The sequence below is a fragment of the Bos javanicus genome, chromosome 23, assembly GCF_032452875.1.
Source record: "Bos javanicus breed banteng chromosome 23, ARS-OSU_banteng_1.0, whole genome shotgun sequence".
In the NCBI taxonomy this organism is placed as follows: Eukaryota; Metazoa; Chordata; class Mammalia; order Artiodactyla; family Bovidae; genus Bos; species Bos javanicus.
The window spans coordinates 29,853,136-29,910,600 of NC_083890.1; the positions used below are offsets into that span (position 1 = coordinate 29,853,136).

At 37.0% G+C, this 57,465-nt stretch overlaps 2 protein-coding genes and 2 pseudogenes across 2 annotated transcripts; 2 read left to right on the plus strand and 2 right to left on the minus strand.

Annotated features, from left to right (window-relative positions):
• Nucleotides 1-1,673: 1,673 nt before the first annotated feature.
• LOC133235994 (putative olfactory receptor 2B8) lies at nt 1,674-2,760 on the minus strand. Its single transcript, XM_061397746.1, has one exon. It carries the CDS (start codon nt 2,634-2,636, stop codon nt 1,674-1,676), a length of 963 nt encoding a protein of 320 aa, XP_061253730.1. The 5' UTR covers nt 2,637-2,760.
• Nucleotides 2,761-24,248: 21,488 nt separating this feature from the next.
• On the plus strand, nt 24,249-25,187 carry LOC133235996 (olfactory receptor 2W1-like; annotated as a pseudogene).
• A 10,660-nt stretch (nt 25,188-35,847) lies between these two features.
• LOC133235997 (olfactory receptor 2W1-like) lies at nt 35,848-36,795 on the plus strand. The gene has a single exon (XM_061397747.1). The coding sequence runs from the start codon at nt 35,848-35,850 to the stop codon at nt 36,793-36,795; it is 948 nt and encodes a 315-aa protein (XP_061253731.1).
• A 4,663-nt stretch (nt 36,796-41,458) lies between these two features.
• LOC133235998 (olfactory receptor 2H2-like) lies at nt 41,459-44,225 on the minus strand (annotated as a pseudogene).
• Between the last annotated feature and the right edge of the window lie 13,240 nt (nt 44,226-57,465).

Below are 57,465 nucleotides of genomic sequence, written 5' to 3' on the forward strand. Positions count from 1 at the left end.
TAGATTTCTCAAGAGGCAGGTCAGGTGGTCTGGTATTCCCATCTCTTGAAGAATTTTCTACAGTTTTTTTGTGATCCACACAGTCAAAGGCTTTGGCATAGTCAATAAAGCAGAAGTATATGTTTTTTTGGTACTCTCTTGCTTTTTCAATGGTCCAACAGATGTTGGCAATTTGATCTCTGGTTCCTCTGCCTTTTCTAAATCCAGCTTGAACATCTGGAAGCTCACAATTCACGTACTGTTGAAGCCTGGCTTGGAGAATTTTGAGCATTACTTTGCTAGTGTGTGAGATAAGTGCCATGATTAAAAACTTCTGTAGAATGGCATGCAGAGTTGTAAAAATATTCTGTAAGAGGTTGCTAGCAGGAAAGGATAAGTGAACAAACAGTCAGAGGCACAGAGCTTTCTACAGGTACGCCCCTTTTCTTCAGAACAGTGTAGAGAACCACAGCATGTACTTGGCTCCTGGATGAGCTTCCATTCTTGTTTGATTTAAATTATATTACATATACAACAGGTACACTGACAGCATTTTGAAGAAAGTATATGAAAAGAAGAAATGAACTGCCCTCTTGATGGTCTATAGGTGCATTCCACCAATTTTGTAGAATAATTTAGTCATTTCAAGTAGTCATCTTTCTACTTTTTAAAGAAGTCTCAAGATCACTTCCTTAATTGCCAGTTTTAGTATTCTATGTATAAGAAATCATATTTGGATATTAGTTTTTAAACTTCATTAGAAAAGACAGCGTAAAAATGAAATATTGAATTAAAACCTATAAATGCTAATTATCCACTTTTCAAGCTGCTTCATTATTTCATGAGGAGAATAATCAATATTTGACTTTCTATGAAATACTAGGGTGATAATAGTAACAATAAGCCACTGTTATTTGGGAGTGATAGGAATAATGAAACTTGGTAAAGACATTCTGGGAGTGTGGTGTTTGAATTACAAGGGGTGTTGGCTTAAAGCTCAACATTCAGAAAACTAAGGTTATGACATCCAGTCCCATCACTTCATGGGAAATAGATGGGGAAACAGTGGAAACAGTGTCAGACTTTATTTTTGGGGGCTCCAAAATCACTGCAGATGGTGACTGCAGCCATGAAATTAAAAGACGCTTACTCCTTGGAAGGAAAGTTATGACCAACCTAGATAGCATATTAAAAAGCAGAGACATTACTTTGCCAACAAAGGTCCATCTAGTCGAGGCTATGGTTTTTCCTGTGGTCATGTATGGATGTGAGAGTTGGACTGTGAAGAAGGCTGAGTGCCGAAGAATTGATGCTTTTGAACTGTGGTGTTGGAAAAGACTCTTGAGAGTCCCTTGGACTGCAAGGAGATCCAACCAGTCCATTCTGAAGGAGATCAGCCCTGGGATTTCTTTGCAGGGAATGATGCTAAAGCTGAAACTCCAGTAGTTTGGCCACCTCATGCGAAGAGTTGACTCATTGGGAAAGACTCTGATGCTGGGAGGGATTGGGAGCAGGAGGAGAAGGGGATGACAGAGGATGAGATGGCTGGATGGCATCACTGACTCGATGGACATGAGTCTGAGTGAACTCCGGGAGTTGGTGATGGACAGGGAGGCCTGGCGTGCTGCAATTCATGGGGTCGCGAAGAGTCGGACACAACTGAGCGACTGAACTGAACTGAACTGAACATTCTCCTAAGCCATGTTCCACCCTTGCTCCAGTTCTCTCCCTAGAAGCTTCTTTACTGCTTCTTTTACATCCTTATTCCTCAAGGTGTAGATGAGGGGGTTGAGCATTGGAGTTACGAGTCCATAGAAAAGTGCAAGAAGCTTGCCCTTCAACTTGGCAGAATTGTTCTTGGGTGCCATATATGCATAACCACTAATGGCTGAGCCATAGAACATAACGACCACAAGCAGATGAGACCCACATGTGTTGAAGGCCTTCTTTCGACCCTCAGAAGATTGGATTCTTACCACTGACCTAACAATGTTGATGTAAGAGAACAGGATTAATCCCACTGGGATAACTTTTATGACCACCACAGCAGCATACATCTCCACTTCATTGATCCATGTATCAACACATGATAATTGAAGCATGGCAGGTACTTCACAGAAGAAATTCTCCACCTGATATTGACCACACCGAGGTAACAGGAAAGTCAACACTGTTTGCACCAGAGAGTTGCTGAAACCTGTTACCCAAGCCACCGCTGCCAGTTGTTGGCATAGCCGAGAATGCATGATAACTGAGTAATGCAGAGGCTGGCAGATAGCTACATAACGATCAAAGGCCATTACTGAGAGAAGGACACATTCAGTGGATCCTAAGCCAAGGAAGATGAATAGTTGAGCTATGCAGCCTCCGTAGCTGATATTTCTCTGGTGGCTCTGTATGTTGACCAGCATCTGGGGGACAGTGGAGGTAGTATAGCAAAGGTCCAAAAAAGAGAGATTAGCCAGAAAGAAATACATTGGGGTGTGAAGTCTAGGATCAAGGCGCGACAAGATAATGATGGCTGAATTCCCAAGTAGAGTCATTATGTAGAAAATGGAGATGGCCACAAAAACAACCATTTCTAGTTTGGGCCATTCAGAGAAGCCCACCAGAACAAAGCCCTTAGAGTGATGAAGAGTGTTATTGAATCTTCTCATTGCTCTGACTATACTTGCTGGAAACACCACAGGCAGATTTTGGAGCTTGATTAGCCTTTGCTTAGAACTTAATGCTGGTTCATGAACCTACATGTAATAGAGGAACTGGGTAGGGGATGCTGAAACAAATAAAATCATTAATGTATTTCTTTCTATTACCTAGGCTAGAAGAATGAGAGTTAACGATAATATATCTATATTTTAACAACCATATTTTAAGCCATGACTTTTGTTTGGTAAGCACATAGCTAACTAAGTAGAGGTATTACAAAAGTAAATATTGTAAAGATGTATTACACAATATTCATTGCAAAAAGAAAGTGTTGATCCGTTAAGATGGAGAGACACTGAGACTTCATTGGCACTTCATTAAATCTCTAATTCACTAAATATATTTTTAACTCATTTTTTTTTCAATTCAGTTCACTTTCTTGCTGATCTTAATGCATTTATATTATAGCAGATGAAATTTACCATCTTTGATAGGCACTGTCAGTTAAAGAATATAAATCCTCCTTTTTAATTACTGTATGTCTCCTTTCTGCTTATTGTAATTAAGTTAACACAGATAAAATTCTAAGGACCAAAGACAATCCCTTATAGAATTAATTTATTATCACATTTAGCCAAGAAATGGTTAGTAGAAGTTAACATAAGTAGGACTAAAATTTTCACTTATTTTACTTATGTTGAACACATTTCTACCAAGTAGTATATATTTATATCAAAAAAGTTTTGATATATATATGTCTATATATATATATATTTATATTTTAAAAGTTTGTGTTTTCCGTGGATGTTTTTACTATTCCCTCCATTTAGCCACACTTCTAAGGATTAAAAATTCTCATAATGGGCTGTAGCAAAGTGGAAAAAGCTGTGAAAAATATACAAACTCCCTGGTGTGAGTCCTGGATTACATAGGTAGTAAACGGCCTATAATTACATAGGTAGTAAATGGTAGTGTAAGCATCAGACTCCTTGTCTCTGCCTCTGATAAAACCCTGTTTTTTAAATACTATTGTATGTAGCCACAGGATTCATGAATAAACCTGTAATGTGTGAATAAACATTCACTTAATAACATTTTATTTGTCACATTGGCTATTAGCTAGTAAAGATATGAAATCTGTTATCTTTAATTACCTGTATGCCTGGATTCAAGGATACTCTTGTCTGAACTTAGAGATGGTGAAGTACATTAAGCAAAGCAGGATTGTGTCCTGGAAAGAACAGTGAGCTGGTTTATCAGCTAGTGCAATGAAATAATAAAATTAAATAAGAAGTAAAAAGACTAGGAAGAATAAAATATTTTGACATAATTTATACATAATTACTATCCTGAGATCTAATTATTAAAAATCCTATTAAAACTAAGTTCATATAGCAAATATATATAATCTATTCATATAGATTATTAATACTAAATAAAGGTGCAATTTCAAAAGATTAGCATATAAATGCAAATAAAATTTCATACTGAAACATTTTAAACATCACCAATAATTTAAAAGAATAAAGGAATGTTATTGTAAATGATATTAATAATATCATTTGTCAACTTCTCCTTAAGAAAACATGACATATAAAATCAATGCACATACATATTTACATGCTAGGATAGGCATTGCTGGTATATTTACATGATTTAAATAATTAGAAAAAATAACTTTAATGTTTCAGAATAGCAAAATGTTGAATATAATTTATCTATTGATTAGATTGTTATAGTCAATAAAATTAATTACATACACACAATGCCTATTCATCATTATCATAATATCTTGGTATATTAAACATGTATAATATAAAATATGCCATATTTTTTTAATATTGCTAAAATACATGTAAATTATGCTTACAAAAGAATGAGAAACTACAAAAAATAATTGGGTTTGAGATTAGTAATGATTTTCATTATATAATTATGTTCCACTTTTCCAAATTATATTCAGTGATTAAGCATTCTTTTTCTAATATAAATTTATTTATTTTAATTGGAGGTTAATTACTTTACAATATTGTATTGGTTTTGCCATACATCAACATGAATCCGCCACAGGTGTACACGTGTTCCCCATCCTGAAACCCCCTCCCTCCTCCCTCCCCATACCATCACTCTGGGTCGTTCTTATATGTGTGTGTATGTGTGTGTGTTTTAGTTGCTCAGTTGTGTCCAACTGTTCGTGACCCCTATGGACTGTAGCCTGCCAGGCTCCTCTGTCCATGGAATTCTCCTGGAAAGAATACTTGAGTACTCATTTCATATGATTAGTCAAATCCATAATACAAATATGCAGAATTATTTGACAGGCAATAAGGAAAAAAATAAAAGCTTAAACCCTTTGGATTAGCATAGTGTCCTGATAAAATTTATACTGTTTCCATATAGACATCATTCACCATTCATATTGTGATGTTTGATATGAATATGAGAGTCATTCTTATGGAAAGAAGAGGTCCTTCTACAGCATATGGAATCTTCCATGCATGGGTGGTTATGTGGACAGTGTAGAAAACTTCCCAAATTGAGAAGGAATCATAATGGGGAGTAAGACTATGAAACAGAAATGTAGTCACCAAAGTCAGAATTCAACTAATTCAAAAATTAGTCTGTGGCCAGTTGTAATATTCACCTCTCAGAGGATATTATTGACTACTCCTTTGGATGGCAGAAAGGAAGCAAGGACAGGAAGAAGAAAGGAAGGAAGGGATTCTGATTTTAATGTTTCCTGAAAAGAACAATTGCTAAGAATAGCAACTACTATATAGGGACATTTTCTGAAGACCAAATGTCATGATAAATATAAGCTGAAGATGTATTCAGAAAATACTTTTACATCCTACTTAATCTAAACAAATACTTCACAACAGTCATTCAAAACATTTTTCCTCATGCTTTCTTAGTATATAGTACAGTTAGTATATGCTTTCTTACTGTGTGCATTCTTAGAATAAAATAGTATAAAATGGATTTTTTAATTTATCTTTGACAGAATAAGACATTGTGAACAGGAAGTGTGTAATCAAATTGGCCCTAGAAACAAGTACAGTATCTCTCTGTACATTTTATTCTACCGAACTGGCTTAATAGTAAATTCACTGAAGTTTGTGCAAGTTACACATCAGCCAACTTTCTGTACCCTGTTGTCATGTTGCTGAAATGAATTTGTACTGCCCTTAAATCCACTAGCAATTCTTTCCAGATTACAAATTACAAATATGTAGAAATACAGTTCCTTAGTAAATAGGAGCTCATCCATTTGATTATTTGGGTATTTCCCAAAACTCTAAGAAGATTTCTTACCAAATCTACACTGACTTGGGGGGAGAGATCAGTTCATGCTTTAGAAGGATTATTCAGTATAATTTTCCTCACCTGCCAGTGAGCTCTGCCCAAAATGAACAATCTTGGAAATTAAAAAAGAAAAAAAGTTACCCGATGGAAACTAAATACTCACTCTTACTATTCAAATATTTAAATATCATTATTCTTTTTTCTTTACCTCTAATTAAATTTATCTTTAATAAAATTATTTTAATTCACATGCCATAATTGTACCTCTCCCTTCTGCTGTTGTCTGTAGTCTCGGTCTGCACAAACAAACCTGTTGATTGTGGAAGTGGCAGTCTTCTAAGCAACAGTTTCTAAGACTAAGAATAGCACAAAGAGTAAAAGTAACTTCCCCTCTTTGGAACTAAGTTTCCTTTTTCTCTGAAAGAAGCCTCTCAGAGGTTCTGTGTCACTTACTTCTCAGTTTTGCTGCATTGTTCAGCTTGTAATGTATCTCACTCTCCCTAGTCCTAGCACAAATTCCTTGTGTCTAAATCTCATCACAATAGTGACTCTCCTCTTTTTTTTATGCCATATTAAAAGAATACAAGGATACCTAGGGTCTCCTTGTTTTTTACTCCTCAGGGAATGTAGCGACTTTAGGATGGGGCATGCTAGAAATTCTGACCTTGGGGAACCAATCTCCCAGTTGCAATTAAAACTCATAGAGAAAAGTGCTTGGGCCATGGGGAAAATACAAAAAATAGTATCATAAACTGCTTACAAAGCAAATGAATTATACATAATTCTGCCATAGTATATAAACTCAAGAATCTTAAAATGAATAAGTGGTATTTACTTTGTGCTTGAAAGTGAAAGAAAGTGAAGTGAATGCCACACAGCCGTGTCCAACTCTTTGCGACCAATAGTCCATGGAATTCTCCAGGCCAGAATACTGGAGTGGGTAGCCTATCCCTTCTCCAGGGGATCTTCCTGAGCCAGGAGTCAAACCGGGGTTTCCTGTATTGCAGGCAGATTCTTTACCAACTGAGCTATCAGGGCTTGGCACCTTTTTATTAAAGCTTAATATGAATTACATCATTTGGTAATCCAGAGCTTCACCAGTAGAGTATGTTGTCAAACTTTTGGATTTATTTTTTAACCTGATAGTTAAGAAATTGTATCTTTGTGTCATTGCATTTTGTATTTCTGTTATAATGAATGAGGTTGATGTTCTTTCTGTATGTTCAGATGCTGCTGCCTATTTGTGAAATAGCTGTTGGTATTTGAAGATGTTGTTGTCCATTACTATGAGTTTATAAGTTTCCTCTTGATTTGGGGAAGCTTTTTATATATTAGGAGATTGGCCCTTTAGCAACAATATGAATATAATTTTTTTGATTGTTACTTGTGGTCTAACTTCTCTTATTACATTTTTTATTGTATAATAGTAAAACATATATAGAAAAATGAAAAAGTCATAAGTATAAGCTCAATGAATTTTACAGAGTTGAAAGACTGCTGTGAAGTGGCACATAGAAGCAAAAGAGAATATATCCATCAGGTCAGAAGCTCCCCTTGTGCCTCTTTCTAGTCACTATCCCCTAAGACACTCTTTTGATTACTAAAACCATAAGTCATATTTGCTTGGTTTTGAAATTTAAATAACTAAACTCATCAAAGATGTACAGTTTTGTGTCTCAGTGTTGTGTCTGTAAGATGTTTTTACATGTACCATTAGGTCATTCATTCTCATTACCATATACTTATACATTTATGAATATAATACAATTTATTTTTGTTGCCTACATTTGGATAGTTTCATTGGAAGGCTATTACAAATAGTGTCAATATATAAATTATTGGATATGTCTTTCAGTGGACAAATTTATGCATTTCTGGGGAATTTCCTGCTGGTTCAGTGGTTAGGCCTCCCCACTTTCACAGCCAAGGGCCTGAGTTCTAACTCTGTTTGGGTAACTAAGACCCCACAGGCCACATGCATAGCCAAGGGGGAAAAATCAAATATTTCTTTGGGTCTGTACTTTGGATTGAAATTTCTGGTGTAAATGGTATTGAGTATACTCATTTTAAATTAAAAACTGCCAATGAATTTCCAAAGTTGAGCATTTCTTTCCTTTATAGCCTCTTCACTTGGAAATGTCAACTTTTGGGAAAAAGTATTCTTTCTATTTGGTACATAATGGATATCTCATTATGATTTAATTTGCATTTTCCTGAGGATTATGAGGATTTAAAAAAGCTGTAACAAATATGTTTAAATTTTTAGTGGTGAAGGCAGACAATATTTATGAACATTCAGGGAACTTCATCAAAGAGATGAGCATTATACAGAAAAGTGTAAATATTAGATATAAAAAATACAGTATCAGAAAACAAAACACAGAGCATTCATGTTCTGTAGGATAAATCAACTCCTCTAACATATGAGTAGCTGAAGTCCTATAACATGACAAGAGAAAAAAAGAATTAGAAAGATTATTTGAAAAGATAATAATGGTTTCAGTCAGTCAGTTCAGTTGCTCAATCGTGTCCGACTCTGTGACCATGGACTGCAGCACACCAGGCTTCCCTGTACATCATCAACTCCCAGAGCTTACTCAAACTCATGTCCATTGAGTCAGTGATGCCATTCAACCATCTCATCCTCTGTTGTCCCCTTCTTCCTGCCTTCAATCTTTCCCAACTGGGAAAGGGTCTTTTCCAATGAGTCAGTTCTTCCAGTCAATCCAAGAATCAAACTGTGGTCTCCTGCATTGCAGGTGGATTCTTTTCCAACTGAGCTATCAGGGAAGTAATGGCTTGGAATAATACAAAATTGGTTAATAACACACTACAAATTTTAAAAAATTCACCAAATCCAGATAAATAAAAATGAAATTAATGTAGCCAACTTACACCTAACTGAGGAAAACTAAAAACAAAGGGAAAAGCTTGAAAGAAGTCAGAGAAAAAGAAAGATTGAATACAGGGTGATAATGATAACAATGAGTGATTTATTATCAGAAACAATGAAAGCCAAAAGATGATAAAATGTCATATTTAAGGTGTGGAAAAAGTTATTAACTTAAGTATTATATTCAGTGAAAATGACCTTCAAAATTAAGGCAACATAAGACATTTTCAGATTTTTTAAATGTTTAAAATAATTCATCTGCACAAGAAAAGCTCTACAAGAAAAGTTCAAGAAGCCTTTCAGGCTGAAGGGAAGTCTGAAAATATAGAACAAACAAGATACACAAGTATTAATACATGGATAAATATATCAAAGATTTGTCTGTTTTATGTATGTATGTATAAATTGGTTTAAAAACAATTGTCTAAAAAGTAAAAATGTTTGTGGAAAATGCATATGTAGTATTTGGCATATATTGAAATAAAATCTATAGATGACATCAAGAGCAGAAGGAAGAGAGAAGGACATGGAATTATATTGTTTTAACTTTCTTTTATTGTTTCTGGATTAGAATAAAATAGCTTGATGGTGCACTCCTATCAGTTAAAAATATGTATTTTAAATGTAATACACCACATTAGCAAATTGAAAAATAAAAGCCATATGATTATCTCAATAGATGCAGAGAAAGCCTTTGACAAAATTCAACATCCATTTATGATAAAAACTCTCCAGAAAGCAGGAATAGAAGGAACATACCTCAACATAATAAAAGCTATACATGACAAACCCACAACAAACATTATCCTGAATGGTGAAAAATTGAAAGCATTTCCCCTGAAGTCAGGAACAAGACAAGGGTGCCCACTCTCACCACTACTATTCAACATAGTTTTGGAAGTTCTGGCCACAGCAATCAGAGCAGAAAAAGAAATAAAAGGAATCCAAATTGGAAAAGAAGAAGTAAAACTCTCACTGTTTGCAGATGACATGATCCTCTACATAGAAAACCCTAAACACTCCACCAGAAAATTACTACAGCTAATCAATGACTATAGTAAATTTGCAGGAAATAAAATCAACACACGGGAATCCCTTGCATTCCTATACACTAATAATGAGAAAATAGAAAGAGAAATTAAGGAAACAATTCCGTTCACCATTGCAATGAAAAGAATAAAATACTTAAGAATAAATCTACCTAAAGAAACTAAAGACCTATATATAGAAAATGATAAAACACTGATGAAAGAAATCAAAGAAGACACTAATAGATGGAGAAATATACCATGTTCATGGATTGGAAGAATCAATATAGTGAAAATGAGTATACTACCCAAAGCAATTTATAGATTCATTGCAATCCCTATCAAGCTACCAACGGTACTCTTCACAGAGCTAGAACAAATAATTTCACAATTTGTATGGAAATACAAAAAACCTCGAATAGCCAAAGCGATCTTGAGAAAGAAGAATGGAACTGGAGGAATCAACCTACCTGACTTCAGGCTCTACTACAAAGCCACAGTTATCAAGACAGTATGGTACTGGCACAAAGACAGAAATATAGATCAATGGAACAAAATAGAAAGCCCAGAGATAAATCCACACACATATGGACACCTTATCTTTGACAAAGGAGGCAAGAATATACAATGGAGAAAAGACAATCTCTTTAACAAGTGGTACTGGGAAAACTGGTCAACCACTTGTAAAAGAATGAAACTAGAACACTTTCTAACACCATCCACAAAAATAAACTCAAAATGGATTAAAGTTCTAAACATAAGACCAGAAGCTATAAAAATCTTAGAGGAGAACATAGGCAAAAAACTCTCCAACATACATCACAGCAGGATCCTCTATGACCCACCTCCCAGAATATTGGAAATAAAAGCAAAAATAAACAAATGGGACCTAATTAAAATTAAAAGCTTCTGCACAACAAAAGAAACTATAAGCAAGGTGAAAAGACAGCCTTCAGAATGGGAGAAAATAATAGCAAATGAAGCAACTGACGAACAACTAACCTCAAAAATACACAAGCAACTCCTGCAGCTCAATTCCAGAAAAATAAATGACCCAATCAAAAAATGGGCCAAAGAACTAAATAGACATTTCTCCAAAGAAGACATACAGATGGCTAACAAACACATGAAAAGATGCTCAACATCACTCATTATCAGAGAAATGCAAATCAAAACCACTATGAGGTACCATTTCACGCCAGTCAGAATGGCTGCAATCCAAAAGTCTACAAGCAATAAATGCTGGAGAGGGTGTGGAGAAAAGGGAACCCTATTACATTGTTGGTGGGAATGAAAATTAGTACAGCCACTATGGACAAAGTGTGGAGATTCCTTAAAAGAACTGGAAATAGAACTGCCATATGACCCAGCAATCCCACTGCTGGGCATACACACTGAGGAAACCAGAAGTGAAAGAGACACATGTACCCCAATGTTCATCACAGCACTGTTTATAATAGCCAGGACATGGAAGCAACCTAGATGTCCATCAGCAGATGAATGGATAAGAAAGCAGTGGTACATATACACAATGGAATATTACTCAGCCATTAAAAAGAATACATTTGAATCAGTTCTAATGAGGTGGATGAAACCGGAGCCTATTATACAGAGTGAAGTAAGCCAGAAAGAAAAACACCAATACAGTATACTAACGCATATATATGGAGTTCAGAAAGATGGCAATTACAACCCTGTATGCGAGACAGCAAAAGAGACACAAATGTATAGAACAGTCTTTTGGACTCTGTGGGAGAGAGAGGGGGGGATGATTTGGGAGAATGGCATTAAAACATGTATAATATCATATAAGAAACGAATCACCAGTCCAGGTTCGATCAGGATACAGGAAGCTTAGGACTGGTGCACTGAGATGACTCAGAGGCATGGTACGGGGAGGGAGGTGGGAGGGGGGTTCAGGATGGGGAACACGTGTATACCCGTGGTGGATGCATGTTGATGTATGGCAAAACCAATACAATATTGTAAATTAAAAAATTAATTAATTAATTAATTAATTTAAAATTCAAACAGCAAAAAAAAAAAAAAAATGTATTTTAACCACTAAAGCAACTTCAACAACAAAAAAACACAGAATCTAAGAAGTTAATAAAGGAGATAAAATGAAATAGTAAAAAAAAAAAATGAATTCATACAAAAGAAGGCAAAAAAGGAGAAATAAAACAAAAACAGAAGAGTTGAGACAAATAGAAAATAAGCAAAAAATTGTAGACTTGAACCAAACCATATTTTAATTCACTTACATTACACAAAAACAAAAAAATCATTGCAAACTAAAGGCAGAGATTGTTATGCTTAAGAAATAACAACATCCAACTATATCTTGTTTTCAAGAAATACACTTTAAAAATAAAAGATAAATTGACTTTTTTAAAACTCTTTTTACTAAAAGAGTTAGTAAAATATATCATGCAAACACAAAGCTTTAAAAGCAGATTTAACTATTTCATATCAAATAAATCAGACTCCAAGACAAGGAGCATTATAAGGAAAAAGTGGAATATTATATAAAGATTAAATTGGCAATCTATCTTGAATAGGTAACAGTCACATGTGTGTGTGCAACTAATAAAATCTCAAACTTCATGAAGCAGAAGTTGAAAACATCAAAGGACAAATAGACAACGCACAAACATCATTGGGACTATCAACACATTTCTCTTAATAATAAGTAGGACAACTAGACAAGAAAATAATAACGATACAGAATGTATTGAAAACCACTCAGCCAACTTCAACTAGTTGAAGTGAATCAAACTTTTTTTTTAACAAAACACATACAGCATTCGCTAAAATAGACTGTATAGTTAGCACAGCAGAAATAAAGAGATAGGATAGTTAGGCTGGGGTCCGAGGGTAAGACCTCCCTAAGGACATTTAGGAATCTTTGGAACTTGAACTTGGGATGACAGGTATACCAGGAGCACTGCTGTGGAGAAGAGTGAAATGGAAGACTTGAAGACTGGCAGGAAGACAATCTAAGAGGGAGCTGATGAGATCAAGCTGTAGGACTAAGTAGCCTTGGTACTATAACACATTCTTTCCAAAAACAAAAACTATTTCTTGCTGATTTAATCTCTTGGCTATAACCAAGCTTTCCTGATCCCTTCCTCTCTCCATCTCTCCTTCTCCTCCCCTTGCCCCACCTCACATGGACACACGCACATACACAGACAGACTCAAGTTGACATGAACATTTTGAAAAATAAATTTTATCATGGAAAATGTATTTTTATGCAACTGCCTTTCTTCATTTACCAGTGTGTCTGGAAATTATTCTACATCAGTACACAGAGATCTCATTATTTTAATGCAGAACAATGTCAACAATTTATACTTAAATGGATTATTTACTCTTGCAATGATGATTGACATTTTGGTTCTTTCCAGTTTTTCACTTTTACAAAATCTGCAGTAGACAGTTTGTGAACATGTATTGCTGTGTATGTAATAGTATTTCAGTTGGATGCTTAACGAGAATTTTACATCAAAGGTCATATAAATTTTGCATATTAAATAATGCCAAAAACCTGAAATATATCTATACCAATATACCTTCCATTTACAAGTGTATAAAAATGATTATCTTCTCAGAAACTCACCTTGGTGGCACAAGAGAAACTTTTTAACCATTTGGATAAAACACAAGATCGGATGTCTACCTTATACTACATACATAAATACATTATAAGTTAATAAGTACCCAGAAATGAAAGATATATTTTTTTAACTTTCAGAGTTAGGTGGAGGAGAATATATTTATTATTTGAGACTATCTTACAAACAAAAAAATACACCATAAAGAATGCTATTGATACATTCACCTATAATAAATAGAATTATATTTATTATGATAATTTATGAAAAATTACAATAATAAGACAATCCCCCCAAATGGGAGATTTCTGCGTTACAAGTCACTAATAAAAGATGAGTTCTCAGAATATATAAATAAGAACTCCAAGAGAAAAAATGATTTAAGAAAAAAGAAAATGGCCCAAACTTATACAAATGAATTTTACACTAGAGAAATATTGGCAAATTGCCCTACACAGTGGCTGCACTAGCCTTCACCAAACACATGAGTGTGGAAAATTTCCCACCTAGAGTCAAAGAATTTGTCTCTCCTTATAGTCTTATTTGCATGAAATGTTCCTTTGGTATCTGATTTTCTTGAAGAGATCTCTAGTCTTTCCCATTCTGTTTTCCTCTTTCTTTGCATTGATTACTGAGGAATGCTTTCTTATCCCACCTTGCTATTCTTTGGAACTCTGCATTCAGATGTGTATGTCTTTCCTTTTCTCCTTTGCCTTTAGCTTCTCTTCTTTTCTTCAGTCTTGAATATTCATCAGAAGGACTGATGCTGAAGCTGAAGCTCAATACTTTGGACAACTGATGTGAAGAGCTGACTCATTTGAAAAGACCCTGATGTTGAGAAAGATTGAAGGTGGGAGGAGAAGGGGATGACAGAGGATGAGATGGCTGGATAGCATCACCGACTTGATGGACATGAGTTTGAGCAAGCTCCGGGAGTTGATGATGAACAGGGAAGCCTAGCATGCTGCAGTCCATGGGGTTGCAAAGAGTCCGACACAACTGAACTGAATTGATAGTCTTATTTCTCATTTCTCTTATTTTGAGTGTGACTGAGGAATATGTAATTTTAAAAGAGTTATTTTATTTGCTTTCTCAAAGCTACCTGTTTGTATACTTTACCCTTTATTGAGGGAGGGGGTGGATTTTCTTATCAATTTTAGGAACTTTTTATCTCTGATGGAAATTAGTGCTTTATCTTTGATACAAATGGCAATCATTTTTATTTGTTTCGGTGTTACTTATAGAACTGTAATTCCCAGTTGGTCATTTGTCTTTTGTATGTTTCAGATTGATTACAAGTTGATCTTAGTTTTGTTTTGTTTTGTTTTGTTTTCATTTTATGGCTTCTGGTTTCTGACTCATAGATAAATAACCTCAGTTATTTGAAGTTTCTAAAGGAATTTCTCTTTTATAAGAACAAACCTATATGCAGATCAGGAAGCAACAGTTAGCACTGGACATGGAACAACAGACTGGTTCCAAATAGGAAAAGGAGTAAGTCAAGGCTGTATATTGTCACCTTGCTTATTTAACTTCTATGCAGAGTACATCATGAGACGTGCTGGGCTGGAAGAAGCACAAGCTGGAATCAAGATTGCCGGGAGAAATATCAATAACCTTAGATATGCAGATGACACCATCCTTATGGTAGAAAGTGAAGAGGAACCAAAAAGCCTCTTGATGAAAGTGAAAGTGGAGAGTGAAAAAGTTGGCTTAAAGCTCAACCTTCAGAAAACGAAGATCATGGCATCTGGTCCCATCACTTCATGGGAAATAGATGGGGAAATAGTGGAAACAGTGTCAGACTTTATTTTTCGGGGCTCCAAAATCACTGCAGATGGTGACTGCAGCCATGAAATTAAAAGACGCTTACTCCTTGGAAGGAAAGTTATGACCAACCTAGATAGCATATTGAAAAGCAGAGATATTATTTTGCCAACAAAGGTCCGTCTAGTCAAGGCTATGGTTTTTCCTGTGGTCATGTATGGATGTGAGAGTTGGACTGTGAAGAAAACTGAGCACCAAAGAATTGATGCTTTTGAACTGTGGTGTTGGAGAAGACTCTTGAGAGTCCCTTGGACTGTAAGGAGATCCAACCAGTCCATTCTGAAGGAGATCAGCCCTGGGTATTCTTTGGAAGGAATGATGCTGAAGCTGAAACTCCAGTACTTTGGTCACCTCATGCGAAGAGTTGACTCTTTGGAGAAGACTCTGATGCTGGGGGCGACTGGGCGAAGGAGGAAAAGGGGACGACAGAGGATGAGATGGCTGGATGGCATCACTGATTTGATGGATGTGAGTCTGAGTGAACTCCGGGAGTTGGTGATGGACAGGGAGGCTGTGATTCATGGGGTCGCAAAGAGTCAGACACGACTGAGTGACTGAACTGAACTGAACTGAAGAACATAGTGTAGTGTAATTTTTCCAGCTTTTCAATTTTTGTTTTGTTTCCTTCAATAGTTTAATTAAAGGTTTCATTATTAATGGATTCTACATTTGCTATAAAGTTTTGCTGTTTTTGTTTTGCTATTGTAATGCAATTTTTTTACATTATCTTTCCTAACATGTTGTTAATGTATATGAAAAAAATGGATTTCTGTATATTAATTTTCTATTCCATTATCTTAATGAATTCATAGTAATTGTGCTGTTCTCTTTCTGCTAGTATTGTTCTTTCTATGTTTAAAGGAGAATATTTACAGGAATAAAATTAAACTCACACATCTTCATTTAAATACTTGCAAGATTTGCTCTTCCTATTATATTGAAGAAGACTGGGGCCAGCCTGACTTGTACCTTTCAAATGATAACTCCTTTTATCTGATTGATCAGGAAGCTACAGTAATCAAAACAGTATGGTACCAGAGCAAAACCAGACACAAACATCAGTGAAATAGAATAGAAAGTCCAGAAATAAACCCATATATATATGGTCAATTAATTTATGACAAAGCAGGCAAAACTATAAAATGAAGAAAATATAATCTCTGCAATAAGTAGTGCTGGGAAAACTGAACAGCTACCTGTAGAAGAATGAAATTAGAACATTTTCTAACACTGTATACAAAAATAAACTCAAAATGGTTTAAAAATCTAAATGTAAGACCAGATACTATAAAGCTTCTAAAGGAAAACATAGGTAGAATACTGTTTAACAAAAATTGTAGCGATATGTTTTTGGATCTGTCTCCTAGAGTAATGGAAACAAAAGCAAAAATAAACAAATAATATCTAATTAAAACTATAGGCTTTTGCACAGCAAAGGAAACCATAAACAAAACAAAAAGACAACCTATAAACTGGGAGAAAAAAGGTGCAAATGATCCTACTGACAAGAGATTAATTTCCAAAATATACAAACAGCTCATACAGCTCAATTGGAAAAAAAAAAAAAACAACCAAATCAAAACATGGACAGAAGACCTAAATAAACACTTTTTCAAAGACATACACATGCTAATGGGCACCTGAAATGATGCTTAATATCACTAATTATCACAGAGATGCAAATCAAAACTACAGTGAGGTATCACCTCACACTGTCAGAATAGCTGTTATTAAAAAGGATAAATGCTGGAGAGGTTGTGGAGAAAAGGGAACCCTCTTACACTGTTGGTGGGAATGCAAACTGGTGCAGCCGCTATGGAGAACATTATGTGTTGTGTGTGTTAGTCATTCAGTCTTGTCCGACTCTTTGTGACCCCACGGACTGTAGCCCAACAGGCTCTTCTGTGCATAGAATTCTCCAGGCAAGAATACTGGAGTGGGTTTTCATTTCCTTCTCTAGGGGAACATTATGGAAGTTCCTTAAAAAATTAAAAATAGTTACCATATGATTCAGCCATCCCACTCGTGGACATAAATCTGAAAAAGACAAAAATGCTAATTTGAAAAGGTACATGTACTTAAATGTTCACAGAAACACTATTTATAATAGCCAAGACATAGAAGTAATCTAAATGTCTGCCAATAGATGAATGGATAAAGAAGATGTGGTGTGTGTTTATATATATATATATATATATATATATATATATATATATATATAATGGAATATTACTCAGCCGTAAAAGAGAATGAAATAATGCCAGTTTTAGCAACAAGGATGGACCTGGAGACCTAGATATTATCATACTAACTGAAGTACAGCAGACAAAGACAAATCTATGATATAACTTATACGTGGAATCTAAAGAAAGATACAAATGAACTTTACAAAACAAAAACAGATTCACAGACTTAGAAAACATACATGTTACTAAGGTGAAAGTGGAAGGAAGGAATAAACTGGGAGTTTGGGATGAACAGATACACATTACTATATAAAATAAACAACAAGGATCTATTGTATAGTACAGGGAACTGTCTTGTAATAATCTATAATGGAAAAGACTGAAAAAGTATATCTATCTATCTATCTATCTATCTATATATATATAGATACACATACATATATAACTTCCCTGTTGGCTCATTCGTTTGCCATGCAGGAGACGCAGGTTCAATCCCTGGGTCAGGAAGATTCCCTGGAATAAGAAATGGCAACCCGCTGCCATATTCTTGCCTGGAAAATCCCATGGACAGAGGAGCCTGGCAGGCTACAGCCCAAAGGGTTGCAAAGAGTCAGGCACGACTGAGAGTGTAAGCTTAGTCAGTACATAATTTTGCTGTACACCTGAAACTAACACAACATTCTAAATCAATGATGCTTCAATTTTTTTTTAAAGATTATTATCTTTGAAATCTAGTAGTCTTACTAGGGTTTTTACCACTAAATGTATTTTTTAGCTGAAATAAAGTGAGAATTTTTTAGTCTGTAGATCTATATATTCTTTTATAATTTGTAAAGCACAGTTTATTATAATTTTGATTTTGCACTTTGTTGGTTATTTTTTCTTGGTTTTAACAATACTGTGTTATTTATCTCCTTCTATGATTCAGTGTCTATTCTCCTTTCTATTTTTATAATTTTAATTTTTATTTCTTCTTTTTGATTTTCAATTTTCCCCTCTATTTCTGACCTGAGTTCTGCCAATTCATGATACAATCTCAACTTTGCTATTTTGCCATTTATTTGTCATGGATTTTTGCTCTTCTCTTTTGTGTTATAGTTTCATACTGTCAGTCACAATTTTATGGATGCCTTTTTAGCAATAATGACATTATATTTGGTTAGAGTTCTTACCTCCAACACAGTATTTTGTAATGAATATTCCTTATCTGTCATTACTTTCTTGGTTTCATATGTTAGTATTTTGCATATGGCCAGTAATAAATCTTTTGTATAAAATCTTGACTTCCTTTTGATTATTCATCATTAACTATATCAGTTTTTACTTTCTTAGACCAACTATTTATAGGAGATTCATGTTGGAGAAGAGGCTAATCCTTGTCCTAGACCTCGCTCATAGCAATCTTTGTTGACAGCAAAAACACCATGACACAGGTTAAATGTGTATGAGAGCTACTTTGGCCTTTGGTATGTGTGTATGCGTTAGTTGCTCAGTCATGTCCAACTCTGTGTGACCCCATGGACTGTAGCCCACCAGGCGCCTCTGTCTGCGGGATTCTCCAGGCAAGAATACTGGAGTGGGTTGCTATTCCCTTCTTCAGGGGATCTTGCCAACCAAGGGATTGAACCCAGGTCTCTCACATGGCAGGCAGATTCTTTGCCATCTGAGCCACCAGGTTTGGCCTTTACTTTTCCTCAATCAATTGAGATCTTTCCAGTCATAAAATCAATATCATGGAAATATTGACATAATGTACAGCACAGTGACTACAGTTAATATACTATATTGCATATTTAGAAGTTGCTAAGACAGTAGCAACTTCTCATCACAGTAGAAGTTCTCATCACAAGGAAAAAATTGTAACTATTTGTAGTGATAGGTGTTAACTAGACTTATGTGGTGAACATTTTACAATACATACAAATATTGAATCATACTGTACAGCTGAATCTAAGATAATGTTATATGTCAATTATATTTCAAAGATAGTTGAGATTTTCCACCCTAGATTTGCTATAATGCAAAGTCTGTTCTATTCACTCTTTCAACAATAAACTACCTGTTTCAAAAGAGACTTAATTCCATGATTTCTATTTCTGCTTTTCATAGACTCCATAAAGAGATTCAGGATAATTGATAACACCAATCTTCATTCTCTGCTCCTGTTGTTATAACAAGAGACAGATAGCTGTACTGTTTTCTTTTTCTTTTTTGGTGGTGGTGGTGTTTTCTCCAGACCTTCCCACTTGTTTAGAGGAAGTTGGTTTTTCAGTTGGTTTTGAGTTCAGTGATGATGGACATTATCTTAAGTATCCCCCTTTGATTGTTCTAGTTTCAGAAACCATTATTTAATTGTTCTAATTTTCAGATGTATCTTAGATTTTTGTATTTTATTTTATTTATTTATTTTGGGTTTATTTCTGAGAGAAGAACAGGGAAGTTCTTATTTAACTAGGATCACTGAAATTTTTACTTTCATTGATCATCAGTCTCTAAGATCATTACAGGACTGATACACCGTGCTCCTACAAAATAAACCTTCAGGAAGGAAAACTAGGCAAAGCTGTTTTTGTAACCCATGTCTAGTGGTAGTTACAGTAGGTTACACTGTAAAATGTATTATGAATGGAAGAAGCAACATTTCTAAATTTTACACTATGTTTCTAAGTTTACCTCCATCGATCATTATCATAGGTATGTCTGTGTTACTTTTATATCCATTGTATTTCTTTCTCCTCTCCTTCATTTTGATAAATTGCTATTCTATGCTGAAATCATAAATGTATTTGTCGATTACATTTATTTCAAACCATTAGATTACTTATAATATACATTCAACTAAAAAACAAATCGTGGAGTCAGAAGATGTAGACGAGTGCTTCACTTGGTCATGCAGGGCTTGTCACAAAACTTCTATGATACCCAGTTTCCATCCACATAGAAAAAGAAGTAACATCCATTTAAAAGTTTTTAAGGATCAATAAGACATAACATACCAAAAATGTATATGATTAGTAAAGCACAATATAAAACCACTATAATTATTTTCACTCCTATTTGCCTCACTTATAAGGAGTAATAGTAATGATGATGTTAGTCTCAATCCAAAATGGACAAAAGGAGCTGACTTTTGAAATTGATAAATTCTCTTAAGGAGATTTGTTTTGTTTTCCCTTGTTTTGTGCTTCTGAGCAATCATTAATATACATTAATTGCTTATGAGATACTCCAGACCCCAAGGTATTTCATCATTCCTCAACAAATTTCATCATTGCTCTTAAGGGAAATCTAATTAGTTATTATTCACAGCACATATGTGTCTCCTTGTTGGATTATTTTTCACTGGAGGAGACAAAAGTATTCTTATTAACTGTGCTTATGAAGTGGGAATGGTGAGGGGCAGGTGCACCTCCTTCCACACGCATGAAGGTTCACAGTGAGAACTGGGCAGAAGTAGTGGAAGCCTAGGGATGGTTCTGCTCTATTTAGATTTAATAACGAATATTCATTTCTATTTTATAAAATAACACTTTTTTCCAAATTTTTCTTGGCTGAATCATCAGTACTGAAAAATTTACTCAGCTGAATTAAGGTAAGTGGAGGAGAAATTAAGTTGTCATAGGTAATATTATAAGGTGTTTCTCAAAATCAAAATGATTTTCATACAACCTCTTACTTTCACACCAGTTGATCTCCTCACCATGTCATCTAGAACATCTATTGATCTCTAAACTAATATCTGTTGAAATGGAGATCCTATAAATAAAAATTGCTATACCTTTCTACTCATGTGCTCATGATTAAATATTTATCCCATCAGTTCAATTCAGTTCACTTGCTCAGTTGCGTCCAACTCTTTGTGACCCTCAAGGATTGCAGCACGCCTGGCCTCCCTGTCCATTACCAACTCTAAGAGCTTGCTCAAACTCATGTCCATCGAGTCAGTGATGCCATCCAACCACTTCATCCTCTGTCGTCCTCTTCTCCTCCTGCCTTCAATCTTTCCCAGCTTCGGGGTCTTTTCTAATGAGTCCCATAATCTATTTTAGCAAATATTTATTAAGAACCTACTAGTTACTTTAGGGAGAATTCACCTAATAAAATTAATGTGCACCACACAAAGAAGCAGTAGATTTGTTGTAGGAATAAAAATCATGAACTCATTTTTGAACTATGATGTTGTGAAATGAGATGTAAACCTGTGTGGTATTGATTTAAAGCCCTGTGTTGATGTTGAGTACATTGGTAAAATTGCCTATCTGAAAGTAGAGAAGGAAAGTTGAATTAGTAAAGATATATGGCAGAGTTATCTGTCCAGAGCTAGTAACTGAAACTAACAAGAATAAAGGATCAATGAAGCAAAGAGAAAAGCAGAAATTGGTTAGAAAACATTGGAGATAACTGGAGGGGAGGAGAAATGAATGAGAAGATGCAGTGAAGAAAAGTGAAGGTAAAGAATGAACTGAAAAGAAGAATAGTAGTGATATAACACCCTGCTTTAGAAGAGAGTATATGCAATGAAAAACATTGCCCCAAAAGATACATGCACCCCAATGTTCATTGCACCACTGTTTGCAGTAGCCAGGACATGGAGGCAATCTGGATGTCCACTGACAGAGGAATGGATGGAAAAGATGTGGTGCATATATACAATGAAATCTTACTCAGCCATTAAAAAGAATGAAATAAGGCCATTTGCAGCAACATGGATGGATCTAGAGAGTCTCATACTGAGTGAAGTTAAGTCAAATAGAGACAGAGAAATATCATATGACATCTCTTGTATCTGGACTCTAAAAAAAAATAATACAGATGAAGTGAAAGTGAAGTCGCTCAGTTGTGTCCAACTCTGCCACCCCATAGACTGTAGGCCACCAGGCTCTTCCATCCATGGGATTTCCCAGGCCAGAATACTGGAGTGGGTTGCCATTTCCTTCTTCAGGGGGTCTTCCCGGCCCAGGGATTGAACCTGGGTCTCCTGCATTGCAGGCAGATGCTTTAACCTCTGGGCCACCAGGGAAGCCCAAGTACAAGGTTCATACAAATGAACCTAATTACAAAACAGAAACAGACTCATAGACACAGAAAACAAACTCGTGATTGCTCAAGGGAAGGGATAGTTAAGGACTTTGGGAAGGTCAGGTACACACCACTATATTTAAAATGGATAGCCAACAAAAACCTATTGTATAGAACATGGAACTCTGCTCAATGTTATGTGCTAGCTTGGATGGGAGGCGGGTTTGGGGGAGAATGGATACATGTATATGTATGACTGAATCCCTTTGCTGTTCACCTAAAACTATCACAACATTGTTAATCAGCTATTCCCCAAAACAAAATGCATTTGATGTTAAAACTTTTTAATTAAATTAAAAAAATAAAAGGGTTTTTTTTTGGAGCAATTTTTTTTAAAAAAGAGATATTATTGTTACAAATGCCCTACACTCCTAACTTCCAATATCCTGACCCTTAATGATATATTAAGTGTCTTCCAGTCCTTTTATTCCTCATTTTATTTAAGACTTGATTTCACTGTCATACGTACAGAACTAGATGAGACTTGCTTTTTTGAGAAAGAAAGTGGGAGGTTATCTGCAAAAAGAGACACGCATGATGGTGAAGAGAAGGCCCCTGAGAAAGAAAGACCTGGTTATAAATCTTCAGTTCAGTTCAGTCACTCAGTCATGTCCAACTCTTTGCGACCCCATGAATCGCAGCACGCCAGGCCTCCCTGTCCATAACCAACTCCCAGAGTTCACTCAAACTATGTCCATCGAGTTGGTGATGCCATCCAGCCATCTCATCCTCTGTCGTGCCCTTCTCCTCCTGCCCCCAATCCCTCCCAGCATCAGAGTCTTTTCCAATGAGTCAACTTTTCACATGAGGGGGCCAAAGTACTAGAGTTTCAGCTTTAGCATCAGTCCTTATAAATCTTAGTACTCACTAAAATAAAGTTACAGAATAGGGAATAATGTTGATACAAGTTATATTATTATATTTCCCTCATTCTAGGGTATCCTGTTCTTGAGGTGTAAACACATATTTCAAGTTTTATTGTAATTATATTACAATAATGGGGTAAAAGAAGCAGGCCGATAACAGATTCCTACCTTCCTGTGACTGTTAGAATAATAAGAATGGTTATTGTACCTATCTCCCAGTCAATCAATCAATAAATTAATTAAACATTTTAGAGAAGTACGAGGAATCTCTATATTTGAAAATAACTCCAAGAATCTTTTCTTAAGACAGAATCAGAAATTATTCTGTTTTATTTAATATTAATGACTTTGTTTCTTAATGGGATCTATGTAAAAATAATTATACTTTTAAAAGGTAAAACAAAGTTAATGATTTAAATTCTTCATCTTTTAGCATGCACTGCCATGCTATATTATAGGCACAGAGAAAATTCTTTCAATAAAGAATTACATTAAATTGAGCAAAGTACTCTTTTATACACTCCAGTCATTGATGTAGATTTCTAGGTTTTATCAAACTCTCCACTATAATCCACATTTGGACATTTCACTAGATATTCAAAAATTTATGTAATAATCTATTGTTATCATACATTAAATTTTATATTATTTGTATCACTGAAAAAATATGTTTATGTGTTTGATAATAAAACTGTTATCTATATAATTTATATAATCCTGATTTGAATTGATATTGAAGTTTCTGAATATACCCATATGATTTCTACTATATTGATTATTCTACTTTCAGAATTGCTATTAAGAAAAAAGAAAAAGAATGATCAATGACAGCTACTTTGGTGGATTTATACTCCTTGGATTCACAGGCCAGCCTCAGATGGAGATGATTATTTCTTGGGTTGTTTTTTTCTTCTACATCATTGCCCTGACTGGAAACATGGCCATCATCCTGCTATCTTTTCTCGATGACCATCTCCAAACTCCCATGTACTTCTTCCTTAGAAGCTTGGCCATTTTGGATCTCTGATATACCACAAACATAGTCCCTCATATGTTGGTCAATATCTGGGGCAAAGACAAGAGAATTACTTTTGGTGGCTGTGCTTTCCAACTTTTCACTGATATGGTTCTCTGCTCAGTTGAATGTATCCTTCTGGCTGTGATGTCTTATGACAGGTTCAATGCTGTCTGCAAGCCTCTGCACTATATGACCATAATGAACTCCCAAATTTGCCAGGGCCTTGTAGGCACTGCGGGGGTGGTTGGTGTTATTAATTGCATGATACTTTCCCCCTATGCCATGAGTCTTCCTCGATGTGGAAATCACCACCTGGATCACTTCTTTTGTGAAATGTCTGCAATGATCAAGATTGCATGTGTGGACATGACAGCCATGGAGGTAACCACATTTGCCATGTGCCTGATTATAGTTCTTGCTCCTCTTCTTCTCATTCTGGTTTCTTATGGCTTCATTGCTGTAGCTGTGCTCAAGATCAAATCTGCAACGGGAAGGCAAAAAGCATTTGGGACCTGTTCCTCCCATCTCATTGTGGTATCCATCTTCTATGGAACTGTTATCTACATGTACATCCAGCCAGGAAACAGTCCAAATCAAAATGAGGGTAAACTTCTCAGTATCTTTTATTCCATTGTTACTCCCAGCATGAACCCACTGATCTATACTCTAAGGAATAAGGAGTTCAAGGGGGCCATAAAGAGACTGATTGGGAAAAAGAAAGTTCTGTGGAAACAATAGGACACTGATTTTTCCTTCCAGAAGTTTCTATTATGGAAATGTGTCCTTTACAACCTTTATATGTCGACTATTTATGTTGCATCATCACCTGAGATAAAGTACATGAAAGTGAAGTCACTCAGTTTGTCTGAATCTTTGCAACCCCATGGACGGCAGCCTGTCAGGCTCCTCTGTCCATGGTATTCTCAGGCAAGAATACTGGATTGGGTTGCCATTTTTTTCTCTGGGGAATCTTCCTGACCCAGGGATACAACCCAGGTCTCCAGCACTGCAGGCAGACTCTTTACCGTCTGAGCTACCAGGGAAGTCACTTCTCACCTGAGAGAAGTACTCACGAAATATACAAAAAATTATTATCAAATATATTGCATTATTTATTTATTTTTATTTATTTATTTTATAATTTTATTTTATTTTGTAACTTTACAATATTGTATTGGTTTTGCCATATATCAACATGAATCCGCCACAGGTATACATGTGTTCCCCATCCTGAACCCTCCTCCCTCCCTGTGCCATCCCTCTGGGTTGTCCCAGTGCACCAGCCCCAAGCATCCAGTATCGTGCATTGAACCTGGACTGGCGACTCGTTTCATATATGATATTATACATATTTCAATGCCATTCTCCCAAATCATCCCACCCTCTCCTACTCCCACAGAGTCCCAAAGACTGTTCTATACATCAGTGTCTCTTTTGCTGTCTCGTATACAGGGTTATTGTTACCATCTTTCTAAATCCATATATATTATCAAATATAATGCATTATTGAATAGCTAACATATTATGATACATGTACAAAAAAACATATTTAAAATAAGTTTTAAACTGAGACACCAAAACTAAAAATAATTTACAATATGCACTGATTCTTTTAGATTATACATGTCCAAATTTTACTTGTATTCCTCAGTTAACTGTAATATTTTCCTTTAATTATGCTAACTAGATATTCTCATAATTTTAAGGGGTTAAAATCAGCTCTTTACTGACAGAAGTAAAACCCCTATTAACCAAGAAGACCAAGAGTTCTAGTTATCAATCATCTTCATAGTGATGCAATGTTAATTGACCACATCAAAAATTTCTTTCAACATTTTCCTCTACCCATATAATTACTCCAAAAAGTAATTGTGAGCACAAATGAAAGACATTTTATGTCACACACGAGTAACCATCTTTAAGATATCAACACTAATGCTTTTATTTTTTCCACTGATTTTCCAAATTTCTTATTTTAGAGGTCAGCATGGGGGTATTTGAAATGGGTGAATTTAACTCAATGACCATTATATCTACTACTGTAGGCAGGAATCCCTTAGGAGAAATGGAGTAGCCATAATGGTCAACAAAAGAGTCCAAAATGCAGTACTTGGATGCAATCTCAAAAATGACAGAATGATCTCTGTTCATTTCCAAGGCAAACCATTCAATGTCACAGTAATCCAAATCTATGCCCCAACCAGTAATGCTGAAAAAGCTGAAGTTGAACGGTTCTATGAAGACCTACAAGACCTTTTAGAACTAACACCCAAAAAAGATGTCCTTTTCATTATAGGGGACTGAAATGCAAAAGTAGGAAGTCAAGAAACACCTGGGGTAACAGGCAAATTTGGCCTTGGAATACGGAATGAAGCAGGGCGAAGGCTAATAGAGTTTTGCCAAGAGAACACACTGGTTGTAGCAAACACCCTCTTCCAACAATACAAGAGAGGACTCGACACATGAACATCACCAGATGGTCAACACCAAAATCCGATTGATTGTATTCTTTGCAGCCAAAGATGGAGAAGCTCTATACAGTCAGCAAAAACAAGACTGGGGCTGACTGTGGCTCAGATCATGAACTCCTTATTGCCAAATTTAGACTTAAATTGAAGAAAGTAGGGAAACCCACTAGACCATTCAGATATGACCTAAATCAAATTCCTTATGATTATACAGTGGAAGTGAGAAATACATTTAAGGGACTAGATCTGATACAGTGCTTGATGAACTATGGACAGAGGTTCGTGACATTGTACAGGAGACAGGGATCAAGACTATTCCCATGGAAAAGAAATGCAAATAAGCAAAATGGCTGTCTGGGGAGGCCTTACAAATAGCTGTGAAAAGAAGAGAAGCAAAAAGCAAAGGAGAAAAGGAAAGATATAAGCATCTGAATGCAGAGTTCCAAAGAATAGCCAGGAGAGATAAGAAAGCCTTCTTCAGTGATCAATGCAAAGAAATAGAGGAAAATAACAGAATGGGAAAGATTAGAGATCTCTTCAAGAAAATTAGAGATACCAAGGGAATATTTCATGCAAAGATGGGCTTGATAAAGGACAGAAATGGTAGGGACATAGCAGAAGCAGAAGATATTAAGAAGAGGTGACAAGAATACACAGAAGAACTGTACAAAAACGATCTTTACGACCAAGATAATCACGATGGTGTGATCACACACCTAGAGCCAGACATCCTGAAATGTGAAGTCAAGTGGGCCTTAGAAAGCATTACTATGAACAAAACTAGTGGAGGTGATGGAATTCCAGTGGAGCTATTTCAAATCCAGGAAGATGATGCTGTGAAAGTGCTGCACTTGATATGCCAGCAAATTTGGAAAACTCAGCAGTGGATACCGGAATGGAAAAGGTCAGTTTTGATTCCAATACCAAAGAACGGCAATGCCAAAGAATGTGCAAACTACTGCACAATTGTACTCATCTCACATGCTAGTAAAGTAATGCTCAAAATTCTCCAATCCAGGCTTTAGCAATACTTGAACCATGAACTTCCTGATGTTCAAGCTGGTTTTAGAAAAGGCAGGGTAACCAGAGATCAAATTGCCAACATCCGCTGGACCATCAAAAAACCAAGAGAGTTCCAGAAAAACATCTATTTCTGCTTTATTTATTATGCCAAAGCCTTTGACTGTGTGGATCACAATAAACTGTGGAAAATTCTGAAAGAGATGGGAATCCAAGATCACCTGACCTATCTCTTGAGAAACCTATATGCAGGTCAGGAAGCAACAGTTAGAACTGGACACGGAACAACAGACTGGTTCCAAATAGGAAAAGGAGTACGTCAAGGCTGTATATTGTCACCCTGCTTATTTAACTTATATGCAGAGCACATCATGAGAAACGCTGGACTGGAAGAAGCACAAACTGGAATCAAGATTGCTGGGAGAAATATCAATAACCTCAGATATGCAGATGACACCACCCTTATGGCAGAAAGTGAAGAGGAACTAAAAAGCAACTTGACGAAAGTGAAAGAGGAGAATGAAAAAGTTGGGTTAAAGCTCAACATTCAAAAAACTAAGATCATGGCATCTGGTCCCATGACTTCGTGGGAAATAGATGGGGAAACAGTGGAAACAGTGTCAGACTTTATTTTTCTGGGCTCCAAAATCACTGCAGATGGTGATTGCAGCCATGAAATTAAAAGATGCTTACTCTGGCTTACTTCACTCTGTATAATAGGCTCCAGTTTCATCCACCTCATTAGAACTGATTCAAATGTATTCTTTTTAATGGCTGAGTAATACTCCATTGTGTATATGTACCACAGCTTTCTTATCCATTCATCTGCTGATGGACGTCTAGGTTGCTTCCATGTCCTGGCTATTATAAACAGTGCTGAAGGAAAAACATAAATACAGTATACTAACGCATATATATGAAATTTAGAAAGATGGTAACAATAACCCGGTGTACGAGACAGCAAAAGAGACACTGATGTATAGAACAGTCTTATGGACTCTGTGGGAGAGGGAGAGGGTGGGAAGATTTGGGAGAACGGCATTGAAACATGTAAAATATCATATAAGAAACGAGTTGCCAGTCCAGGTTCGATGCACAATACTGGATGCTTGGGGCTAGTGCACTGGGACGACCCAGAGGGATGGTATGGGGAGGGAGGAGGGAGGAGGGTTCAGGATGGGGAACACATGTATACCTGTGGCGGATTCATTTTGATATTTGGCAAAACTAATACAATTATGTAAAGTTTAAAAATAAAATAAAATTAGGAAAAAAAAAAAAAGATGCTTGCTCCTTGGATAAAAGTTATCACCAACCTTGATAGCATATTGAAAAGCAGAGACCTTACTTTGCTGACAAAGGTTCATCTAGTCAAGGCTATGGTTTTTCCAGTGGTCATGTATGGATGTGAAAGTTGGACTGTGAAGAAAGCTGAGCACCGAAGAATTGATGCTTTTGAAGTGTGGTGTTGGAGAAGACTCTTGAGAGTCCCTTGGACTGCAAGGAGATCCAACCAGTCCATTCTGAAGGAGATCAGCCCTGGGATTTCTTTGGAGGGAATGATTCTAAAGCTGAAACTCCAGTACTTTGGCCACCTCATGCGAAGAGTTGACTCATTGGGAAAGACTCTGATGCTGGGAGGGATTGGGAGCAGGAGGAGAAGGGGATGACAGAGGATGAGATGGCTGGATGGCATCACCAACTCGATGGACATGAGTTTGGGTGAACTCTGGGAGTTGATGATGGACAGGGAGGCCTGGCATGCTGGAACATGGGGTCACAAAGAGTCGGACACGACTGAGCAACTGAACTGAACTGAACTAATGGGGGTATTACCATGGCACCTGTTTTGAGAAAAGGTAAAATTTTTTTTCTCTAATTTGGAAAAACTGGCACAAGTAAAGGTGATTTTACTGGTCACTGAAATGTCCTATTTTCTTTATTTGGAGAAGTGTATATTTAGACCTTCCACCCAACTTTTGATTGGTCTCGTTTTTTGATATTGAGTTGCCTGATGTGTTTGTATATTTTGGTTATTAATCCTTTGTCAGTTGCTTCATTTGCAAATATTTTCTGCAATTATGAGGGCTGTGTTTTCATCTTCTTTATGATTTCCTTTGCTGTGCAAAGCTTTTGAGTTTAGTTAGGTCCCATTTGTAGAAAGGAAGGCCTCTAGACTATGAGCTCAGACAACCAAGAGCAGACGGTTAAATCTGAAAAAGTGAGTCCATGTGTCCACAAAAAAGATTTAAGGGAAGAACAGGATTTTTCTCAGCAGAATGCCCTCCCACATATGACCCACTATTCCCATGGCCAACATCTACAATTACCTTTTCAGTCTTCTAGTTTGACACCTGTTATCTTGTTAACTCTTTGCAATAAATCTAGGAGACATCATTAGCCCCATCACATAGATCATGCCTTTGAAAAACACATACTCCTTCTGACGGAGAATGTTTTTCTGCTTCCCAGGTCCTAGGGTCGACCTCCACGTGGGTGTGGACACTGGCTCCTGTTGGGGAACGGTACACAGCTAGTACAGCCGTGGGCCTCAGGGCCCTTGGAGGCGGATTCTGGGACCACAGTGTCTTTCCTGCAGGGTTGTTTTGAGGCAGTGTGCAGAGTTTTTAAACCACATATTCATAAAGATATTTTGTAATTACTAAATGAAAATTTACTATGTCTCCTGCTTTGCAATCTACTTTTTATACTTAAAAATATTAACCTACATCAAAATTTTAAATGCCTATGAAATATCCCTGTCTACAGATACAACAAAAGATACTAAATTTATTCCTGTTACTGAGCATGTGTTTCTGGTTCCTCACTATTCTACACGCTTCCATGAGTGTGCTGTTATGTCATATACCCCTGAGATGATGTGACAAGAATACCAAGACAGGTGGCACTCTGCAGTGTTCTTTCCAAAAACCCACAGCCCCACTCTAATCATGAGACAAATACTAAATCGACACAAACCGAGGGACATTCTGTAAAATACCTCACAGTATGCCTCAAAACTGTCAACATCATTTTAAAAATGGAAAAAAGGAGACAGAAACTGTCACAGACCAGAGGATAGTGAGACATAACAGCAAAGGCAATGTGGCATGCCAGATTGGGTCCTGGGACAGAAAGAGGACACTAAGGGAATAACTGGTGAAATCTAAAGGAACTCTGGAGTCTACTTAATAGTAATGCATTTTTTTTTAAGATTCTACATACAAGTGATACAAATGAACTTATTTACAGAATAGAAAGAGACCCATAGACACAGAAAACAAACTTATGGTCATAAAGATATTGTCATAAGATAATATCTTTGTCACTTATGGTCATAAAGATATGGTCATAAAGACAAAGAAAAACAGGGGGAGGAATAAACAGGAGTTTGGCACTAACATATATACACTACTATATATAAAATAGATAACCAACAAGGACCTACTGTACAGCACAGGGAATTCTATTCAATGTTGTAAATTAATAGTACTCCAATATAAAATAAAAATTAAATTAAGAAATAAATGTTTCTTCAGACCCAGGGTTGTGTGTAGAAGTGAGCTTTTTAGGATATAATTTTATGTTGTCAACTAAGATTTTCTACATTAAGTTTTTTCACGGTGCAGTCTCACTCATGTCCAGTGAACAAAGAAAAAACTATATCTTTCAAATGTCATTTAGCTAGTGGTTTCTTCTTAGCTTCTTCTAGAAGTCATTTCAGGGTTAGGAACTTTTCCATTGATAATGCATCATTTCCTGTTGTTTTAATGAGTCAGGTAATTCACCGCAGGCCATATTCACAGAGAGATAGGGGTTCTTTCAGCTATTTGCAATAGTGGGCATCCTTTTTCTGCATTGTTCCACACCTGTCTGGCCTTCTCTAATTCCAGAATATTTTTCTATTTTATGATCTATGTTTCAGAGGTCAGATTTTAAAATGAAGTTTGCCTTTATGCTTTTATTATTTTCCTTGTTGAGGGAGTTTTTCAGAGAAGGAGAATTAATGATTTTTCATCATACTAGTAATAGAATTTTAATCTGCCATTACAAATAATCTTAGGATCACTGACAAGGCTTACATTTTCTGATGCCATTACTAAAACTATTCAACAGCAAAAACTGCTGAATATTTTTTGGAATTCAGTTCAGTTCAGTTGCTCAGTCATGTTCGACTCTTTGCGACCCCATGAATTGCAGCACGCCAGGCCTCCCTGTCCATCACCAACTCCCGGAGCTCACTCAAACTCACGTCCATCGAGTCAGTGATGCCATTCAGCCATCTCATCCTCTGTCGTCCCCTTCTCCTCCTGCCCCCAATCCCTCCCAGCATCAGAGTCTTTTCCAACGAGTCAATTCTTCACATGAGGTGGCCAAAGTACTGGAGTTTCAGCTTTAGCATCATTCCTTCCAAAGAACACCCAGGGCTGATCTCCTTTAGAATGGACTGGTTGGATCTCCTTACAGTCCAAGGGACTCTCAAGAGTCTTCTCCAACACCACAGTTCAAAAGCATCAATTCTTCAGGGGTCAGCTTTATTCACAGTCCCAACTTTCACATCCATACATGACCACTGGAAAAACCATAGCCTTGACAAGACGGACCTTTGTCAGCAAAGTAATGTCTCTGCTTTTCAATATGCTGTCTAGGTTGGTCATAACTTTTCTTCCCAGGAGTAAGCATCTTTTAATTTCATGGCTGCAATCACCATCTGCAGTGATTTTGGAGCCCAGAAAAATAAAGTCTGAAACTGTTTCCACTGTTTCCCCATCTATTTCCCATGAAGTTTTGGGACCAGATGCCATGATCTTAGTTTTCTGAATGTTGAGCTTTAAGTCAACTTTTTCACTTTCCTCTTTCACTTTTATCAAGAGGCTTTTTAGTTCTTCTTCATTTTCTGCCATAAGGGTGGTGTCATCTGCATATCTGAGATTATTGATATTTCTATCGGCAATCTTGATTCCAGCTTGTGCTTCTTCCAGCCCAGTGTTTCTCATGTTTGGAATTACATACATATAAAATGGCAATTTCCAGGGAGTGTGTAATTGATCAGTGTGCCCTCAATGGGAGTAACAGGCAAATGTTTAAATAATAAATTATGGTTTTCAGTCATAAAGCTATCCAATGATTGCCACCATAATTTTCTCACCCTTTCTGTCTATGGTAGCAAGTCTGGTACACGTCTATGAGGTACACCTATTGCTGAAATTGTCCTTCTTTGCCAAAATTGGGTATTTCATTGTTATGAAAATATATTTGAAAGTTAGGTTATACAAATTAGAGGTGATAGAAACTATAAAAACTACAGTTACTATCATATGTAGGTTTGTGCGCCTCATCTGTATTGTTCATTATGTCTGTTACCTTGTGATAATCTATAACTTCTCGACAAGCAATGTTCTCCCATATAAAGTAGAATAATACAGCCATCAATAAAAGTATTTTATTGATCATAGTGCATATAAGAAATGTATACTGACTTGTACAATTGTAGTTACTTATTTAATCTTATATTAATAGTATTAATTAACTGGGGGAATTTCTCCTGGGAGATTTTTTTTTAACCATTTATCATTTACTTATTAATATTATTATTTTTCTTTATAATATTGTATTGGTTTTGCCATACATCAACATGAATCCACCACGGGTGTACACGTGTTCCCCATCCTGAACCCCGCTATCACCTCCCTCCCCATACCATCCCTCTGGGTCATCCCAGTGCACCAGCCCCAAGCATCATGTATTTTTTTTTTAATGATCTTCTTCCTTGGATAATTATACAATACACATTTAATTGCTAATGAGTAACCCAATGTCCCCAAGGTCTTTCCAGACTCAACCAATTTTATCACTGCTGATTAGGGAAAACTACTTGTTATCTTCCACACTGAAGATGTTTTCTTCTCTGAAATGTATAATGGTAAGGGTCTTCTTGAATGGGTACATGAACTGCAAAAGATGACAGGCAGTGGCTGCCTCCTGCCATTATCACATAGAATCTCAATGGCAAGTGGGAGGAATGGTATAATGAAACAAGTAATGAAGAATTACATGTTTAGTCTTATTTAGGGAAAGAGAGAAAGAATCATTTCCTACTTTAGAAGAGTTCAATTTTTCTCCTCCAGAAAGTCTTTAGTTACATCACCACCACAGAAAAGCTCACTAAGCTTAATTAGGGTAAGTGGGGAAAGAAATTGTGCTGTTTTTAAAACATTTGATAAGATTTCCAATTTAAAGAATTTGTATAAGAATTTCTGGTTTCTATAGCAATTTTCTTTTCTTCAAAGTTTGAAACATACATTAAATCCTAAATTGATTTCACTTGAAAATATGTATTTGTGTTTTTAATTTCTACCCCCCACCAAATTCATAAATTCATTTTAACAAACATTTGTTAAGAACATTGGAGATACCTTATGAGGCGGCTATATGGATAAAAAGCTTTTGTTTTAAGATATAAAACAGAATTAATTCAATTTTGCTTATATGATTGATATGGGAGTAAAACCCAGTGGAAATCCCCACAGATTAGCTAAATTTGTAAGTTTGAAGCTGCAAAAGATGAAGGGACCATAAAAAATAGAATTCTTAGTTATGTGTACAGAATTAATTAGTAACTGAAGTCACAGAGGCAGAGGAAATATGGGAGGAAGGGGATTCCATTAGAGAATGTTGTTCATAAATGCAGGAAGAAAGGAGGGAAAGAATGGAAATTCCACTGAGGGAAATGTTAGTGAAGAATTGAAAAGAACTATTTATGAAGGCAAAGAGCAGGTCTAATGTAGAAGAAATTAACTTGCCATTGAGAATTCAAGCAGGAAAATAATTTAGAAAAGACCACAGGTTTAGAAACTAGGAATCCATTTGTGGGCTTGAGAGACATTTTCTTAGAAGAAATGAGTTTGCAAAAAGACACTAGTTTTGTTAGATAGGAGAAGAAATGTCCATGTGTGGTCATCAAAGTCTCTTTGGACCAACCTCAAATGTTTACAGACTTTTTTCTGTGCTAATCCTGAGAAAAGTCAGTAGCAATATAAACATAAAAATAACACAATCCCCCCTCCTGAAGTTGTTTAACATTTTAAATGCATAAGTAGTAGAACTGGACCTCCTGCAAGATGAGGGATAGGACACAAATAAATATTAATGACTGAGATAAAACTAAGAAATGGGTACCTTTTAAAAGAATTACTTCATAGGAAATGATATAATTTGGAATCAAAAGTACAGTTGAACCACAATATTGTAATTAGCCTCCAATTAAAATAAATAATATTTTTCTTTAAAAAAAAAGAAAAAAAGTTGTGTCTGCAATGAAAGAGGGAGAACACTGTTTCTGGGGAGTGATGGAAACAGAAAAATAATGTTTGGAAATACAAGTTTTTAGTTGAAAGTTTGCATTTTAAAATATAAGATCAGAGGATTGATATAGCAGAGTGAACATGGACAGCAGGATTGAACCTTTGTGCTTAACTATTAGAAAAGTCGTAACAGTTATGCAGCCTTCATTTTCTATGAACCCTTGGATGAAGGAGGCAAGAATTTGTTGCAGATTCCCAACCCCCTTTCCAGCATCCTGATTTGTAAAGGGAAGTCCATCTGGCTTCATTCAACCATTTTTCTCAGGATTTTCTTCTGAGACTTCTGCAGTTTTTTGCCTTGACACAGAAGGAGACAAAGTAATTGAGAGTATAAACTCTGGAGGCAAAGTGCCCTTTAGATAAATTTTATACCAAATTGGATAAACAGGAAAGTTAGAATAATTATGAGATTTAAACACTAATTTTTTAATTGTGTGATGTTTATCTTTGCAATATATATGTGTAATATTGTTTAAAAACATACTCACTATGGTTTCCAATATGTTAATATTTTATGTTCACAGATGATATTAAGAAAATAAGAAAATGATCAATGATAGCTACTTTGGTGGTTTTATACTCCTTGGTTTCCCTGGACGGCCTCAACTGGAGATGATCATCTCTGGGGTTGTCTTTTTCTTCTACACTATTGCCTTGATAGGAAATATTGCCATCATCCTGGTGCCATTACTAGATGAGCGTCTCCAAATTCCTATGTACTTCTTCCTCAGAAATTTGGCCATCTTGGATCTCTGTTATACCACAAATATAGTCCCACAGATGTTGGTCAATGTTTGGGGTAAAGACAAAAAAATCTCTTTCAGCAGTTGTGCCTTCCAACTTTTCATTGATGTGACATTATGCACAGTTGAATGTATGCTCCTGGGTGTGATGTCCTATGACAGATTCAATGCTGTCTGCAAGCCTCTACATTATATGACAATAATGAGCCCTCAACTCTGTCAAGGCCTAGTGATCATGACCTGGATAATTGGTATCATTAATGGTGTGATCCTCTCTCCCTATGCTATGAGTCTTCCTCGATGTGAAAACCACCACCTGGATCACTATTTCTGTGAGATATCTGCAATGGTCAAAATTGCATGTGTGGACACCAAAGTCATGGAAGAAATGCTATTTGCATCGTGTTTTTTCATTTTCCTCCCACCACTTCTTCTCATTCTGGTTTCATATAGCTTCATTGCTGTAGCTGTGCTCAAGATCAAGTGTGCAGCAGGGAGACAAAAAGCATTTGGGACCTGTTCCTCCCATCTCATTGTGGTATCCATCTTCTATGGGACTGTTATCTACATGTACATACAACCAGGAAACAGTCCATCTCAGGATGAGGGTAAACTACTCAGTATCTTTTATTCCATTGTTACTCCCAGCTTGAACCCACTGATCTATACACTAAGGAATAAGGAGTTCAAGGGGGCCATGAAGAGGCTGGTTAGAAAAGAAAAACCTTCTGAAGAAACAGTAGGACACTAACATCTTTTCACAAGGCATTTCCAATAAAGAAATTGGCCTCGTGTAACCTTTAATTCATTGTGAAATTATTTTAGTAGTAGCCAATACCTGAAAGTAAAAATAATACCTAGAAAAATGTGCTTATATTTTAATGTCAGTGTCCTATAATGCCAAGGGTTGATTCTAAACTAAAAATGCCTTTCAAAGTCACTAGCCAATGGCCAACAGGCACATGAATAGATGCTCAAAATCATCAATTATTAGAGAAATTCAAATCAAAATTACAATGAGGTATCACCTCACACCAGTAAGAATGGTCATCATTTAAAAGTCTATAAATAATAAATGCTGGAGAGGATGTGGAGAAAAAAAGAACTCTCTTACACTGTTGATGGGAATGTAAGTTGGAGCAGCCCCAATTGAAATCAGTGTGGAGGTTCCTTTAAAAACTAAAAATAGAGTTATTATATGGGCATGTATCTGGAGAAAACTCTAATTCAAAAAAAAGAAATATATGCACCCCAGTGCTCATGTATGTGTATGTGCTCAGTCATGTCTGACTCTTTGCAACCCTATGGACTGCGGTTCTCCAGGCTCCCTTGTTCATGGGGTTTCCCAGGCAAGAATATTGGAGTCGATTGCCATTTCCTGCTCCACCAACCAGTACTCATAGCAGCACAAGTTACAATAGCCAAGACATGGAAGCAACCTAAATGTCCATTGACAGAAAAATAGATAAAGAAGCTCTGGCATATGTGTTGTAGGTTATTATAATATAGGCTAACATAGGTTATTCTTGTTGTTGTTCAGTCATCCAGTCTTGTCCTACTCTTTGGGACCCCATGGAGTACAGCACACCAGGCTTCCCTATTCAACACCAACTCCCAGAGCTTATTCAAACTCAAGTCCATTGAGTTGGTGGTGCCATCCAACCATCTCATCCTCTGTCATCCCCTTCTCCTCCTGCCTTCAATCTTTCCCAGCATCAGGGTCTTTTCCAATGAGTCAGTTCTTCGCATCAGGTAGCCAAAGTATTGAAGTTTCAACTTCAGCATCAGTCCTTCCAATGAATATTCAGGACTGATTTCCTTTAGGATTGACTGGTTTGATCTTGCAGTCCATAGGTTATTACTCAGCCATAAAAAAATGAGTAAAAACAAATGAATAATGCCATTTGCAGCAACATGAATGACTTAGACATTATAATACTAAGTAAAATAAGTCAGACAAAGATAAATGTTATATGATATCACTTATATGTGGAATCTAAAAAAATGATACAAACACACTTTTTTACAAAACAGAAATATGCTCACAGACATAGAAAACAAACTTATGCTTACCAAAGGGGATGCGGGGAGCTAAAATAAGAGTTTGGGATTAATATATATACACTAATATATATATAATAGATAAACAAAGACCTACTGTAAAGCACAGGCAACTATATTCAATATCTTATAACAGCCTATAACCTCTAATGGAAAAGAGGTTATTTTGTATATATGTATACATATATACGGAGAAGGCAATGGCACCCCACTCCAGTACTCTTGCCTGGAAAATCCCATGTATGGAGGAGCCTGGTAGGCTGTAGTCCATAGGGTCGCTAAGAGTCGGACACGACTGAGCGATTTCACTTTCACTTTTCACTTCCATGCATTGGAGAAGGAAATGGCAACCCTCTCCAGTGTTCTTGCCTGGAGAATCCCAGGGACGGGGAAGCCTGGTGGGCTGCCATCTATGGGGTCACACAGAGTCGGACACGACTGAAGCGATTTAACAGCAGCAGCAGCATACATATATACATATGTATACATATATATATATATATATATATATACACACACATATATATATATTTGAATCACTTGGCTGTATACCTGAAACTAACACAACAGTGTAAATTGACTATATTTCAATTTAGTTAAAAATGGATGAAAGGTAAAAGAAAACGTCCTCAGTCATCATTCCTAGTCTATAAATCATGTGCCATTCTTTAAGCATTTTCCTTATAGTTCAATTCAAGCTTTATCAAGAGGTTGAAATATTTCAGCACTGACCACACAGTATGAGTCAGATGATTCCATCCTCAATATAGTATCACAGAAACATGTGAATTTTGGTAAAATTTTCTACGTAGTGTCCTTAATAAAAGAATAAAATGCATTGAGGAGGGCATAAGACATTTTCACAGTTGAATCTGGTTTTAAGTATAAACAATAAATAAACAGATACAAAAATCCAGTAACATTCAAAGGCAGATGAAATAGGTATTTGAATGTTTTTGCAGAATAATAATATTGTTGTTAAAGTATAGGCTATCTTGGTAGAGTAAGAGAAAAGAATCCAAAAGGTAAATTTAAGCCCAATTGTTAAAAAACTGTGGAGTCTATACTCTCAAATACTTCTCTGATGACTAGTGACTTTTGCTTTTATTGTTCTTATTTGCTCTTTCAAATGCTGTTCTTACTGAATTCTCCTTCTATTCACCTGAAAAGGGGCAAGATTTATAACTTTTATAATAGCCACGTTTTAAGTGCTACTTTTTTCACGTATATCTGAGTTTCTATGGCTACACACTAAAAAAGGCACACATGCAAACATACACAGGTACATATATGAACATACTACTGATTATGGTTTTTATACTGGTGAACATATATTCCTGCCTTCTAGCAGGTCCTATGTTCAGGGCTTCGGGTGGATTACAGGACAATATATAAACAAAACTTACCATGCAACCATCAGAAGGTTCAATCTACCACCATCTACAACACATGTGCCAGAATATGACACTAAATTTCAAAGGAATAGAATGCCTGAATCCATAATATAGCCTGCCTTTTCCTGAATTAGTCACTTATACAAGGAAATATTGATTATCTAGACTATCTATGAAGGAATCAATATTTTCTGACTTTTTTGTGGTTTTATAACAGTGCCTGGGTCTCAGTATATATTCCATACAAATTTGTGATTAGAGTGAAAAAAAATCATATCAACAAAAAAGACAGTACAAAGCTAAGTCCACAGTGCCTCTGATCACTATTTCCTCACTCATCTCCCAAAACGTAAATGCATTTTGATCATCTACATTTTCCATGCTGTTATTCCCATAGTGGAATCCCTTTCCTTTCCCACATGCCTGCCCTTATCCTTCCTAAAATCTTCCAAGCTACCATTGTGATCTCCTATCCCATAATTAATAATTCACCTATATCCTCAAATAATTTACTTAACATTTTCTATACCTCCTAGTGTTAACTGAATTGAGACCCTCTCTTGAAGACAACATTTCAACCACATCTCCCTTATGAGAAAATAATCCCACCCTCACTTCTTCAGAAAGCAGGATTTGAGCTATTGGTTTTATTCTACTTCTAGACCATTCTTCCCTTTGCTCCTATATTTAAAACACATGGATTAATTTGAAACTCATGTCATTTTGGCTGAGCAACTATCTAGACTGGAACTTCCCACAATAGGTCTAGACAGCTTGCATCAAAAAGGGAACCATCTTACACTGTTGGTAGGAATGCAATCTAGTACAGCCACTATGGAGAACAGTGTGGAGATTCCTTAAAAAACTGGAAATAGATCTCCCTTATGACCCAGCAATCCCACTGCTGGGCATACACACTGAGGAAACCAGAAGGGAAAGAGACACGTGTACCCCAATGTTCATCGCAGCACTGTTTATAATAGCCAGGACATGGAAGCAACCTAGATGTCCATCAGCAGATGAATGGATAAGAAAGCAGTGGTACATATACACAATGGAGTATTATTCAGCCATTAAAAAGAATACATTTGAATCAATTCTAATGAGGTGGATGAAACTGGAGCCTATTATACAGAGTGAAGTAAGCCAGAAGGAAAAACACCAATACAGTATACTAACACATATATATGGAATTTAGAAAGATGGTAACAATAACCCGGTGTACGAGACGGCAAAAGAGACACTGATGTATAGAACAGTCTTATGGACTCTATGGGAGAGGGAGAGGGTGGGATGATTTGGGAGAATGGCATTGAAACATGTAAAATATCATGTAAGAAACGAGTTGCTAGTCCAGGTTCGATGCACGATACTGGATGCTTGGGGCTAGTGCACTGGGATGACCCAGAGGGATGGTATGGGGAGGGAGGAGGGAGGAGGGTTCAGGATGGGGAACACATGTATACCTGTGGTGGATTCATTTTGATATTTGGCAAAACTAATACAATTATGTAAAGTTTAAAAATAAAATAAAATTAAAAAAAAAAAGAAAGTGGAAAAAAAAAAAAAAGAATCACTCATGGTGCTATTTAAAACGTCCATCCCAGGGCACAATCAGATGCTTTAAATCAGAAATTCTGAGTATGAAACACAATACTTTAATTTTTAACAAGTATACCATGTGAATCTTATGAATTCTAAGGTCTGGGGAACAGTATATCTTCCCTTCTTACTGCTATCATTAACTGGTATCATGGCCTCTCTCTCTACATGCATTTACATTTTGGCATCAGAGGCACAGCTTTCCTCTTACTAAAGGCCTTGGTATCATTTCAGGCTGTGTCACAAGTAAGATGAACTTTTGAATATGCCAGCATCCCTGTTTCCATCTCCAAGGTAGATAGGACTTCTCAGTCTCAGGAACTCATTATTATGTCCACATCATAAATCTCATCACTCCTAGAGCTGCTCCAGCTGTACAATCTTAAAGCAAAATATCACAAAACAACCTCTATCCTTTTAGATTTCTTTCCATTTACTCCTTTTAATCTTTGAATTGAGTAAAAAGATAACAAAATTATTATATAACCATTGTTCTCTTATCAACAGTGAGAAATATTATGTTATTTCTAACCAGTTTACTGTTGGTTTGAGCAACAATAGTTTTTTAAGTTTGCAAATAAGAATTTAAGTTTTAAAAAATTTTGATATGAAATCTCCAAATCAGAAACAAGTGGTACAGTTTATCAGTATAGAAAATGGGATGGAATACAGCCTAATACTAATTCCATCTATTATGAATTAGGCATAAGCAGATAGGAGGCATATTTGATTAGACAATCTTACAGGAGAATCAACAATTTATACCTGGATTTCAGTGAAATAAACTAGAGTAGTGAACACTTATAAACAGTAGCTAAAAAGCATCAATAAATAAATTTTGGTGGATAATATTCAAAAGGCACGTGGCATAGTGATCAGACATAGGCAGGAGATGAAGAACAAGTCTCTCTATTAAGCTGATAAATTAAAAATACTTTGCTTAATATCTCTTCATACCATTGGACAGTAAGTTCCATGACGTTGATGAATATTTGTATCTTATCTACCATTATATACCCAGGATCTAGTACAAAATAGGAGCCTAATTTAAAAAATCAATAAATATCTCTGAGATGAATGAATAAGAATTGGATCGGATAAAAATTATGACAGAGACTCAGAATGAAGAAAAAAGAAGTCTATTCCCATAATTGGTGGCCCATACTGAGAAACTTGGACACACCGGGTTGTAGAGCAGCAGCAGTACCAGGAACAATAAGTACTGACCTCTGCTTGGCAAGTACATTTGCACTGGGGATTTCTAGTACATTACACATAGACAAAGGACAGACTGAGGCAAGGAGGCAGAAGTAACTCAGAACCAAGAAGCACTGATTAGATGTCCTGAGTGTTTATTAAACAATCTCTGAAAATGTTAGGAGCCTTGTTGGGACGAGATGGTTAGATGAAAGTAGTGGTTGGGTTTGGAGGAAAATAGACCAAAGCAAAAAGAAATAAATGTAAAGGCACGAGACATTTCACTTGGTCTTTTTTTTGCAACCTTATGTTTCTTTTGTTGCCCCAATTCAACTATATTATGTGCTCTTTAATATGACTAATAAATATATTCATTTCTACCACATCAGTTCAGTTCAGTTCAGTCACTCAGTCATGTCTGACTCTGCGACCCCATGAATCACAGCATGCCAGGCCTCCCTGTCCATCACCAACTCCCGGAGTTCACTCAGACTCATGTCCATCGAGTCAGTGATGCCATCCAGCCATCTCATCCTCTGTCATCCCCTTCTCCTCCTGCCCCCAATCCCTCCCAGCATCAGAGTCTTTTCCAATGAGTCAACTCTTCGCATGAGGTGGCCAAAGTACTGGAGTTTCAGCTTTAGCATCAGTCCTTCCAAAGAAATCCCAGGGCTGATCTCCTTTAGAATGGACTGGTTGGATCTCCTTGCAGTCCAAGGGACTCTCAAGAGTCTTCTCCAACACCACAGTTCAAAAGCATCAATTCTTCGGCACTCAGCCTTCTTCAGAGTCCAACTCTTACATCCATACATGACCAAATACTGTGCCTAAATCAGCACCATGAAGGAAATAAGGATCTCAGCTGAACAAAATGCAGCTCTTTACTACTTTAAGGTTGGGAGGTATATCTTCCGATTTTTTGAAGACCTCAGAAAGAACGAGGTCATTCTCTCTTCTCAGGTTAAGCAAAAGTCCAACATTTTTAGTTATTCCAAATACCCCAGGTCCTCCTCCCTAGTCTTATTAGTGATCCCTTTACCTCCTTGTTTCTTAGAGTGTAGATGAGCGGGTTAAGAGTTGGGGTTACAACAGTGTAGAAAAGGGTGAGAAACTTGCCCTGTTCATGAGCATAGCGACTCTTGGGTTGAAGATAGACAGCTGTGACAGTGCCATAGAAGAGGGACACTACAAGAAGATGAGAAGTGCAGGTGCCAAATGCTTTCTTCTTGCCTGAAGTTAACTTTATTCTCAGCACAGCTTTAGCAATAGCAATGTAAGAGGAAAGGATAATGATCAAGGGCACCACCAGGAGAATAATACTGGCTATGGACATCTGGATTTCATTAGAGACGGTATCTGCACTAGAGACCTGAATGAGGGCTGGAACTTCACACACAATGTCATCCACCCTCTGATGGGAGCAGAAGGGTAACTGGAGGGTAGCAGGAGACTGAATCAGAGACTGAATCAGGCCAGTCCCCCATGCAAAGATGGCCAGCTGCAGACAAATTTTTGGGTGCATGAGAGTGGTATATTGCAGTGGATGACACACTGCCACACAGCGGTCCACAGCCATGATGACAAGAAGGATACATTCAGTGGCCCCAAGCCACAGGAAGACATAGAGTTGAATGGCACAGCCAGTGTAGCTGATGGTCTTCTCTGGACCCCAGAAATGAACCAACATTTGTGGAACACAGCTGCTGGTGAAACAGAGATCTAGCAGAGATAGGTTAGAAAGAAAGTAATACATCGGGCTGTGGAGTTTGGGATCCTTCAAGGAGATAAGAATTATGACCAAATTTCCTGTAATAGTCAAGCAATAAAAAATCAGAATCACCCAGAAAAGTGTCTTCTCCAAATATGGCTTGTCAGAGAAGCCCAGGAGGATGAAATCACTATGGCTGTCATTACAAATGGTGAACATAGCTTCTGGAGCAATTGTCTTTTGAGGCAATGGTTCAAAAGTAGTTGCTCAAAGGCCTGCACAGAGACAGGGAGAAGGGCAGTATGATTACTTTCTACTCAAGGGCTCAAGGGTGAGATTTTTCCCTCTTATATTTAAAAAAATACAAAATTTAGTAATCTGTTTTAATCATTCATACCCATAATTCATTTTCTTTATTTTTGTTTCCCACCTTGTTCATATTTTGTATCTGATTAGAACTTTATATTATAAATATTACATAAATAAATACTGAATACCTTCTAGTCAAAATATCTTTGCTAAGTATTATGAGATTATTTTTATCCTTGCTCTCAAAGACTACACATTTATTACCTTTACTACATAGATTTTTACATAACTTACTGTTCAATAACATTCTCTTTCTCTTTTTTCCTTTTGTTCTCATTTCTATCCTTTTGGGTTTTTTTTATTTTATTTTATTTTTAAACTTTACATAATTGTATTAGTTTTGCCAAATATCAAAATGAATCTGCCACAGGTATACATGTGTTCCCCATCCTGAACACTCCTCCCTCCTCCCTCCCCATACCATCCCTCTGGGTCATCCCAGTGCACTAGCCCCAAGCATCCAGTATCGTGCATCGAACCTGGACTATCTCAATTTGTCTGAATACCTTTCTCCCATCCCTCAGTCTTCATTCCTCTCTCTTCATCCTCGCTTTCTCTTCTTCATTCCACCTTTCCACTATCTCTCTTGATTTTTGAGCTTGAATTATTCCTCAGACACTTTATGATATGTGATCTAAGGAAGTTATTTAAACTTACTGTTCTTATTTATTTCTTTAGATTATCTTTTGAAAAACAGAGGGGAGGTGGAGGAATCATAGAACCTACCGATGCCTGTTGGAGAAACTGAATATGCGGACTTCCCTGGTCATCCAGTGGTTAAGACTCTGCCGTCCCAAGGCAGGGTGTGGGTTCCATGCCTGGTCAGGGAACTAAGATCCCACATGCCATGTGTGGGATGTGGCCAAAAAAATAAACTAATGTGAAGACAGTTCCTGGCCCATAGTAACTGCTCAGTGTTTATTACGTATCGTAATCCTGATGATGATACTTTTCAGTTGATCGTTGTAGCAGCAAAACATCAAAATATAGAAGCAAAGTTTTACAGAGAGTACAAGTTATATCATTTAGAAAAAAGAAATCTCATATATCTACATTTTCTCCCTTGAAAAGTAATTGCACCCACTTCTCATCACTTTAAATAATCTATCTTTATATTGCAGTACAGACATATCAGTTTTTAATATGCTTTTCTTCCCATAAAACCTGAGATTACAAAACAAATTTGAACTATGTACTATCTATTATTTATCTTTCCAGCAGATTAAGAAAAGATTTGGGGAAATATTCTTTCCACTCAATCACCGGTGGTATTTTCTTAACATCCTAAAGAAAGATGACGGCCTTTGTGCCTTTTCCTTCTTTCTCCCTTTTTCTGTTGTTAATTTTTAAAGATTCTGTACTCTCTTCCTTCACCTTCATGCTTTTCTGTTCCCTACCAGTTTTCCTATTTGTGTAGCATAACAAAATCTGTCAGCTCTTCAACTTTAATACACTTAAAGCTTGATACACTTTTTACATTTCTAAGTATTTTCATTTACAATAAGCTTTTGCCAAGGGAGTCTCCCATCCAGACTCACAGAAGGAAAATAATCAAAGTTAAAGATTTGAAAAAGATTTTACAAGTCTATGTCTTTCAGTGACTCCCTTTAGCTGCCAGTCCTTCAAGAAATGTAAAATCTTGGACTCCATTCTCTTATCCAAATCAATGTTTGATAAAGTATTACTTATGTCAACATTTAAATAAAAGCATTCCTTTTCCAAAACAGTTACTTCCCTGGTGGCTTAAATGGTACAGAATCTGCCTGTAATGCAGGAGACTTGGGTTTGATCCCTGGGTTGGGAAGATGCCCTGGAAGAGGGCATGACAACCCACTGCAGTATTTTTGCCTAGAGAGTCCACATGGACAGAGGAGCCAGGCAGGCTACAGTCCATGTGGTCACAAAGAGTCAGACATGACTGAGCAACTAAGCACACAAACTAAATTATCATAATTCTGATGGCAAATTTCAGGCACTGTATCTATCTCTTTATTCATAATTTATTACTTATATACCAAATCATTCCACAAACATAGACTTAAGAAAATGTACATATAGTCAATGGATAGAAAGAAATTTTAATCGGAGATCCATAAACTGAACAGACATTGTTAAGCAGTAGCAGCATCAAAGCTCTGCTTGACTGAGTTCTTACCATGTAACTTGATAATTTGATAAGTAGCTTATCTTATTTAATCCTCACACATACAAAAATGTATCAGGTGTTGAAATATGTCTGAGTTATCTTCCTATATTTTGTCAGCAATTGTGCTATATATTTTTATCACTTTAAAATAATTGTAAAAATGAAAATGTGAACTAGAGGAAATCTAGCAGATGCTTTACCCTCTGAGCCATCAGGGAAGCTCCAGAGGAAATCAAATGCATGGAAATGAAATGTGTTGAAAACATTTAAAATCATATGGTAAAGAATCTGCCTGCAAGGCAGAAGACCGTGGTTCAATGTCTGGGTTGGAAGATCCCCTGGAGAAGGGCATGGCAACATACTCCAATATTCCTGCCTGGAGAATTCCATGGACAGAGGAGCCTGGCAGGCTACAGTCCATGGGGTCACAAAGAATCAAACACAACTGAGTGACTAATATTTTCCCTTTCTTTTCAAAAATAATACATTGTGTCAAATGGACCACTCAAGCCAAGATTCTAAGAAAAATTATGATATGCCCTGATATTTACAATCTATTATATGAATTCATAGGGGTGAATTCTTAATCTCAGTCTAACATGGTTTCAACAACATAATATCATGCAGCTTTTTACATCAGTATATGTTTTTACTTTTACACAGCTGCTAGAAGAAATTTCCTGAATATTCTGGTCTTATTGTTTTCTATCTATCCACCTTACTCTTACCCACCTACTGTGAATTACATTTGATTTTATCTAAATACTAGAAGTAGATATATTTCAAGTTTTCTCTCAATCAATAGTTCTCAGTATCTCTTACAGGATAGTAATCTACAAGGACTCACAAACACAAATATTTTGAAAGGAATTAAGATGCACAAGATCCCTCATATCTCATATTTTTAATTTACTTAGCTTTTTTTTTCTTTAAAATGATACCAATTTTTGAATTGGTATCTGAACCTTTGTTCTTTTTTCTGTGCCATTATTCCTTTATTTTTTGTAAACTTTTGCAAACTAGAGTTGATATGTTACCACTTTGATTAGGAATCTGAGTCCAATATTTAGTAGAAGAAAAAGTTAATGTTTTAAAAACTCTGAGTTGATGATTTTCCCATCTCCAAAATCAAAACACCTCCTATTCCATCCTATGATTTTATCTACTTCAGTAACTTTTGGCTTGTGTTCCTTGTATAAAGCTAGGTTGTTCTACTTTTCCTGGTTTTCTTTGTCTTTTAAAAGATATTCTCTGTATGTATATATCTATTTATATTTCTATCTAATACATTTGTGTCTCTGTGCATCTATCTAAGTTCTTGTCTAATTACAAATCATTGGAAGAGGTATCCCCTGCCCTGTTCTGGATCAACTATTCTCAAAAGATTCTTGGGTAGGAAGAGAGAGTCTTAGTTTAGCTCATATTCACTATGCAAAATACCACAAGAATTCTCTCTATTTCTGTTGAGATTGTCTTCTCACAAACGTCAATTTTGTCTGTGCTTTTCTTTTAGTTCACCTCCTCTGCTTCTGATACAGCATCTAGAGGAGAATCTGTGGAGAACCAATGCATTCCAATTAATGTGGCTGCTGCTGTTGCTGCTGCTAAGTCGCTTCAGTAGTGTCCGACTCTGTGCGATGGCATAGATGACAGCCCACCAGGCTCCCCCGTCCATGGGATTCTCCAGGCAAGAACACTGGAGTGGGTTGCCATTTCCTTCTCCAATGCATGAAAGTAAAAAGTGAAAGTAAAGTCCTTAGTCGTGTTCGACCCTTAGTGACCCCATGGACTGCAGCCTACCAGGCTCCTCCATCCATGGGATTTTCCAGGCAAGAGTATGGAGTGGGGTGCTATTGCCTTCTCCAATTAATATGGCCACAAATGTGGAATACAATATTTACATCTCACCTTCTAAAATAGATGCCTCTGGTGAAGTATATCTCAATGCACAGCCCATCTCTGATTTCAGCAGAACTTTAGTGGACAGTTCTGTGTGAACTCAGATTCATCTCACACACCCTGACAGTGTCTTAGCTCAAGCGTGCTGTATATGTCTTCTTGGTTGGTCCCAGGCCTTGTGTAACACTGTGGGACTGGACTTGGCACAAAGACAAGTGCTGCTCAAAAATGCAAGAGATTTAATGACCCAAGAGGAAACTTTCAAACAAGGGAGAATAGTAGCAAGTGGATAAGTATTCCAGCAAACCTTCCTTCATGTGAAAAACTCTTATGTTTTCCAAGAGGTCCCGGGAGAATTGATCTCCCATTGTACACATTGACTAATATGCCCTAATACTATTTTTCTTACCTGTCTCAATTTTCCTGTCCTTCACTCATTATTCTTGAAGTTAGTTGCCTGAATCTAATTTCTATTCTCAAGCTCTGCTTTCTGTAGGACCTAAATGGAATTGGTCTGAAAGCAGTATTTGAAAGCAGACTCATAGAAGAATATTCAGGCAGTAAATCACTCACCAGTCAAATTGTGACATGCCCTCCACTGATAGGAGTAAATGGAATAGTGGTAACTCAATATGCTCTAACATTCAGTTGAGTTCAGTCGCTCATTTATGTCTGACTCTTTGCGACCCCATGAACTGCAGGACGCCAGGCCTCCCTGTCCATCACCATCTCCTGGCATTCATTCAAACTAATGTCCATCGATCAGTGATGCCATCCAGCCATCTCATCCTCTGTCTTCCCCATTTTCCTCCTGCTCCCAATCCTACCCAGCATCAGAGTCTTTTCCAATGAGTCAACTCTTCACATGAGGTGGCCAAAGTACTGGAGTTTCAGCTTCAGCATCATTCCTTCCAAAGAAATCCCAGGGCTGATCTCCTTTAGAATGGACTGGTTGGATCTCCTTGCAGTCCAAGGGACTCCCAAGAGTCTTCTCCAACACCACAGTTCAAAAGCATCAATTCTTTGGCACTCAGCTTTCTTCACAGTCCAACTCTCACATCCATACATGACCACAGGAAAAACCATACATTGACTAGACAGACCTTTGTTGGCAAAGAAATGTCTCTGCTTTTCAATGTGCTATCTAGTTTGGTCATAACTTTCCTTCCAAGGAGTAAGCGTCTTTTACTTTAATGGCTGCATTCACCATCTGCAGTGATTTTGGGGCCCAAAAAATAAAGTCTGACACTGTTTCCCCATCTATTTCCCATAAAGTTTTGGGACCAGATGCCATGATCTTCGTTTTCTGAATGTTGAGCTTTAAGCCAACTTTTTCACTCTCCTCTTTCACTTTCATCAAGAGGCTTTTAAGTTCTTCTTTGCTTTCTACCATAAGGGTGGTGTCATCTGCATATCTGAGGTTATTGATATTTCTCCTGGCAATCTTGATTCCAGCTTGTCCTTCCTCCAGCCCAGCGTTTCTCATGATGTTCTCTGCATATAAGTTAAATAAGCAGGGTGACAATATACAGCCTTGACGTACTCCTTTTCCTATTTGGAACCAGTCTGTTGTTCCATATCCAGTTCTAACTGTTGCTTGCTGACCTGCATATAGGTTTCTCAAGAGGCAGATCAGGTGGTCTGGTATTCCCATCTCTTTCAGAATTTTCCACAGTTTATTGTGATCCATGCAGTCAAAGGCTTTGGCATAGTCAATAAAGCAGAAGTAGATGTTCTTCTGGAACTCTCTTGCTTTTTTGATGATTGCTATTACTAATAGTCTTCCATGTTGTGGTTTGGCATACAGATAGAAGGGAGCATTGGAGTACATCTAGCCTTTGAAAGATATGAGAGTAATGATACTTAGATAATTGTCAACATTGCTGGCTTTCATTCATTAACTTGGAAGCTTTGAAAAAAAAAAAAAAAACAGAGTAGTATGCTCCAGTCAGTCAGCCAATTACCAGCCTAAGGCTATGGTTCTCAAACTGTTAAAATTCAGATTTCTGGGCCTCACATCCAGAGTTTATGATTCCTTAGGTTTTGGGTAAGGCACAAGAATTGGCATTTCTAATAAAGTCCTAGTTGATGATAATGAGGCAGGTCCAGGGAGCAACTTTGAGAACCAATAACTAGGGAAAGCTATAAAAGCAAGTAAACTTCCATGGAAGCACTTAAAGAGATTTTCATACCCTACATAGGAAAGACTGTTGAAAATCAGACCCAGGATTTGGTTATAAGACTGACAAGCAAAGAATAAAAAAATGCACATCTCAACAGACTGTTTATATTAAAGTCAGGACCCTGAAAGGGATGAAGCCATACCTTTACACCTAAGATGGTGGATATGTGTACAATTGCACCTCAAAAACATGAACTTCCTTTCAGATTTCTCTGAACCTCTAAAACTGACAAACGCAGTCTTTTCCCTCTTGTTAGAGGAGAGAAAACTCCACTTGCCAGAGATCATGTAAACTTGTTCCTTGCAAGATGCTTCAGACCTTTTCACGATCTCTCATTGTCCTTACTCAACAACTGTAGAGCAATAACTATGATCCTAACTATAAGAGAAAATAGAGTATTCTAAAATCTGTTGTACCTGGCTAACATGTACTATCAGTAACCTCTCTTAGAGGAGAAACAGAATACAAATCTGGGTATGGAAAAGTTTATAGACATTAGAACAGTTTTGTAGTACTTAGGAATTCAACTTCTTGAAAGGAATGCTAGATTCAGTCCTAATATATTAATACTTCAGGGATATAGTATAAAACTTTTATAGATTTATATGTTCCTTGGTAGGACTGATGTTGAAGCTGAAACTCCAATACTTTGGCCACTTCTTCTCACCTTATGAGAAGAGCTGACTCCTTTGAAAAGACCCTGACGTTTGGAAAGATTGAGGTCAGGAGGAGAAGGGGATGGCAGAGGATGAGATGGTTGGTGGCATCACCGACTCAATGGACATGGGTTTGGGTGGACTCCAGGAGTTGGTGATGGACAGGGAGGCCTGGTGTGCTGCAGTTCATGGGGTGGCAAAGAGTCAGACATGACTGAGCGACTGAACTGAACTGATGTACAGTGAATATGATAGCACTGCTGCAGTTGCCTTGACAGAATAATAAAGTGTAACATGGCTCAGAGTTAGGAATGTTAGAATGGATTTATGATGTACCAACAGAGAATCTATCATCTAACCACACTTCCTGTGATGTCGCAGAGGACACACTCTATTAAGTGACTAGAGAATGTACTCGTAAAGGGTAAAGTATTTTTGGGAAGCAAATGTCCTTTGCAGACCAAGGTTAACAATAGGAGATGTTTTCAAGAAACTGAGATCCTTGCTAAGAATATGAATGATAAAATTTCAAATAAGCAGAGGCAAAATGGCAGCTCTTCAATACCTGAATCCAGCTACAATTAACAGAATGGACAGTGGGCTGGCTCAGCAGTGAGAGAACCTTAATACACAAATATTTATGGTGATGGCTAATAGATTGTAATTTTCCTACGGTTGAGACATATGTAGAGACGATTACAAAGTTGCTGGAGTAGATATGTCAAAAATATTGAGTTGGTGAAACGGAAATGGGAATGGCAATAAAAATAGTGATCCTTCACCCAGGTCATATCTAGTCTGTTCTCAGACCTAGATTCCATTAATTAAAGGTCCCTTGAAATGCCACTTCAAAAATATACAATAAATATTCTACTTAATGTTTCTCCAATGCACTCTAAGGCTTCCCTTGTTGCTCAGCTGGTAAAGAATCCACCTGCAATGCAGGAGGCGTGGATTTGATCCCTGGGTTGAGAAGATCCCCTGGAGAGGGAAAGGATACCCACTCCAACATACTGGCCTGGAGAATTCCATAGACTGTATAGTTCATGGGGTTGCAAAGAGTCAGACACAACTGAGCGACTTTCACTTTCACTTTTCTAATGCAACCTATGGCCATTTACCAAATTAACTGAACAAGGGGAAAGACAAGTACTGAGACCAAAGTGTGAGGGCCATCCAATATCGAGTCTTATTTGATGCAGGACATGCAAAATGTCATAATGACCCCCAATGATAGCAAAGGCTTAGAGGCATAGGAGATAATTGGAGTCTTGGCCTAAGTTCGGTTTACAATTAGTCCAGAAGGCTGTGGATGAGTTCCATGGTATTTAATGGTCTCTGAATGCATAATGAGGACAGATATATTTAGCCAATGGAAGAATTCTCTTATTGATGCCCTAATGGGATAAAAGCCAAGGGAAAATCCATAGACCTGCCTTTCATCAGCCAAGATCAGAAGCAATACTGTGTCCTGAATAAAATGCGTGGATTAGTTCAGACTTTGAACCAGAAGATGGAGAATAAATTGATAATGGCTCCCATCTACTTAGTACCAGAGATACTAAGGCACGTGAAATTGCATAACCTTAAACCTAACAAATGGTTGCCCCATTTGCAGCTGTGTATCTGTTGTAGAATCTTAACAAGAGAAGATTAATATAGGCTCTAGCATATGGTTGATCTATTAAGTGTATCATTTTCAATCCCCATCAGTACAGAGAATTAAAAGCAATTCACATTTATGTGAGGACAATAGGACATACTCACTGTTGGATCTAAATCAACTCTCCCTTTTCTGACAAAATACAGTCCATGAAAATCTTGACTGTCTTGATATTTCACAGAACATAATTATTCCACAATATTGATGGCAGCATCCTAATCAGATCCAAGTGAAAGTGAAATCTGCTCAGTCGTGTCCAACTTTTTGTTTACACAGTCCATGGAATTCTGGCCAGAACACTGGAGTGGGTAGCTTATCCCTTGCCCAGCGGATCTTTTCTATCCAGGAATAAAACTGGGGTCTCCTCTATTGCAGGTGGATTCTCATCAACTGAACTGTCAGGGAAGCCTTAAATCAGATCTAAAGAGCAAGAAATGGCAAGAAGTCTGAATATACTATGGCATGCATGTCAAAGGGTGGAAGATAAACCTTACAAAGATTTAGGGCCCTCCACATTAAGTGAAGTTCCAGAAGTTCAATCATCTTAGGTGTGCTTGTACATTCTCTCTAATATTAAGAAAAACGTATTTCATTTTTGCTACTTAATACAAAGAGGCTCAGTATTTGATGGAATCCAGTGGATTTGGAGGCAGCACATGCCACATGGGATATTCTGCTATAAACTATCAGGTGACTGAGAAGGCTGTAAGTTATAAATGGAGCTAAGAGCAAGAGAGAAATTTCTAGCAGGTAGAAGCAGTGGTGAAAGCTATCATGTTGCTTGAAACATGTAACAAAATATATTTGTGGTGCTAGGAGTATCTGTAATAGGTAAGCACTTTTCATATGGTATCTTTGAAAGCCAAAAAAAAAAAAAGAGTGGCATACAGACTTTTAGAGTCTTGGACCAGGGAAATGCCTCACACAAGAGAAAATTAGATGTATTAGGTTGGTGTTAAAGTAATTGCTGTTTTGCATTGTTGAACTCTGTTGTTGATATTGAAATACATTCTTAAATAAATGTGGTTATGTTATACATCATTTTAATTGGCATTTCTCACTTTATGATTTTTGCTAATGACATTCCTTGCTATTTACTTTATATTTATTTTACACTATAGAAATGACGTTAGACAAAAAGCAAATTTGAGCAATTCATTTTATTCAAGTTCAAAATGGGTTGTAAGTGGTGGAGACAACTCACAACACCAACCCATTTGGCCCAGGAACTTCTAACAAACATACAGTGCAGTGCAAAGGAGACGAGAGCTTTGGGGATGAGGAGCAAAGTGACTGGCCATCAGAAGTTGACAACAACCAATCGAGAGCAATCATCAAAGCTGATCCTCTTACATCTACATGAAAAGCTGCCCAAGAACTCAATGTCGACCATTCTGTGCTCATTCGGCATTTGAAGAAAATAGGAAATGTGAAAAAGCTCGATAAGTGGGTGCCTCATGAGCTGACTGAAAATCAAAAAAAATCATCGTTTTGAAGTGTCATCTTCTCTTATTCTACACAACAACAAACTGTTTCTCAATCAGATTGTGATGTACAACAAAAAATGGATTTTATATGACAATGGACGATGACCAGCTGTTGGTTGTACTGAGAAAAAGTTCCAAAGAACTTCCTAAAGCCAAATTTGTATCACACACACACACACAAAAGGCCATGATCACTGTTTGGTGGTCTGCTGCTGGTCTAATCCACTGCTATAGCTTTCTGAATCCCAGTGAAACTATTACATCTGAGAAACATGCTCAGCAAATTGATGAGAGGCACCAAAAACTGTAATGCCTGCAGCCAGCATTGATCAACAGAAGAGGCCCAATTCTTCTCCAAGACAATGCCTGATTGCCCGTCACACAACCAACACTTCAAAAGTTAAAGGAATTGGGCTACAAAGTTTTGCCTCATTTGCTATAACCACCTGACCTCTCACCAATCGACTACCACTTCCTCAAGATTTTGACAACCTTTTGCAAGGAAACCACTGGCACAACCAGCAGGAGACAGAAAATGATTTCCAGGAGTACACTGAATCCCGAAGCACAGATTTGTATGCTATAGAAATAAACAATTTGGACTTCCTGATAGTTCAGTTGGTAAAGAATCTGCCTGCAATACAAGACACCCTGTTTGATTCTTGGGTTGGGAAGATCCACTGGAGACAGGATAGGCTATCCATTCCAGTATTCTTGGGCTTCCCTTGTGGTTCAGCTGGTAAAGAATCCGCCTGCAATGCAGGAGACCTGGGTTCAATCCCTTGGTTGGAAAGATCCCCTGGAGAAGGGAAAGGCTACTCACTCCAGTATTCTGGCCTGGAGAGTTCCAGGGACTGGGTCGCAAAGAGTCGAACATGACTGAGCTACCTTCACTTTCACTAAACAGACTTATTTCTCGTTGGCAAGAATGTGTTGATTGTAATGGCTCCTATTTTGATTAATGAAGATATGTTTAAGCCTGGTTATAATGCTTTAAAAATATTTACATTCCAAAACCATAATTGCTTTTGCACTAACCTAATACTTTCAAACTCCAGTACTCTGGCCACCTAATGCAAAGAGTTGACTCTTGGAAAAGCCTCTGATGCTGGGAGGGATTGGGGGCAGGAGGAAAAGGGGACAACAGAGGATGAGATGGCTGGATGGCACCACAGACTCGATGGACATGAGTTTGAGTAAACTCCGGGAGTTGGTGATGGACAGGGAGGCCTGGTGTGCTGCGATTCATGAGGTCACAGAGTCAGACACGACTGCGTGACTGAACTGAACTGAACTGAACTGGATACTTTCAAAGCTCCTATTCTGATGTAGTATAGACATCAAGTGATTATGCAACTGGGGCTTCCTATTAAGTTTGATATTGTCAGATCCACCATTGCATAAGGTTGGATTCATGCAGTAAAAGTTCAACATACAACTGGAAACCAAATATTTGGATCTGACCAGAGCATGTCCAGAGGACATAAATTATGTGAACTAATAGCATAGATACTTATCACCTACCTCTGTTATCAGTGCTGCACTCTTAAACTATACTTATGGCCTCATGAGGATCCCCAAATGACCAGATATTGGAGCAAAAAAAAAAAATTCAGGACTTACGGCACAATTGCACTCATCTCACACTCTGGCAAAGTAATGCTCAAAATTCTCCAAGCCAACTTTCAACAGTACCTGAACCATGAACTTCCAGATGTTCATGCTGGATTTAGAAAAGTTTGATTTAGGACATCAAATTGCCAACATCCATTGGATCATCAAAAAAGCAAGAGAGTTCCAGAATAATATTTTTTCTGCTTTATTGACTACGCCAAAGCCTTTGACTGTGTCCATCACAACAAACAGTGGAAAATTCTTAAAGAGATGGGAATACCAGACCACCTGACCTGCCTCCTGAGAATACTGTATGCAGGTCAAGAAGCAACAGTTAGAACCAGACATAGAACAATGGGCTGGTTCCAAACTGGGAAAGGAGTATAACAAGGCTGTATATTGTCACCCTGTTTATTTAATTTATATGCAGAATACATCATGCAAACTGCTGGGCTGGATAAATCACAAGCCATAATCAAAACTGCTGGGACAAATAGTAATAATCACAGATATGAAGATGATACCACCCTTATGGCAGAAAGTGAAGAGGAACTAAAGAGCTTCTTGTTGAAAATGAAAGAGAAGAGTGAAAAAGCTGGTTTAAAACTCAACATTGGAAAAACGAAGACTGTGACATCCAGTCCCATTACTTCATGGCAAATAGATAGGGAAACAATGGAAACAGTGAGAGACTTTATTTTCTTGGGCTCCAAAATCACTGCAGATGGTGACTGCAGCCATGAAATTTAAAGACGCTTGCTCCTTGAAAGAAAAGCTATGACAGAGCTAGACAACATATTAAGAAGCAGAGACATTATTTGCCAACAGAGGTCTGTCTAATCAAAGCTTTGGTTTTTCCAGTAGTCACGTATGGATGTGAGAGTTGGACTATAAAGAAGGCTGAGCACAGAATTGATGCTTTTGAACTGTGGTGTTGGAGAAGAGTCTTGAGAGTCCCTGGGACTGCAAGAATATCAAAGCAGTCAATCCTAAAGGAAATTCACTGGAATATTCATTGGAAGGACTGATGCTGAAGCTGAAACTCCAATACTTTGGCCACCTGATGCAAAGAACTGACTCTTTGGTAAAGACCCTGATGATGGGAAAGGGCAGGAGGAGAAGGGGACGATAAAGGATGAGATGGTTGGATGGCATCACTGACTCACTGGACATGAGTTTGAGCAAGCTCTGGGAGTTGGCGAAGTACAGGGAAGCCTGGCGTGCTGCAGTCCATGGGGTCACAAAGAGTCAGACATGACTGAGACTGAACTGAACAATAGGGACAAGTGTTAAGAAATGTAATAATTTAGAAAATGATTATATTCTACACGGATGATTTTACAATTTATTAAAAATGCATTATACAAAGGAGAAACAAGTGAAAACAAATACATTAAACTACTAGCATAAGATGTTCTTTGATATTATATCTATGCTTATGC

Bases quoted from the DNA above. Each gene is read 5' to 3' on its own strand.
- LOC133235994 (XM_061397746.1), bottom strand. From the start codon at position 2,636: ATGAGAAGATTCAATAACACTCTTCATCACTCTAAGGGCTTTGTTCTG.
- LOC133235997 (XM_061397747.1), top strand. From the start codon at position 35,848: ATGATCAATGATAGCTACTTTGGTGGTTTTATACTCCTTGGTTTCCCT.